Source organism: Periplaneta americana, chromosome 4, assembly GCF_040183065.1.
Source record: "Periplaneta americana isolate PAMFEO1 chromosome 4, P.americana_PAMFEO1_priV1, whole genome shotgun sequence".
Lineage (NCBI taxonomy): Eukaryota > Metazoa > Arthropoda > Insecta > Blattodea > Blattidae > Periplaneta > Periplaneta americana.
Window position 1 is genome coordinate 109641884 of NC_091120.1, and position 72089 is coordinate 109713972.

Here is a 72089-nt window from a genome sequence, read left to right on the forward strand (position 1 = left end):
CATTTTCTTAGTGATGAAAATGATCTATCAGAAGTACGGATAGTTATAGAGAGTGTTTCCATTATTTTGAAAAGATTATGTGTTACTGCAAGTAAGTCACTGTTGCAATGTTGCATAGCTTAAATAATTTTTCGTTTTTTTTTTTCTGGGAGATCTTGGTTGGGGTTTACCCATAAAACTCCTCCTGTTGCGCCAGTGAATAATAAATTACATACTAATTTCATTTAATGTTATATTTTATCTCAAATAAGCTACTAAAATGTCTCCCAAATTCTAAACACTAAACTCAATTCCTGAAAAATATATGGATGCCTTGAAACTGTTTAGGCAGATATAAAAACGTAATAAATATAGGCTATTTCTCGTAATTAAATCTTTGTTTATTAGTACTACCAAAAACTGTCAATTTGTAAGATGTAAACTAATCAATAAGATATCACTAGTAATCAAATGAATTCAATGTTAAAAACACACAAAGATAACTCTTCGTTACACAACCTCTGTTATCAGTACGTGATTATTCTGCAAATTTTGAGAAACAAGCTGTATAAAAGGCCACAGCAAAACAAGGAATTATACCAAGAAAATGTTTCGTGAAGTGATAGTATGTTCTTTTTTCATATGGTGTCTCGGTAAGTAGTTCTCTCTATATTTACACCATAACGCTATATTTTGTGGAGATATTTAATTTGAATATAAAAATAATGCTATTTAGTTAATACAAAGTATATTATATAACGTCGTTCAGATAGTTATTATGTCAGTATATAATCGAGTGAATTGATAAACTGTTGACATTTACCTTCTTATTCCGTGAATTACAGAGACATCCAGCCACCATGATAAAGATAATTACATTGTTGGAGGTGATGACGGTGGAGACGGTGCAGACATAAATGATTATCCATACGTGGTAAGGAGACTGTAAAGTAAATAAAGACACAATTATTTACATTTCATGTGAACGATTGTGACAGGAACATTTTCTTAATTTTTCTGTCAAAATTATCTAAGAATTTATTTTAATGAAACACATACGAAATAATTAGGACTAGTGAAAATTTTAATAGAATTCGAAGACAGAAAGTAGATTCATAAAATTGTTAGAGTGTTTGATAATTTTCTTACTTAACTTCAACATATCAGAATAAGTAATAACTAAAGTTTATAGATTCCAACATAAAGCCAACATTATATTACATAATTTTTATTTATTAAGAGTTTACTCGCAACTAATGTCTTCCTCGATAAATAATTGAATATGTTACACAATCGTCAAACAATTAAGTTTAAAGAAACTTCTGCTAAGATCGTTTTATCTTACTCCTCCTAATATCACAGTCTGCTAAATTTTCATCTCTAAGTTCATGTTTCCGCATAATTTCTTGTACACCATCCGTCTCTTTCATGGTCTGCCCCTCCCTCTTTTCTCTTATATGTACCTCCCATTTTACAACTGATACTGACAAACTGCTGTCGGACATAATTCTTATACCAAATCATTTTGTTTTTACTAACATTTCTAATATTAACCTGGCTTTACCTTTGGATTAACGGGTGAGAATCGCAAACACAATGTTACCCCCTATCATGACCGGAGTTTGATGATACTAGTCTAAAATATAAACAAATCACCTTACTAGGTATAGGAGGGAAGAAAAGTAGTGCATCCATTTACGTGAACTAGGAACTACTACGATTTTCAGTTTGATAATAAAATTTTAGTTAGGTCTTTATTTACTCAAAATACAGTAAAGTAGTATTAACAAAAATTGTTTTTACTTAATAACTGAACTATCTAGAACAGTGATATCAAAGCAAGCGCATTTTTCTTACCTTGACGTCGTGCGCGGGCATCAAGCGCTAGGTACTGAAGAAGCAAGGATCATGTATATGAATAAGATCCTGTTGGATTAAGAAAACAGTGGTGTACAAAATTCAAACAGAACGTGAAATTTTATGTCGTTATTTTATATGCTATTTGCTGTTTGATGTTATCTATAATGTCTGTAAAACAAAGTACTAACACAAGTAGTTATTGCAGTTAATTACATAATAAAGAGTTAAGAAGGAATATTCACATAACTTTCATAGTAATAAAACTATATTACTTTAAGTGAATGAAACATCATTCATTATGAAAGTGATATTCCAAAGAAATAGATTAAGTATGCCATGGCAAGTTGGAATTGATACTGATGGTATTTTTAGCCTTATAAAAGTAATCAATAAACTAATCAAAACAATATTACAGTACAAAGCAAAATTACCTGGTATATGTTTCAACTGTAACTATTATTACATAACAAAACTCTTACCGATTTATGCTTTTAAGGTGATATTGGTGTGAAACTTCCGATCATCAGAGAATTAAATTATTTTCTCGAAATCTGCTGAAGCTATAGAGCTGACGTTTTTACAACACATGGGCTTGTTTATGATGTAACAGTAGTTCCTTTGTTAATTCATTTTCTTATTAACATTTTCCATGCGAATATTTTCAAAAATTTCAGCAATACATATTTACGAAGGCTACTAAATAAACACATCTGCTTTTTTATTTTAGTACGTTATTATACGACGCTTTATCAAAAGATGATAATACCGGTGAAATGAGTCCGGGGTCCAGCACCGAAAGTTACCCAGCGTTTGCTCATATTGGGTTGAAGGAAAACTGCGGAAAAAACCTCAACCAGGTAACTCGCCCCGACCGAAAATCGAACCCGGACTACCTGGTTTCGCGACCAGACGCGCTAACCGTTACTCCATAGGTGTGGACTAAACATATCCGAAAATTTCACCTTTCTGTAAAAAGTTGAGAAAATACTGCTTTTAAATAAAAAAGAAACTCGAGAAAAATGAGCATTAAAATTGAAACTTAAATTCTTATAATGCACTTAACTTATACTTCTCAGACAAATCTAAAAATTAAAATGGATGTAGTTCAGTAAGTTCTCTTCCATTTATCCATTGAATCAGTGCTGACCATCCGTGTATATAGCTCGACCAAGCGGTATATACTACCGCTTTCTTCTGTCTCTTTCCTTTCCGCTGTAAAGCGCCCAGGCTCTCCTGAGCTCTACTGTAAAGTGCACGCTTGCCCATATGGGCAACAGTTGACATCACTGATCTAGACGGACGTATTCATTATGAAATGTATAATATACTGTCTACACCACATTAGCATACAAAATGGAGAGTGAATTTAAACTGAAAAATAATCAAAATCTGGATATTTAAACAAATTGTTGAAAATGGTGGCGTTCATTTCTATACGGGCTTCAGTTCTTTTGTGTGCATATTATCGAAAAAAAAATTAAGCATATCTTCTGAAATTGAATGTATTGTTTCTGGAATGTAATTCTTTAATTTTTCTATTCTTGTAGAATGTTTAACAATCACAACTGTTTTACAGTAACCGCAAAAGAAATAATGCAAAGCATCAGTTGATATGGGGGATCATAATTCTGTGCCTGGAAATCATTCGCTGAACTCGATTATAAACAATTTAAAATGAGACTTCGGTTACTAGAATTATTACTAGAAGAACTTGAACGAAGGTTACGTCGTGAGTTCCAGATTCAAACAAAACGAAATCATGTTTTGAATCCTTTTTACATGTATTATTAAGACGCATATTCAGGAGGCGTTGATGATTATGTTTTTTCTCATTGGCAAAACAGTGAAAATCAACTGTCTTTCACAAGAAATTCATTCACGTTTCCCTATGTTGCCACATGTTTTACTGCAAAATAACAGTTAGTACTAAACCTTCTTACATGTTCATAAGTTAATTTTATACAACATTTAGAAAGTAGCGTCGAGTTATTTATCGAGTTTTAATTTAAAATATCTTATGGTTAATGGCATTTATACAACTGGTCCTTACAGTAACGTTTTTGGTGGCCCTCTACTAGATCACGGGGATAAGTGCCTCCACAGAGTGAAAGGGGACCGATGACCCAAAATTTAAGAGGGGATCTACATGTTAAATATAACAAACCTTTATTACACTTTTTCTCCGACGAAATGCCGTTAAGCAGTGAAAAAATAGTCTTTGCTCAATGTTTGCTGCGTTTTATTACAGTGATGACCCAAGACAGGCCTGCAGAACTCGGAAGTAGGGGAAATATGACGTCAGCCTCACTCCAATTCCATTGGGGATGATCGACTTCCGCGTAGAGTTATTTATCTTCTCTTGTCAAATGTCCATCAGTGGCTGCATGTAATTTTCAAAAAGGATTGTAATGAATTCATTGTTTTTATAATGCATTATCTCATTTCAAGTTTTACAATTATGCTAGATTTCCTGTCTGTAGTTTCTTTGAGATTTATTTGCACCTAACCTAGTTTAGATTTTCGAAAACTTTCCTCCTATCATCACCTACAGAAACATAAATTTATAGCGTTTAAGTAATGAACCTTGAAAGTAACTATTAATTTCAATTCAAAATGAACACAACGAGTGACGTCCTTAGTTCTACAGTATATAAATGAATACTCAATATACAGTTCGTAATGATGAACTTACCCGAAAGTCTGTGCAGTCCATAATTCTTAATATGAACTTTGTTGAAATGTGGTTTAATATTGAAATGACGAGTGGAAATAAATTGGATGGGACACAGTAAACAAGCAATTCTTTTGTCTTCAACAACAAAATAATCATATTCCCATTTCCTTTGGAAGTAGTATTCCTTCATGGGTTTAGATTTTGCCATGTTCCAGTTCTATTTAAACTGCGGTACGCGTATTATTTGTTTGTTTGTTTATTTATTTACTTATTTTCTTATTTACTTACATATTTAGGCCTACTTATTTAATTATTTAGGCCTATTCATTTACTTATTTAGGCCTACTTCTTTCCTTATTTATTTATTTTTATTTATTTATTTATTTATTTATTTATTTGGCTGGAGTGCGTTACAATGTTGAATGACAGCATTGACATCCGGTCATATAGCTATCACTCACTTATCAACGTACTATTTATTTATCATCCTATTACTAGTAAAACCAATTAAGACCAGTAATACAAGTTTTGTAAAAACAGGAATTAAAACTTTATTAATGCACGAAAAATCATAATAAATTCTTCAAATAAAGTAATTGGTTTGTTGCCTGCAAGCAACATTTCGGACTTATTTCATTTTAGTAGAATACAGAGCACGAAAAGTCAAGTCGGGGACTGTACTTAACTTATTTGACACAAAAAGTGGATTTAATCGGCTTTACTAGTAATAGGACGATATATACATATGTAGAACTTCTTACATTATTTGCACACATACATTTTAAAATTTATTTTACATGTCTTTTAATGCATTTATTTCATTCATTCATTTTTCTCTTACTTTCTAAAGGTATGTTCCTAAGGATATTATTATCTGTTCATTTGTAATTCTTGATAGCGTATTGTATACCTGTCGCCGCGAATGAATGTTAATGCAGCCAAGCGTAACTAAAACGTCATGACCGCACTGGTAGAAAATGTGGGTGGGTTAAGACAGGGGAGTATAGCAGTTTCTCTTAGGAGCTACATTTCTGCAGGCCTGACCCAAGAGAAATGGCTGATTGCTATACAAGAAGATAGATAAAATAATCTAAACAGTTAATATCTTGAATATTTTTTTCAAACTAAAACGTATAGTCATTCATTTCAATTGAATAATTTTGCAACTCGTTAAAATAAGTCTTGTAACGCAGCGCACTGTCGCGTGTCACCGATGGAACACAGCAGAGGGGGAGGGGAAGGTAAAGAGTGTGGGCCGCGTTTGCTAGAGTTACTGCAGTAGCCGTGATGTTGCCAAATGCTTCATAGAATCGTAACGATTTCCTCTAACACGATGAATGTTAGAGAAAAAAACTTATTTAGAGTTTTTAAACATTCCTCTCTTACCAGTTTCATTTTGGTCCGAGGTTACCATCCACTCTGTATAGATAGGACAGAAGATGATCAGTGACAGTAACTTCAAAGAGAACATCCTTGAAGTAAAACAAACAGAAATTCCCTTTTCTATTTTGAAGTGTTTATTTCCAATAACCGCATAATCGACATTGAGCCTACAAAAAGAATTATAACGTCTCAATAAATTTAACAGCACTTGCCAACAAATGTAAACATCCCTTCTCTGTACCAGCGTAGGCAGTTATGTAGTAAATATCAACATAAGATCTTTTTCACGAAGTGACTGCCCTTGGTAAATAGCCGTTAGAACTCACGAAACACATTTAATTTTTACGAGCTTTAGTAATTAATTTTACATTTGCACATCAAATATTCCAGTAACTTTATTGTGAAACATTCATGTATCTTTAGTATATGTTGTTAAATTACAGCAGCAAGGAAAAATGTGAATGACGTCATTGTGTAGCCAATAAGACTAAAAAAATAAACTTAATTTTAAAACGATGTTTAATGTCATCATCCCAATGCTGGATTGCTTCCAAACGAAGGAACAAGTTAATTTTTTTTATTTTTTAAAGGAACAATAATAAAATTGAAACCAAATTCTGAGCTGCAAGAAGACTTGTAAATAATTAAATTGACTGATTCTGTAAAAAATAATACACACTTTAATAATGCCAGTTTATTGAAAAGGCGCATCACGTTACAAAAATTTCCAATCACATTAATAAATACACTAAGTTTCAAATAACCGATCACAATAAAGAATACAGTTCGTAATTTAATTTGCGCAAGCAGCAGAGAGATTACATTTTAGCTTCAATTGTTCGATGTATAGTATAAAGTTATAATGAGCTTGCTAATTTACAAATAGTATCGGATTATTGAAATTTTGTAGCACTTTTCCATTGCTATTATGTTTACAATTAGCATTTGTTAAATTCTTCATAGTTTAAATTGCTTTACCAAATAATTATGTCAGCTACTGAATACTGCATTTAAATAAAATAAAAATAAATAAATGATAAAAGGATGGATGGACGGACGGACAGACGGACTGATGGATGGATGGATGGATGGATGGATGGATGGATGGATGGATGGATGAGATAAAATTATTATGTAATATAATTATTTCTGGGAAATCTAACAGCAAATGAACAAAAAAAATATTCGATGGCTTTTCCACTTATACTACCGGTATGGTAAGAATTCGCCCCTCAAAAAAATTGTAAGTGGTCAGCTTCTACCCTTTATATAATTCCATACATATAAACTATACAAAGAGATGTTAGAAGAAATGATGATGTTCAGAATAAAGTCTTACACTCCGTCCGTTCCAAAATATGGTATAGTAACTAACAAACCAAGTTTGATTATTGCGCAAGCGCGCATGAAATATTTCGTGGTGTGGTATTCTGTTCAGTAGTGAAGGGACTATCAGACAGAACAGTTGTAAATGTTTCTAATCATCTGTATTGCATCAAACTATAATATTGAAATAGTTAATTATGAACAGAAATCAAATGGGCACCTGCTGTGGAGTTCCTGTTGCAGAAAACGTAACACCAACCCAATCAATTTTGAATAGAACATCTAAGGCTCAACAGTCGTACAAAAACGGTTTATAATTTATTGCAGTATTTATGTTCATTTGCCTCTCTCAAAGCAATGTTTGTTTTTGTTTAATTAATTTGACATCACACAGTATGAATTGTACCTAATTTTTATGTTTTTCTTGTGTTAATTTATCAAACAAATAAGTATCTAGAAGATGTATAAAAGTTACATTATATTACTGAGAACTTAACAAATGTATACCATATTTTCGAACAGAATTAATGACATCTTTCTACACCGTATTTTGTAACAGAGGGAGTATCTTATAATGTAAACAACTATAAGTATCGGTAAGTTTATTTCAAACTTTTAATTAAGTTTGTGTGCAAAAATTCTAATCCAGAAGTATGAATATTGCAATTACCTTTTATCCTGTAGTGAATTATAAACAGTAATCTCACTAGAAGTTTTGATTTGTCTAGGTAAAATTAAAACTCGAGTGGGATTTAAGTATCTATTCCATGATTAGATGAAATAAATTACTCTAATATAATAAAATATTAATTGACTTAACTGAAATTCTATTTCACTAATGTTAGCTTCGCCAAAACTTTTGAACGGTGTCGCCATTTTCAGTTGACTATTTGTGCGGTAAACAAATGAGGATCACAAAGCATATTTTGTAACACTGTAAAGAATTTGCAATTTGAAATGTTGGCAAACAAAGAAACAAATGGTAGAGAGATGATAAACGCTGAAGAAAGTGTATAAAGATTAGAAGAAATAAAGTACTCCAATACAATAAAATGGATATTAGTTGACTTACTAAAATTCTTTTTTTCAATAATGTTAGCTTCACCAAAACGTTTGAAGGGAACCGTCATTTTCAATCGACTCTCTATGCGGGAAACAAATGACGATCGCAAAGTATGTCTTATAGTACCGTACAGAATTTTCAGTTTGAAATGCTGGCAAACAAAGAAACAAATACTAGGGAAGTTATAAAAACAAACAAATGCTAGGGAAGTGATAAAAATAAGGCAATACTGGAGAAGTAATGAAATTGTAGTGATAAGCAGCAATGATTGGTTGAAAGACGTCCTTTCTCACCATTATTGGTCAAAAGTAGTATGACGTAGTAAGGGTGTAATAGAATGAAATGGAAGCACCTTTTTACGAGATTAGTCTATTGGTCCTATCTATTAGAAAGGTTGTGAACTTGTACAGATTTCATTAACTGTATTTATTTCACTAGAACTTTTGTTCGATTTGTGGAAGAAGTCGGAAGATTTTACATAAGACAAACTCGGCTAAATTCCCAGTACGTCTAATTTCGAAGTATCTCATATATTCATTAATTTTGGAGTTGTCCGTGTTCGTTTGAACTTACAAAAAATACGGATAAATGCCAGAACCTGTCGGGGATGTTTCATGCAGGAAGGTTCTAATGCAACGCATTCTGGCGAAAGTTACACAACTATCGGCTTTAGTAGGTGTGTGTTTGCTGAGATAGGGTGAGTAAATTTGCAGTGACGTGTTTCTGGACAGTATATCGCCGAGATATTCGGAACTGTAATTATCACACTATGATTAATGAATTCTCCACATTCTTAAGATTAATTTGAACCCTTGATTGTTGTTTTAGCCAATATAGTTTGTTCGTAATACGATTTAGCCGGTACTCAGTTTCTTAACTAGTTTCCGCTAGTTGCAGGCAGAGCAGTTCGAGTGGCACGCAGATTCGAACTCCCTATAAGAAGCGCTATGGGCTAATGTCATAATGTTTTTCTCTATCTTTAGCATAATGTTTAATGCAGTTATGTGTTAGGTAAATTTATTTATTTACAATTAATGTTCAAGCTTTTTCCTCTTATTAATATTAATAATTGAAACCCAGTTCTTCTAAATATATTGCCTAGTTTGTTAATGTGTGTTCAGTTCATGTGTGTAAACATGTACTGATGTTTAGATTACATTAAAACATATTTTGAGCTAAAAAGAGTATTCTTGAAAGTTACACATATTACTGCCAAATTGCCCGAGCAGTACTGCGAAGTTACCCGAGTTCCTGAAACGCACACATATGATTTCATGTGTTAGATGGAGCTATTTTCCGTCTTGAGATATACTTAAAAAATACAAAATTTATACCAACCAATACAATTATGTCTAGTGATTAACTGCTGCATGAAGGAAATTTTTTCAAGCATTTTTGGGTATAACTATAGATAAAAAACTTAATACTGCGAAATTAGAGTGAGGGTGTATATCTTATTTTGTGAAACATTTTGTACGATCGTATAATATACAGCATATATTTATATTACAAACGCTGGAATTGGGTTTAATAAAAATTTACTATTTTCAGCTATCCTTTGAGTACTATGGAAGCCACATGTGTGGTGCTTCTATCATAAGTTTGGACTGGGCAGTGACTTCTGCACATTGTGTAGACGGGTAAGTTGATACAGAACACCTTTCATTGAAATTAGTTCAATCTTTAAATATTACTGTCAAATAAGTTTATTTTAAAATAATTAATGCATTTTTTCGAAATTTGGATGACATTATACAGTAGTATGTTGAATGTAAAGTGAGCCTATATATTTTGGTTCGAAAGACATAATGCCAAACCTTGACATTAGAAAGAGCATAATATAATTAGTGCGACGATAACTCTGTTGGTTGTAATGGATTGGGAACGAGTTAACTTGACATACCTCATAAAAACTCCCAATATGATAACCTTACATAATTATTTTTGTCTTTACTTTAAGTCCACTAAAATTTATCATATCGCCATCATTATCACTTCATAGTATAGGCATTTCCATTGCCCGTTCTGCCTTCAAAGTTCACTCCATCTCTTGCGAGGTCAAAATCGGTCTCTTCTTCCGCGTAATTTGTAGTCAAGTCCAATTTCCGGGATCCATTCGTAATACGTGTGGTTCCCATTTATGTCTCTAGTCCAAAACTTTATCATTCATGGAATAGATATCCAATTATTTCTTGACATCTTCATTATATAGTTTGTCCATTCTTGTGCAACTTTTGGCTTTAAGTAAAAATTTCATTTCAGCAGCTTGAATTTTGCTAATATCTTTCTGAGTAGAAACTCAAGTTTCAGACCTATATACAAGGACAGGAGCCGTCATAACTTCATTAAATGTTACTTTTTTATTCCGTGTTTTTTTAGTGTTCAATTAATTGTGCCACATATTCTCTGAAAGAATGTATTTTCACTTAGATATCATTGTCATATTTGTAACTGATATTACATCCGGGAAAAACGTAATACGGCGAACGCAAAGCTCCGCCCACGTCCCCTTTCCACTTTTCCCCTACAAGCTCACCACACACTCTAGCGGGAAAGAGTGGAAATAGGGGTTTAGGGTGGGGTGACATCTAGTGTAGGGAAGTGGAACAAAAAGAGTAACGACATCTACTAAGCAAAAGAGGAACTTCGTCCTGTTAGTCTCTCTCTCTCTCTCTCTCTCTCCTTTCTCTCTCCAGTCCCTCTCTCTTTTTTTTTTCTTACGACTTCGCAGGAGGGGAGATGCGATCCGAGAAAGTTCGTAACTAAACCTAAACGCACGCTTTTTGATCACGCTTTAGACCTCTCGGCTACCAAGGCGAGTTGGGGTAGAAGGGAAAATGCATCTATTTATGTTTAAGGGAACTGCCATAACGTATTGTAGAAGGGGACAATGACCGAATAGCGTGGGTAGAAACTGGTGGGCTTGTGAATGTCGCTTGGTAGGGGTTGACTACGGGGGGTGGCATAAGTGTTAACGCGCGGAGCTTCATTGTGTCCGTGTCCAACTTCGTGTACAGACGTAACCACGTGTAGTGATGATCCGTACCGAAGACGTGTACTTCTTCCTGAAAATGTCCAGAGAGAATTTGAAGGCGGATACGGTAAGGTACTGTGAGGAGCATCGACTACTTGCTAGCCATTACGAGTGTCCAACCTGTGGGAAAAAAAGACTATTGTGTTACTTCGAGGATGTGCAAAGTTAACAGGTGAGTGTTGTTTAATGAAAACCACATTACATTGTGTTGTGTTGTGTCAGTACATGTTGTGGACAGTTGTCTAATGCGTATTGCATTGTGGTTGTGGACAGTTGTCTAATGCGTATTGTCTAATGCATATTACAATGTGGTAGGCAAACCACATTACATTGTGTTGTGTCAGTACATGTTGTGGACAGTTGTCTAATGCGTATTGTCTAATGCGTATTGCATTGTGGTTGTGGACAGTTGTCTAATGCGTATTACAATGTGGTAGGCAGTGATCCATCGAAGCGGGACAGATATTAGAGAGAGACAGTAGAAAGAGAGAGCATGCGAGCGAGGTGCCGAGCGACGCGGGTGGGGAGAACTTCCCCTACTGGCGTTCGCCGTAATACGTTTTTGCCGTGTATTTACCAGTAAATGCCATTATTTTTGTCTTATATATGAAATTAACAAGTGTTTTCTTTACAAATATTATTTAAGACGTATATTAATTTTTGTAATTTTTTTTTCTGAATGATATATTATTATCATATCATCTGCAAATAGAATACTATTTATGGTTCTATCTTTTGTTAAAAATATACCAGGATTTCTTAAAATTATACATCTTCTAGTGACTAAATCGAGATATATATTAAATAGAGTAGATGATAGACTACACCCTTTTTTCAATCCTTTGTTTATTTCAATGTCATTTGTTACTTTCTTTACAGTACATATAATAATATTTGTTTTATTGTAATATGTTGAGGGTATCATTTACTTTGTAGTATATGTATTAATTTAACTCTATTAACTCTGTCAAAAGGTTCTGATAGATCGATAAAGACCATATGAGTTTCCAAGTTTTGTTCTCTTTGTTTTTTCTATTATCTACTGCAACTAAATAAGAATACAAATGTTTCCTTGAGATATCGTTTAGTGGTGCACACAATATCTGGTATAACGCAGCAACAAAAGTACATGCAGTGTTTTAAATGAAGCCTGCAGTCATTTACCACAGGAAATATATTAAAGAAAGTAATTATTTATGTGTTTAGAATTCAATAAATAGTAGCGAAATTATTTGTAAATTAGGCTTAATACTTACGGAGAGGAGTAAAATATATTTCTTTCATCATAGATTAACCTATCAAAATGTTTTATACCGAGTTATATTCAATCCTAATTAAATGAACAGTTGCTCAGAAGCGAGTAAGTCTACTTCAAGCATTGTCTTCCTATCACTTGAAATACTGTGCATTAGAAACAGTAATTGATCATCAATATGTAAGATCTACGAAACTATGATCATGTAAGAGATTTAGGAAACATGAACTTTAAAATGACGAAACAATAATTAATTTCAATATGAAAAATGAGAAACGTGAATATTAGAAATCATAAAGACTCTTAGCTAAAGAAGATTTATAAAATTTATGAAAACCCTAGAATACACAAATAAGCAAATGGGATGTCTACTTTTGAACCAACAAAACGGAAATTGATCAGAAGACATCAACAAAAGAAGAAAATAAAACTAATCAGGAGAGAGAAGAGAGCAGCTAAAGAAGAAAATAAAAATATTCACTAAAGAGAAACCTCCCCCCCCAAAAAATGATTACATGAAGTACCGAAATCTAAATGCTTTTAGAACATCGGAACGTTGGTTATTAGATGAGAAAATTCAGTCCATCGCCGGTGATCGAACCTGGGTCCTTGTCTCTACGTACCAAGTGCTCTAACCACTGAGCTAGTCCGAAATTCATTCTACAGCACCGGATCGAATTCCTCTCATCTAGTGTTTTTCCCTTTGTGGCCTGTCTCCAAGTTCGACATATGTTGTCATATATTAAGTCAACTGCCATTATAATAACCATTGTTACCATAACAGATATATTCTGTGGGACCAAAAATTAATCTTTACGTAGTTTCTTCGCCCAACAGCGTATATTACTGTGGAATTCCGGCCACCAAGTAACTCCTTGTATAATGGCAGTTGACTTAATATAATTGCCTGCTGAATCGCATTTTATGGCTGCTTACACTGACTGCTAAATCAGGGTTTATGTGCGAGTAATAAAAAAGTTATTTTGCCGCTAGGTGGCAGGTAGTGCCCATCCCTATTAACATTATCAGTATATGCAAAATAGCCTAAAATAACTATTATTACGATGTCCTTAAGTACCAGAAGAGACAAGGGCTTAAGAAAACGATGGCCCAGGGTATCTGGATCCTTCCGCAGTGCTTAATATGTAATAATATTAATACTGAACTTAAAACTTTATTTTTTGTAAGCTATACTACATTAGCTGTAATTAACTGGTTTGCATCATATAAAAACTATAGTTATACAAGTAGGCTTTAGGCGTATACACAAATTATTATTAAAATCAATTAAGATAATAATAATGTCTGAAACTTATATGAAATATTTCAACAAATTTAAACATATTTACGAATAAATATATTCTCCCTGTAACCGAGCTAGGAGTTTATTGGAAATCACGGCTGGAATTAGCAACAGATTATGGTAACTTCCTGCTTGTAAAATAGCAGTTTCTTCAGTTCACGGAAATGTTATACAGACATTAGGCCCACTGTTCTATTAAGTTCAGTATTGCCAGAAAGTAACTTTCCATATATAAAAAGGCCCCATTCGAAGTGTGATAAATTGCCTCAGGTACGCCGAGAAGAGTCTTGCGAACTCGGATACCACTCCACTGAAGATGTCTGCCGCAGTTGCAGACGAAACGTCTGGTATAAAACCAACCAATAGACCACGGCCTCTCAGCCCGGAAAATGAATCTAGATCTAATTACTTACATACACTGTAATTTTAATTCTAAGACTTCAAATTAAAAAAAAAAAAACAAATTATAATTAATTCTGCACACTTAACACAGCCTAACCAAAGGCAGTTACTTGCTGCGCTCTGGTGTCGAAACTGGACGATAATGCTCCACGCGAAACTCAATGCTAAGAAAAAGGAATGAGCAGGCAGTTACGCATCCATAAGATGCGATCCAGCAGGCAGTGCTTAATATATACGTCGAACTTGGAGTCAGGCCACAAAGGGAGAAACACTAGAGAAGAGGGATTCGATCCGGTGCTGTGTATTGAAGTTCAAAGTAGCTCAGTGGTTAGAGCATTGGTGCATAGAACCAAGGAAACGGGTTCGATCCCCGGCGCAGGAGAGAATTTTTCTCATGTAGTAACCATTGTTACTATAACAGATATATTCTGTAGGATCAAAAATTAATCTTTACGTAGATCGGAAACATGTTACAATCTGTAATATACGACTACATTGATAAGTGGCGAGACTTTCAATAACACAACAGAACAATTCAGTACATCATTCAGCAAGCGAATGCGTTTATAATAATAATAATAATAATAATAATAATAATAATAATAATAATAATAATATTAATCGTAATCAGCATCACCAAAATCGATGATTCGTTGCTTCTGGGCCCGTTCAGATCCTACATAAAAAAGCGCCAAGCAACAATAGTAATAATAATAATAATAATAATAATAATAATAATAATAATAATAATAATAATAATAATAATCGTCATCACCATTATCAAAATCGAGGATTGGTTACTTTTGGGTCCGTTCAGATCGAAACTTAAACCGGTACTAGTTATTTATTGGACTGCCCATCTTTTGAATGGTCATTCCTAACATTTCCTGCCAATTTTGTGTATACAATGTAGTGTAGACTTTTATTATTCTTTGTAACATGTTGTTGTCGTTCATCCGCAATTCATAATGCAGTACCAAACAACAACAGACAAAACAACAACAACAACAACAATAATAATAATAATAATAATAATAATAATAATAATAATAATAATAATACTATGTACGGTACCTGCATATGCTACTTATTACTTATTCCATTTTAATGTGTTAATAATATTATTGTAGTATATTTTAGTGATTTTAATATTGTTTCACTTTGTTTTAATGACATTTTCATGAACTTTCAACATTTTGCAATATTATGATGTGTTACTTCTTTACCAGTTTATTTAGTACTGATAAAGTATACTTACAGTTTATTATTATTATTATTATTATTATTATTATTATTATTATTATTATCATCATCATCATCATTATTTACAATGAAAGAATATATTAATATTAAATACTATTAGAAGCCATCATTGAAAATTATTTCTACATTTAGTTACAATAAGCGAAGAAAATATCATTTTAAATTTTATATGAATTATTATAATATTAATTCCATGTCGAACCACGGGTTTTGTCGCAGATTTCATGTTTAGTGGAAGTTATGACCATGAGTCCGAATTTCATCTATACTAAAAGCCAAGTTATTAACCGACTAATTAGAAAGTAGTTGTCAGGGCGAGAGGAAAATGCGGGTTAGAGGGGTAGTCTGTGCAGTGATGACACGTTGATGTGTGGGGGGGGTGGTTGGAGGGGAGAAGGAGAATGGAGCTTTTCATTGGACCTCACGTGAAAATGTCGTCTACTAACGAAAATCTGGCAACGGGATCACGGAGACAGTGCAACCAAACTTCCCAGTTCATTTGCAATACCACGTGCATTACGAGTCGCATTTCGTACCAGTGTCATTAGCTCGTTCTTTCTTACAACAGTAATTTTAATTACTAATATTGTTGATAGTGTTATCGAGAACTATATACAGTAGGCCCAGTACTTGAATAGAATAATGAATTCTCCCGAGTGCTACGATACATAAAGAAAGCGGGTTTTGAGAGAGAGAGAGGGGGGATGAGGGAGGGGGAGGGGAGAGGGAGAGAGAGAGAGAGAGAGAGAGAGCGAGAGAGAGAGAGAGAGGATTTTGTCTGTATATAAACATTACCGACAAAAACGTGTAAATGGAGGCATCACGTCTGTAGAAGAAGCAGCGCGGGAAACGGTTGAGGCACTGCTTGTGACTTACTTAACTGTTCTTTATTTACATATTGTGTGTATCATTATTTAATAGTAAACCTAATAGAGTCTGAATACTCTTATTTATTTTAAACAACGGCTTAGCCGGCTCGAGTTTTCCTTTTAAATTTGTATATTTGCTTATTGATATATTATGTGAATTAATAATAATAATAATAATAATAATAATAATAATAATAATAATAATAATAATAATTGAATAACTCGTACATCACAAAAATCAATATAAATATGAAATTAAGATCATATCCATTAAATTATTATTATTGATGTACAAAAATAACTAAATAATAAATTCGATTTATAACGACAACTCAAAATAAAATAAAAATTACTATAATATATCTTGACACCTTGATCCAGTTGTTGTTCAACTATGTAAGCAAATTTTAATCCTGGTTGAGTGTAAGAGAAGGCCTTACGGCCTTAACTCTACCAGCTTAAATAAAGCCATTATTATTATTATTATTATTATTATTATTATTATTATTATTAGTTAACACTATTATTATTATTGTTATTATTATTATTATTATTATTATTATTATTATTATTATTATTATTATTATTATTATTATTATTATTATTATTATTATTATTATTATTATTATTATTGAATCCTTCGTTCGTTTAACTGAAATGTTTGAATTCGTTATACACTTCTTTATCATATTAATAACAGCTACGACAGTTATTTTAAACTTTTCGGTGACAAGCGCTGAACACGCTTTGAATCTCGCGCCACTAAGTGGCAACAGAACTCAGAAAGAGAGAAACATAACGTTGCTTCCGGGTTAGTCGGTTCATAACCTGGCTTTTAATATAGTAGTAGTAGTAGTAGTAGTAGTAGTAGTAGTAGTAGTAGTAGTAGTAGTAGTAGTAGTAGTAGTAGTAGCAGCAGCAGTAGTAGTAGCAGTAGTAGTAGTAATGATAGTGATAGTAGTAATTATAATAATGCTGGTACCAGCGACAACGGAGGTGTTAAATGTTATGTTTCATTTATTTTTTGCGAGGTTATATCATCGTCGCCGATGTGCCGCAATTTCTTTTTGTCCTTCAGGAGTTCTTTCACATGTCAATAAACCTCCTGACATAAGTCTGTCGCATTTTAAGCACAATTAAATGCCATCGACCTGGCCAGGGATCGAACCCGTAACCTCGCGCATAGACGGCCAGCGCTATACTAAGGTTGTTTCAGTATTAGTACCGTAATACTAATAGCAGTATTAACAGGTGTGTTTTATTTTTAATGACGTTTTCTATTGTAGTTACTCAAGTCGAAATTCAACCTGGGCGGAAAATTGACAAGTTTTGCCCACAGCGTTCTGAAAGAGACAGGGTTCTTTTACCTACCGTAAATCTACCACAGAGTTTGTACAGTTTTATTGCCCTTATGGATGAATTTGTGCTAGAGAATTTATTTTCCTTTCAAATATTATCCTTCTTGACCGATTTTTGTAAACCTCAGACATACTATGCATACGGGCCTAAATGACTGGTATAGCAACACCTTACATTATCAAGGATGTCAATCCATATTAGGCTATAGATATTTATTGTCCAACGTCGTGATGACACTCCGGTATAAGATTTCCACTTATGTACGAACTTATTCTCATGAAGATCATCAATTGAAATGAGGGTCATTGCTATGTAAACCCGATGAAGAGAACCATTTTTAAATTATATGAAAATAAATGCAAACGAGACGAAGACAATGGTAATCGGAAGAAAACTAAAGAAAGAAAACTTGCGAATTCTAAATGAGACAGTGGAAGGCTTCAAATACTTGGGGTGTAACATAAGCAGTAACATGAGCTGCTGCAAACAAGTAAAAAGCAATGGCAAAGGAAGCTTTTAATAGAAAAAAGAGCATCTTATGCGGACCTCTGGAAAAAAAACTAAAGCAGAGACTAATGAACTGCTTTGTGTGGAGTGTGATATTGTACGAAGCAGAAACACTGTAATTACGACAAAGTGAAGACAAACGTTTAGAATCATTGAAACATGTATATGGAGAAGAATAAAGTGTGTGAAATGGAGAGATAGAATAAGAAACAAAGCTGTGTTCGAAAGACTGGGTGAAGAAAGAATGATGCTGAAACTGATCTGGAATAGAAAAAGGAATTGGTTGGGTCACTGGCTGAGAGCAGAACTGCCTGCCTAAGGATACACTGAAATGAATGGTGAATGGGAGAAAAGTTCGAGGCAGAAGAAAATATCAGTTTATACACAACATTAAGATATATAGATCGTATGCGGAGAGTAATAGGAAGGCGGACAAGAGGAAAGTTTGGAGAATTTTGAGTTTTCAGTGAAAGCCTTACTCTTGGCCAGAACACTATGAATGAATGAATGAATAAGACTTTAAAAAGAAAAGCAGTATATTACTATTACACTACAAAAAGTGCGTTTTCTTACTTTTCTTTTGAATATGAGACAACTAGGGTATATTGCGTTCATGAATTCTTTACAATCAATATAAAACTCACTTCCTTCAGCAGCATAGTACAGATTTATATGTGATTTGAATACATAAAATAATGTGCGTGATAATAGTGTGTTGGTAGATCTATTACTGGGAAGGTATTACTTGAACCAAACATTGGCCGTAGGCCATGATGACATCATCTCCTGTGTAAAAGTCTTTCCCTTTGCGCCTATTTGGTAAGACCTCAGCCAAAGATGCTATGCTCATAAGGGAATAGTCCCAGATCGTATAGCTTGAATGTAATGAAATTGTTTATTTAAGCCACTTTTCGTTCTTAAGAAACGTTGTAATAGTCATTCATTTCGCTTTTTCCTCGTTTACAAAATATACCGGTTCTGGCTTGAAAATCGACGTTACTTACGCTGCTTCTTGTCCGAACTTGGATCCTCATTCTTCCGCGACACCATATCTCAGCTACTGCCTTAATTTCTACTCAATTTCTCTTAACCCGCATTAAGAGAGTACTCTTGCTGAAATATAAATTCAATTTGAATTTAAAATGTGTATTAACTTTGTGACTCACCTTAAATAATTATGATACTGTGGATTCGAAATGTTGTGGCCGGAACAAAGAGCCATTGAACAGTACAAACATTTTATATGGGCTGGTTTTTCAGACTTTCCCGTAACATACACACTGTATCCAGCAAGCAATATTGTTGCAAGAACCTTATCAAACTTTCTCACATGTTTCTCAGTCACACATCCACACCTCAGCCATGTGTATATTAGCATGTCTTTTAGGACAGGTGAATGAAACTGTTGATACACAACAGAATGCAATCATTATGAAGTAACTATCGTGCAATATGTCTGGAATGTTTTAACACATAATTTTAGGTATAAAATACTCTTCAAATCTTCGAATTACAATTTTATAATATCTAAAAAATACACATTCAAGAGTTACAAAAATCTTGTAGCTTTGGAGGGATAATTTGTGTTTTAGTTCTTTTACCTTATTCAAAAGCAAATATATACTGTCATCTATCTGACAATTCCAGGAATCTAGAAGTAGTAACCTAGTGTGCCTTAATTGACATCCAAGGGAAATAAATTTTTAAACAATTTTCTCATGTGATTTTTTGTCAGTTTACCGGAACTACTTGCATCGTCCACGACACTGTATGACTTACACATTGTTTGACATTCGGTCTAAATTCCCCTTTAGGTTCTTGAAAGCATATTATGTACAGTCGTGTTCCAAAACTTCCAACAGCATACCTATGGATTTGGATGGTGTACAAATGAGTGAAAGATGTCATGCATTGCACTGTTACTTTATTAATGTGAGTTAAGAGAAAACAAATTGACTAGAGCAATAATGTTAGAGCTGTGATATAGTGTGGCGGAGCTATGAGAATCCGAGTGCGCACAAGAGGTGTTATAAGTAGCAACAATTTTTAAGTCAGTATAATTTTCGTAAACGAGGAATAAACGAAACAAATAACTATCACCACGTTTCTTAACGAATGAAGATTAGCTTAAATATGCATTTTCATTAAATTCAAGTTACACCACCTAGGACGGTTCCCTTATCAATACACCATTATCTCTATAGCGGGTGACGAAGGGGAGAATTACTTGCCCCTCTGAGAGTTTTTGGCTTATGTACTGTAATACTTTCCCAGTAATAAGACATTTCATTACAAAATTAACCTTTTTGAAATTCAAGAAGACCAGTTAGCAATTACTTTGTGTAAAGCATAATTTGCGTTCGAGTCTTCAGACTCTCAGGGAGGTATTATTGCATTTAAGGGATAATTTTGATTTTACACACAGGATCAGGATTTAATAATAACTACGAATGTAAGACAAAGCATTACGTATAAAGCAGCAATAACAGTCACACAGTAATACTGAAAAAATTACTTTTAAATTACTAATCCTGGAATCGACAGTCCATAGACGACCAAGACCAACCAGCCGGCTCCGGGCCTCACGTCCAGATATCTCAGCAGATTTGAATGGTCATCCAAATTGTGGGCCTGCTGGGTCAATGATTCCCCCTCTCTCCAGCCGTTATTACTGGTTCATGAAATCGGGTTTTCTCTACCTTTTGAGGCTCCCCAAATTCTTGATGATGCTGAATGGGCACGGATCCCATACACTCGTCTAAGTTTTAGCAGAAAATTTTCACCCAACGAAGAGCAGAACAAGCGTCCATTTCCTAAAGCAAATTCAGCCATGACACCATATTTAGACCCACATTTATAATAGTAATCACAAGAAATCAAACGGGATTATTCCCGAAACATAGGAAAAAGAAAATAAATTATAAAAAGTGTTGCTAAATTAATATAAGGAGTACGGCGTTAGTAGACTAATGTACGTAATGAAGTAAATATAATGTTTGAGTGTAAAGAATCCTATCAGTAAATATCGGTACGTAAAATGAAGTAACAAAAACTTAATTATTCTCGAGTTATAAGTCAAGTGCTATAGAACTAATGAAATTTGAGTGTGAAGTTTATTAAAATGAACCGCAAGTGATAGAATATGCACCAAATGCAAAGTGTCTCCCGTACTTACTTCAAAGCTTTTACATCGAAATGATCCAAATAATAAATTTAATACAGACTAGGTACCTGAAATGTCCTGAAATTGTATAGAATCTGGAGAAAACCATCACTTTCTTTAGATATATGCTCAGTAAACTTCTTGAAACAGCGTTTACACAGTTAGAATTATTATCTATAATTTCATGTATCAATGGTGAGGCTCAAAGCCAACATGAAAATGGCAAGTTTCCGGAATTTGTTTCGGTTCAATCTAACATTACAGTGAATAAACTATTACTCTCTGAGGAAAACAGGAATCGAAATAACATATTTTATATTTTACAGAGTTTCAGCTCATTCTGTGCAATTACGGGCAGGAAGCAGTATCCGAGAAAGCGGAGGTTTCGTTCACATGGCCTCACAACTGCTTGCTAGTCCACAATACGATTATTACACGCTGGATTATGATGTCGCCGTTGTCAAGGTAAATAACTTTTGATTTTATTATTTGAAGATAATATCTCTTACGAAATTATAATAATGAGTATGATGATGAAAGTAATGAAGATATCATTATCACCATATAAAAAAACTTTTATTGTGTATTATTGTAATAGTGGATAAAATTATGTATTGTTGCATAGTGGATAATAATTGCAATATAATTATATTATTTGGTACTTTCAATATTAGTAGAAATAGACCATACTCCGAGGACTAAAAACAGCATAATCAATATCAGGACTGTCTATTTTGAGAATATATTATATGATGTCCTTCGGTTCCTTGAGAAGCATGCACTTTTTAAACGCCAGTATACACTGGTTTTTTGGTATTTCAATCCGAATGATCTCTTCCAACTCTTAGAGTTTGTGCAAATTCTTTGAATGTGCCTTGTCCTACAACTTACCCTATAGGTAAAAATTCTATGGGTTTCAATAAGGGGAGCAATAAGGCACTCAATCAGTGATTCACATGCTCATCGAAAGCTCATCACTTCCGGTACAGAAAATTGGGTGCTATGTGCCTTGCATAAAATACCATTTATTATGTACTACAGCCTAATATCAATTCTTTAAAGAACAAAAATAGCGTAGAGTTAAATATGTATGGCGTTTTCTTGCTGATCTGAAATAGTGCTCGGGAGTGGTTTCGATTCCCACTTAATCTGATTACCTGGTTGGTTTTTTTCCGAGATTTTCCCCAACCGTAAGGCCTAAGTCAGGGAAACTATGACAAATCATCTCGCCAAATACCATCTCTCTATCACCAATTCCATCGACACTAAATGAATCAATAGTTCATACAGCGTCGCTAAATAACCATGTAAAAATATAATGTAAGTCACAGTGTACAGAATATCAAAAACATTAAATATTTTGAGAGTTAGTTTTCATCAAAACAGGAAAAAAGTCTATTAAACATAGTCCTAGAATTAATCTTCTGATATATGCCCTTCAAAATTACATGTTCCAAAGCATGTAAGAATACATAGCACCAGTAATCAACTTTATTCTTGTCGCTGTTCTTTCAAAATGTTGTTTTTAATTTGTTATTTTACGACACTATATCAACTGATAAGGTTATCTAACGTCTGCATGAGATGAAGGTGATAATGTCAGCGAAATGAGACCAGGGTCCAGCAAAGAAAGTTACTCAGTCTTTGTTCTCACTAGGTTGAGGAAAACACCGGAAGAAAACATCAACCAGGTAACTTGCCCCAGTCAGAATTTGAACTCGGGCTCACTCGTTGCATGGTCAGGCATACTAAACGTTACTCCACAGTTCAAATCTATGTTATGCAATCTTCAATGTTCCCTTGCTCAGAAACTAAAAGTCCAATTGAGTTCAAATTTTGCACAGATGCTTATTATAGTGAATTACATCAGTGACGAACAATAATATTGATACGTCTTAAGGCTTGTTTATACTGAATGTTAAACATTCTGAAAAGGTACTTTTTTCGACTGAAAATAAAGAATTTTTATATGTTGCTAACGAAATGGGATCCTCTGTAACATATTGCTCCAAACTTGAGTGAAAATATTTTTTTCTTATGATAGATTTTGAGAAATGTTATACTAAACAAATGTTTTGAGTTCATTTGACATATGCAAGATACACATCTACAGACTTTTTAAAATTTGATCATTATTGATTAATTTGTCTCTAAGGCCAATAATTTAAATTCTATTTTGCCAGTTTTAGTCACTTCAGTCCTCAACCTTCCCTTAAATTTATTTCATGTTCATTGTTAAATCCATATTCCATTTTAAATCTTTTTTTGTTATTATCTCTAGTTCCTATCAGTTATTTCTTCCTTCCATTAACAACCTGTTACAATAACACCAAACTACATTTTCCTAACATACAGCAATCAGATTTTGATCATTATGTGACATAATATTCTTTCTTAAAGAATACCTTTTTCTTTACAGGTATCGAGTCCATTCGTATATGGTGCAGGTGTTCAACCTATTTCCTTGGCTTCCACTGAACCAACTGTTGGGTCTGAAGGTGTTGTAGTCGGTTGGAATGCACAGTCACCTGGAGGATCTATTCCAACAGGTCTCCAGGCAATCACCGTCGTCATTGTAGACCGAGATACATGTAATACGGCTGTTCCTGGAGGCATCACTAAGAGCATGTTCTGTGCTGAAGAAAATGATGTCTGCGTCACTGACTCAGGTGCGGGTCTCGCTGTAAATGGACAACTGGTGGGCATCGTCTCTTGGAATACAGGTTGCGGCACACTCGATTCTCCTGGCGTGTATGCTAATGTTGCTTTTCTCAGGAGTTTCATAACTGATTCTACGGGTGTTAGTCGCTAGTTACTTGAAATTCTGTTGCTTCTACAGTAAGTGTAAAGAGTCAGACAATAACTATTTGTCAACTAATTAAGTGTATCTAAAAGTTATAAATAAACAGGAGATACTGATTTGAAACTTTAGTAATCCAATTTTGAACTTTGATAGACTGAAGTAATCCTCTACATTGTCCTTAAATAGAACCTTGAAACTAAATTGGCGTTGCATTGTTAATTAATATTGTACAATTCTTTTAGTTTGCTGAAATTATTGTTGTATAGTGGAGTATTTTTAATTCAAAGTGTAAAGAAAATTTAAAAAATGCGAAATATACAAATTCAAGTTAAGAACCAAATACATATACGGTACATACTTAAACTTGTGTGTGCTGTACCTTTCGACTTTATGAGTGCAGAAGAGCCAGTAACACACTAATTTCTATACGTAGATCAATGAAGGTTTTGAGGAATTTGTTCTTTTCCAAGTTCTTTACAGGTAAATAAAGGGGAGACAGACACAGACACACACATGTAAAGAATAATGTTGAACATCCCACCCACAGGGGTGAACAAAATAATTACTGCTCTGTATTTTAAATACAAATGCAAGCTACTATAAAGAGTAGCATTTTAAACACAAAAATATAATTATTAAAAAAAATAGCAAAATGTATTATTTTGTCTTTAAAATACTCAAAAAACCTTTGTATTTCAAACATCCGATAATATATATGAAGAATTAAAAACATTTCGTTCCAGAGCTCAAATATTTCTATGTATTTAACCACGAATCATAATCCATAAAATATATAGCTGCGTACTGGGGATAAATGAGTGTGCAGTATGGGACGAGGATAAATGCATACGAGATGAAGACAATTCTTATCGGAATAAAAATAAGAAGGTAAACATGCGAATTCTAAATGAGGCAATAGACAGGTGGACAACTTCAAATACTGGGGTGTACTATAAGCGGTATCATTAGTTGCTTTCAGGAAGTCAAAAGGGGACTAGCAAAGACAAAGGAAGCTTTTAATAGAAAAAGGAGTATCTTATGCTTATTACTGGGAAGATAAGTAAGGAAGAGACTAGTGAAATTCTTCGTGTGAATTGTGGAATTTTATGGGACAGAGAGACATTACGACGAAGTGAAGAGAAACGACTAGAAGCATTTGAAATATGAATATGGAGAAGAATTGAGAGTGTGAAATGAACAGAGAAAGAAATGGTTCTGTCTTGGAAAGAGTGGGAGATGAAATAATGAAGGTTAATCTGATGAGGAAGAGAAAAAATAAATTGGTTAGGTCAATGGCTGAGAAGGAACTGCTTACTGAAATATGCACTGGAAGGAATGGTGAACAGGAGAACCTTTCGGAGTAGGAGAAGATATCAGATTATAGACGACATCAAGGTATATGGCAGACGAACGCAGAAAATAGAAAAGAATGGAGAATGATGGGTTTTCAGAGAAAGAACTGCCCTTATTCAGAAGATTATGAATGAATATTGCTGCTGGTATTACGAGATAACTATTCATCTTGGATCAGTAGGTATAAATAATACACTTGGAACAAAATACTTGAGGAGCATGGGATATCAACAATAAGTGAGCACAGATTTAAATTTTCATTACAGTGTTATCGTGCGACGAATTGAAAAATATTTGTGCTGAAATAAAATAAAATAATTGCGATGAAATTAGCAATGACCATATTTCTTGTATTTCACTTTTAAGTAGGACACAGTATTTCAACCTTCTGCATTTCTTAGCTAGTTGTTGAGCACATCATTTTCATTCACAAAAATGTTCTAATAAATGTCTGTACATGAGAACCAGTCCATTAAGGCGTTCCTCTCCCGTGCTGTTCCTAAGGTAAGCCTGCGTTTTACAATGTTGCACAGCTTCAACGGCGTTTTTTTTTTTCTTTTTAGAGGCTCTGGATAGGAGGGTTTCCACTAAAATTTCCTTCTCGCTGCGCCAGTAAATGATAAATTACATAGGCCTATTAATTTCATTTAAGATTATATTTTCAATCTAAGAGGCTAATAAAATATCTCCAAACTTTTAAACAATAAATCCAGTTCCTGAAAAATAACGTTTCTTAAATATTGCCATATGCTGATTCTAAAAATGAAGTCAGAAAATTTCCATCACTTATCTTTTTTTTTTTAATTTGAAAATAAATTTGTTTCCTTTTATTATCATTTGTGGTAGGGTAAACTAGGGTCTGTTGGACAGTCGGGCATGTTGGACACTCTGTACTTTAACGTGTTACCTCGCCACTTGTGGGCACCACATTCTGCTAGAAATCAATGACGGAAGTAGTCCCACTCGTGGCTACTTTCGTCATTAACTTCTAGCAGAATGTGGTGCCCACAAGTGGCGAGGTAACACGTTAAATTATAGAGTGTGCAACATGCCCGACTGTCCAACAGACCCTAGTTTACCCTATATAACATGCTGATTAAAAGGCGTATTTTACATTTATATTTCATACATTGTATCAACAATTAACTTGTAACGTTCGGTATTGTTGCCTGTGAATTCACGAATAAAAACAATGATATTTCCCTCACAAAATTGTGATTGTAAGATAAATTTCCCAGATGAATAGAAGCTTTCTTCAAAGGAAGAAGCTAATCCTGTGCTCTCTTCCGTTGTCAATTGAATTGTGATAGAAGTATATAATACCACACCTAATAGTGCATTATAAGAATTAGTGTATAAGTGTATGATATAAAAAAACATGTCTTGAAAGTGTCTTATTGATAGAAACAACTTCTGTTAAGTGTGTGGTGAGCTCACTTTAAAATCACAGAAGCCAAATTTTATTCCTCTAGTTAGAAGAGCGTATGACTATTATTTTAACAACAAAATAGACCAGAACAAAACATGGGCCCCGGAAATCTGTTGTACTAAATGTGCAACACTACTGGGTGTTCATTTCAAAGTGTGTCATGACGTCACTGTTGATGAGTCAGCGATTTGAAGCGAGTTTCAGATTTAGTGTCAGAGAAGTTGCCTATTAATCAAGGCGTTCAATCTGAACTTGAGAATGTGTACGGTATAACTTGAACGTCGTAGCAATAGATGGCGGCCTGTACGGTCTGTGTGCTACCATAACCTCTTTCGAATTGTGTTTTGCGCGGCCAAGTCGTATGCAGGGTATTTGTTATCATCGGTTGCGTACGGCAACATTCCACAACACAAATCAAATGCTACGTGTCCATGTTGATCGTCGAAATCAATGTCGACAAATACGTAAGTAATCGTCTTAACCCTCTCCACATATCCCGACAGTAAGAAAAAAACTCACCTCAGTACATGTATCGAAACAGTTCACATTCCTGCCACTACCGGCGTTACCGTACGTATCGGTAAGTACTCTTCTGAATGAACGCCGTACTTGCTAGGCAACTTCTCTGGCGCATAAGTAATACACCTCTGCGGAAGTGTAGGGAGATTGAATTCTCAAGACTCATCGACTAGCCACATGACGGCATACAGCGAGCCATGACACACTTTGAACTGAACACCCAGTGTTAACTGGCTGGTTAAAAGGATCCCGTCATATGCCTTTTGCAGTCTCTATGATATGGCGCGAACCTAAGGATAATATGATAGGCTGTTACTTCTGCTTGACAAATCTATCTGAAATAAATTCGAAGCCCAGACACTGTTAAATATCAATCTTTAGTTTCTGCAATTCGGCCGGTGATTCGTGGGCTAGGACTTCCCTTACCAGCTCCACCAGATGACATAATATTGACTGAAGAAATTTAAAGTATCCTGATGTTCAGATTGAATTACAGAATGATCCAGATTTTGTGGAAGATGATACTATAAATGATCTCACTTTGTAACACAGTAGGATTTAAATGATTTGGTTCGGGATCTTGGTTTAAGTAAAAGCAAGGCAGAATTACTCGCCTCAAGATTGAAAACCTGGAAGCTGCTGCAAGGTGGCACCAAAGTAAGTTTCTTTCGCTAACGTCAAAAGGATTTTGAGCATTTGTTTTCTAAAGAAGACGACCTAGTTTTCTGCAATGACGTTGAGAATTTGTTCGAGTCACTGGGTGTTGAGCATAAACCTGAGGATTGGCTTTTTTTCACAGACTCCTCGAAAACAAGTTTCAATGGAGCGTTACTACATAATGGAAAGAAATATCCATTCATTTCTTTAGCCCATGCAGTTGATATGAAGGAAAATTACGAGAATATGAAGCTCTTACTATCCACTATCAAGTGTGACAATTTTTCTAGGCAGATATATGTGGATTTGAAAGTAATAGTTACCTCACTTGGGTTATAGCTATATTAAATTTTCTTCTTCTTGTGCAAGTTGGATAACAGAGATAAAAGTAATCATTATATAAAAAAGAATTGGCCAAAGAGGGAGTCAATTTAATCCAGGACAAGATAACTACTTGTAAGTCCTGAAATAATCTTATTCATCAAACTAGGCTTGATTAAGAATTTTGTGAAAGCAATGGATCGTGATGGCAGTGCATTTCTCTTCCTAAAAAATAAATTACCAAGAATCAGTGAAGCTAAACTAAAAGAAGGAATATTTGTTGACCTCAAATAAGAGAGCTGATGAAAGATAAGCAATTTGAAAACCAGTTAAATATGCAAGAAGTAGCTGCATGGTTGTACTTCAAAATTGTTGTCACGAACTTTTTAGGAAACTTCAGGTCTGAGAACTATAGAGAACTTGTCAGTGAGATGATGGGAACTACAAGATCAGGGATGTAATATGTCTTAAAATACACTTTCTGCATCCCATCTCGATTTCTTTCCTGAAAACCTAGGGCTGTGAATGACGAACACGGGCAGCGTTTCTACCAGGACACCGTGGAAATGGAAAGGTGCTACTAGGGTAAATGATGTTCAAATATGTTGGCAGACTATTGTTGGTTATTGAAGAGAGATGTTCCTCAAGAAAAGTATAGCCGAAAATATGCTTGACGTATATTTTAGGTCAATAAATGTAATTTAAGCTAAGATATCTTAATACTATAGGCCTAATGTATAGATACGAAAAATGTTTTTCATGTGATTACTCGAAAACCCTGGGTGATGGAAAAGTTCTGTAAAAAGATTTGAAATCAGCACAGAAAAGTCAGTTATAATCACCCATTGTTTCCCTTTTAACAGACAAAAGTTTAAATTTTGTTGACCAGTGTAATGAATGCCTTGAAACTATTTAGGCTCTATTAAGTTCAGCAGATAGAAAAACGTAATATATATAGGCTATTTCTTGTAAGTAAATTTTTAATGTCAAATTTTGTTTATTAGTTTTGCCAACAAATGTAAATTTGTAACATGTAAACTAATAAATAAGATATGACTAGTACTCAATTGAATTCAATGTTAAAATACATAAAGATAACTCTTCGTTACACAATATCTATTATCAGTAAGTGATTAGTCTGCAAGTATTGAGAAACAAGCTGAATAAAAGGCCACAGCAAAACAAGGAATTATATCAAGAAAATGTTTCGTGAAGTGATAGTATGTTTTCTTTCCATATGGTGTCTCGGTAAGTAGTTCTCTGTGTATATATACACCACAACGCTACATTTTGTGGACATTTTTCAATCTGAATATAAAAATAATGCTATTTAGTTAATATGAAGTGTATTAAATAACGTCGTTCAGAAAGTTATTACGTCGGTTGTAATGTACCTTCTTATTCCAGGAATTAGAGACACATCCAGCCACCATGATAGAGATAATTACATTGTTGGAGGCGATGACGGTGGAGACGGTGGAGACATATCTGATTACCCATACGTGGTAAGGAGACTAAAGTAGAAAACATATACAATTACTTACATTTAATGTGAAACATTGTGACCGGAATATTTTCTGAATTTTTCTCTGTCAACACTATCTAAGAATGTATCTTAATAATATACATAGGAAATAATTTGGACTAGTGAAAACTTAAATTGAATTCGAAGACAGAAACTAGTAACACAAAATTGTTTTTCTGTTTGATAGTTTCCTTACTTAACTTCTACATATCAGATCGGTAATAACTAAACCTGATATATCTGTGCATATAGTACTTACCAAAAAAGATAACAGCATAAAGCCAACATTATATTACACAATTCTTTATTTATTAGACGTTTCCTCACAACTAAGGTTTTCCTCAATCAATAATGGATATGGTACACCATTATCAAACAATTAATTTTAAAGGAAATTCTATTAATATTATTTTATCCTTCTCTCCCTAATATCACTGTCTACTACATTTTGTTCCTTAATTTCATATTTGTGTATAATTAATTGTACTTTATCAACATCTTTGATGGTCTGCCCTTCCCTCTTTTACTGCCTCTCATTTTACAACTGATACTGACAGTCTGCTATCGTACACACTTATTATATGTTCATATCATTGCAGTGCTTTTGTTAAATTATTTACAAAATATTCGCTCTACATCCATAAATTCCTTAGGACCAGTTGTACAAAAATTAAGATCAGATTAAGACATAAAATTAATCTTCATTTATACTTAACTGCGAATTTTTGGTAGTATAAATATTAACTTTGATTTGTTTCGTCTTTAAGTTAAATATAACTGACGAATCTTCTCAAGTTAATCATAGGTCCATTAACTAAAGTTTACAGAAAATATTTCCGAAAGCTAAGAAGAGAAAAATTATTCTTATAAGTATCATGGTGTTTGGTGTACTTATACAAGAGCGCGGCCGTTCGGCTACCCAATCATTCATAGAATAGGAGTGGTAAGCGCAATTAGCCTTCGGGTCCCACCTCAGTACAAGGCAAAAAAAAAAAAGAAACATGGTGTGTGGAGTTTATTTTGATTGCATTTAGACGATCTTTTTTTTTTTAATTTTTAAGTTCTAATTGTGATGAAATAATGTCATACATACTTTTAATTTTTTTGGGAATTAAGTTTATACATCTTGACTATACAACTTTTAACATTATCGTCAATTTGGAATTTAAAGTAGAGGCTATATTATACGTTTTCACGCGTTAATTAACTTTAGTTATAAATTCATATATTTCTTTCTTGGTTTCTAATATCTCACCTGATGATGATATTGAATCTCACCGTACTCATCCCGTTTTTCACTAGCAAAGAAATCCTGGAAATTATTCACTGAACTCGATGATAAGCAATTTAAATTGAGACTTCGGTTACCAGAATTTGTAGTAGAATAACTTGAGCCACGGTTACGTCCTGAGTTGCAGCTTCAAACAAAACGAAATAATGTCCTAAATCCTTCTTACATGTATTATTAAGACGCATATTCAGGAGGCGGCGAAACAGTAGAAAATCAACTGTCTTTACACACGAAATTCACTCATGTTTCCCAATGTTGCCACATATTTTACTGCAAAATATCAGCACTAAACCTAGTTACATGTTCATAAGTTAATGTTATACAACATACGTAGAAAGTAACGTCGAGTTATTTATTGAATTTTCATAAAAATATTTTATGATTAATGGCATTTATACAACTGTGCCTTAAAATAACTTTTTGGTTCTCCTCAAACATACATTAGACAGGATGGAAGGGGACCGAGGCACCAAAATTTAAGAGATGAATCTAGATGTTAAATACAACAAAACTTTTATTACACATTTTCTCCGATGAAGTACTGTTAATCAGTGAAAAAAATAGTCTTTGTCCAATGTTTGTAGCGCTTTGTTGCGGCAATGGCCCAAGAGAAATGGCTGATTGCTATACAAGAAAATAGGTAAAATGGTCTAAAAAGTTAATGTCTTGAATATTTTTTTAAATTAGACAGTTTAGCCATGGATTTAAATTGAATAATTGTGGAAATCGTTAAAATAAATCTTGCAACGTAGCGCGACGCGTGCCACCGACTGAGCTCAGCAGAGGGGAAGGAGAATATAAGGAGTGCTGGCTGCTCTTGCTAGAGTTACTGCTCTCTCCTCGCTACCAGTTTCATTTTCGTCCAGAGGTTATAATCCACCCTATACATATAGGGCAGAAGGTGTTCAGTGACAGTAACTTCAAAGAGAACATCCTTGAAGTAAAACAAACAGAAATTCTCCTTTCCATTTTGAGGTATTTATTTTCAATAACCGGATAATCGACTTTGAGTCTACAAAAAGAATTGTAACGTCTCAATAAATGTAACAGCACTTGACAACACATAGAAACATCCCTTCTCTGCAGCAGCGAGGACGGTTATATAGTTAATATCAACATCAGGTCTTTTTCACGAAGTGACTGCCCTTAGTAAACAGGCGTTAGAGCTCACGAAATACGTTCAAATTTTATGAGATTTAGTAATTAATTTTACATTTGCACATCAAATATTCTAGTAACTATAATGTGAAACATCCATGTGTCTTAAGTATATGTTGTTAAATTATAGCAGTAAGGAAAATATGTGAATGACGTCATTGTGTATTAAATAAATAAGTCCAAAAAAATTGAACTTAATTTCAAAACGATGTTTAACGCCATCATCCTAATGCTGGATGGCTTTCAAACAAAGGAACAGATTAATTTTTATTTTTTAAAGGAACAATAATAAAATTGAAACCAAATTTGAAGCTACAACAAGAATTGTAAATAATTAAATCGACTGAATTTGTAAAAAAAAAATAATACACTCTTTAACAATCTCAGTTTATTGAAAAGGTGCATCACGTTACAAAAATTTCCAATCACATTAATAAATACACTAAGTTTCAAACAACCATTCACAATAAAAGATACGGTCCGCAGTTTAATTTACGCAAGCAGCAGAAAGATTACATTTTAAATTCAATTGTTCAATGTATGATCTTTACAGTTACAATGAGCTTCTTAATTTGCAAAGTAGTACCGGATTATTGAAATTTTGTAGCACTTTTCCATTGGTATTATTGTTTACAATTAGCATATATTAAATTATTCATATTTAAAATTACTTTACCATACGTTAGCTACTGAATACTACATTTAAATAAAATAAAAATAAATAAATTATAGAAAGATGAACGGACGGACGGATGGATGGATGGATGGATGGATGGATTGATGGATGGATGGATGGATGGATGGATGGATGGATGGATGTATGTATGGATAGATGGATGGATGGATGGATGAGATAAAAATTAATATTTAATGCAATTATTTCTGGGTATCTAACTGCAAATGAACAAAAAGATATGCGATGGCTTTTACACTTATACTATGACAAGAATTCGCCCCTCATAAAGATTGTCAATGGTCACCTTCTACCCTGTATACAATTCCATACATATAAATTATACAAACACTTGTTAGAAGAAATGATGATGTTCAGAATAAAGTATTATACTCCGTCCATTCCAAAATATGCTATAGTAACAAATAAAACAAGTTTCATTATTGCGCAGAAGTGAAGGGACTATCAGACAGAGCATTTGTGAATGTTTCTAATCTTGTGCAGTGCATCAAACTATACTATGTAAGTAGTTAATTATGAATAGAAATCAAATAGGCACCTGCTGTGGCGTTCCTGTTGCAGAAAACGTAACACCAACACAGTCAATTTTGAATAGAACATTTAAGGCTGAACAGTCGTAAAAACGGTTTATAATTTATTTTAGTTTCAATGTTAATGTGCGACTCTCAAAACAATGTTTGTTTTTTTATTTCATTAATTTGATATTACACAGAACGAAATGTATCTAACTTTTATGTTTTTCTTATATTAATTTATCAAACAAATAAGTATCTAGAAGATGTATTGAAGTTACATTATATTACTGAGAACTTTAACAAATATCATATTTTGGAACAGAATTAATGATATCTTTCTATACTGTATTTTAGAACAGAGGGAGTATCTTATATTATAAACAACTATAACTTAGTTTATTTCAGACTTTTAATTGAATTTGTGTGCCAAAGTTCTACACCAGAAATATGAATATTGCAATTACCTTTTATCCTGTAATTAATTATCAACAGTAATCTCACTAGAGGTTTTGACTTGTCTAGGGAAAACAAAACACGAATGGGATTTAATTATCTATTATACGATTAGAAAAAATAAATTATTCTAATACAATAAAATATTAATGGACTTACCGAAATTTTATTTCACTAATGTTAGCTTCACCAAAACGTTGGAACGGAGCCGCCATTTTTAGTTGACTGTCTGTATGGTAAATAAATGAGGATCGCAAAGCATATTTTGTAACACCATAAAGAATTTGCAGTTTGAAATATTGGCAAAAAAAAAAGAAACAAATGGTAGAGAGATGATAAGCCCCGAAGAAATTATATAAAGATTAGAAGAAATAAAGTACTCCAATACAATAAAATAGATATTAATTAACTTAAAAAATTCTTTCTTCACTAATGTTAGCTTCACCAAAACTTTTGAACGGAGCTGTCAATTTCAGTCGACTCTCTATGCGAAGAACAAATGACGATCGCAAAGTATGTTTTATAGTACTGTAAAGAATTTTCAGTTTGAGATGTTAGCAAACAAAGATACAAATACTAGGGAAGTTATAAAAACAAACAAATGCTAGGGAAGTGATAAAAATAAACAAATGCTGGGGAAGTAATGAAATTGTAGCGATAAGCAGCATGGAAGCATATTTCTACGAGATTAGTCTATTGGTCCTATCTAGTAGAAAGGTTGTGAACTTATACAGATTTCATTAACTGCATTTATTTCACTAGAACTTGAGTTCGATTTGTGGAAGAAATCTGAAAATTTTACATGTAATTTACAGGAAGTGAGGGTGTACCTCTTATTTTGTGAACCATTTTATACGGTCATATAATGTATAGCCTATATTTATATTGCAAACCCTTGAATTGTGTTTAATAAGAATTTTCTATTTTCAGCTATCCCTTGAGTACTATGGAAGCCACATGTGTGGTGCTTCTATCATAAGCGAGGACTGGGCAGTGACCTCTGTACATTGTGTGGATGGGTAAGTTGATACAGAACACCATTCTTTCAAATTACTTCAATTTTTAAATGTTAATGTCAGGAAAGTCTATTTCAAAATAATTCATGCATTTTTCTAACACTGGCTGACATTGTACAGTAGCATGTTGAATATCAAGTGGGCCTATATGTTTTGGTTCAGAAGACATAATGCCAAACCTTGACATTAGGAAGAACATAATATCCATACTGCGAAGATAACTCTGTTGCTTGTAATGGATTGGGAACGTGTTAACTTGACGTACCTCATCAAACTCCCTATATGATAAGCTTACATAATTATTTTTGTGTCTTTACCTTAAGTCCACTAATGTTTATTACTATCACCATCATCATCATCATCATCATCATCACTTCACGGTATAGGCATTTCCATTGTCCGTTCTGCCTTCAAAGATCACTCCATCTCTTGCAAGATCAAACCTGGTCTCTTTTACCGCGTAGTTTGTAGTCCACTCCCAGTTCTGGGATCCTATTTTCGTCCATCCGTAATACATGTTCTTCGAATTTATGTCTCTAGTCCAAAACTTTAACATTCATGGAAAAGATATCCAATTATTTCTTGATATCTTTATTATATAATGTAGTTTGTCCATTCTTGTGCAACCTTTGGCTTTACGTAAAAATTTCATTTCAGCCGCTCGAATTTTGCTAATATCTTTCTGAGTAGGAATCCAAGTTTCAGACCCATACAAAAGAACAGGAGCGGTCATAACCAGGGAAAGGATTTATATGTAAATACATATTTACTTCTAAAGCTAATATAATTTATATTTTGCATTATCTTTATGTTTCACAATGTGTAGGGTTGAAAAATCCTACTTTTATTTTCCATATTTTTCCATATTTTAGAGTTTAGTACATATTTTCGTTAATTTCCATATATTTTCCATATTTCATATAAAACAGTCCATATTATATTAGGTTTAACAATAAAACAAAACAAAATTCCATTAACTTTTAAAAATACATTTCAACAATAGAGATTTAAACACATGTTCAGTAATCCCTTTAACATCAGAGTTATTTGAAAATTAGCAGTCCTATCAACAATGGGAAAGTAAGTTACAAAACTGTATTAATTTAATTTAAAATTTTTAACAGACTTCAGTTGTGCAGCTCAACAGTTAAATGCCAGTCAGAGTACACATAGGTTCAGTTTTGTAAATCATACTATAAAGACGGTAAATATGCCAAAAGTACGTCATTCAGTCAATTTAAAATCAAAACTAACAAGTTACATTTCAGAATTTAAAGAAGATGGTTTATCAACTGACAATAAAATATTATTTTGTAATTTGTGTCAGTGTGCAGTATCATCTACACAAAAGTTCCTGGTGCAACAACACATTACAACTAGTAAACATCAGGCCAACAAACAACTAAATTCCAAGCAGAGACAATTGTTTTTAACACAACCAACAACATCGAATGTAAGATCTGAGTTTAACATCGACCTGTGCCGTTCTCTCATCTCTGCTGATATTCCTCTCTACAAACTAAAGAATAAGGTCTTCAGGGAATTCCTTGAAAAATATACTCAACATACAATCCCGGATGAGTCAACACTTAGGAAGACGTATGCTCCATCCATCTACGATGAGACAATACAGAAGATAAGAGATGAAATTAAAGATAGTTCAATTTGGGTTTCCATTGATGAGACTCCCGACAAAGAAGGTAGACTTGTTGGTAATGTAGTTATCGGTTTGTTAAGTGAACAATATTCTGAACGAATTCTTTTACATTGTGATGTTCTAGAAAAGTGCAATAACAAAACTATAGTTAAACTGTTCAACGAAGCTATGGGTATCCTGTGGCCAAAGGGTATTATGTACGATAATGTGTTATTCTTTATTAGCGATGCTGCCCCTTATATGGTCAAAGCTGGACAAGCATTATCTGTTGTATATCCTAAATTGACTCATTTTACTTGTGTGGCGCATGCATTTCATCGTGTGGCAGAAGTGGTCAGAGACAATTTCCCTAAAGTAGATTTGTTGATTTCATCAGTGAAAAAAGTATTTCTCAAAGCTCCCAGTAGAGTTAACGTGTTGAAAGAAATGTACCCTGAAATTCCATTGCCACCAAAGCCAATTTTAACTAGATGGGGTACATGGCTAGAAGCAGTTGAATATTATGCCGAACATATAGACTCTATTAACAATGTTCTCCTTGCATTGGACTCTGAAGATGTAGTCTCAATTGATACTGCGAAAACAGTTACCTGTGACATAAGTGTGAAGAATGACTTAGCTCACATTCAGCATACATTTTCATGCATCATAAAAACGCTCAAAAGTCTCCAAAATAGGCACCTTTCACTATCTGAAAGTTTTGAAATTATAAATAGTACTGTGGAACAACTGAATCGTGGTAGAGGTAAAGTTGCAGATGCAGTAAGAGCTAAGGTGGACACTGTACTTTCAAAAAACCCTGGATATGAAGAACTACAAAAGGTTGTTGCTGTGATGAGTGGTGAATCAACAGTGAAGATTAACTTGGACTTATCCCCAGCAGACATTGTGAAATTGAATTATGTACCAGTTACTTCTTGTGACGTCGAACGCTCTTTTAGTCAGTATAAATCTATCCTCAGAGACAATAGAAGAAGATTCACTTTTCAGCACTTGAAAGAAATGTTTGTAACCTATTGTTATGGTAACAGACAATAAAAATTGTGTTTTGTTGAAACTACATTGGAAGATAAGGTACGTCCATTATATTTTTTGTTTAGTTTGATTAAAATGTACCAATATTTAACGTACATAGTCATTTTTTTATAATTTTAAGTCCATATTTAATTCCATATTTTGGTAAAAATCCATATTTAATTCCATATTTTGGTAAAAATAACTACATATATATTTACATATTTCATATATTTTTAGTCCATATAAATCCGTTCCCTGGTCATTACTAATATTTCCTGCAAGCCATTACGATGAACTGTAATACAATACCTGTACATACTCTCCCTGGTAGAACTCTTGACTCAACCCGTTGCAAAAGATGCGACGAGCAAGAAAAGCTTCCTGACGTCTTGGTTTTCTGCCATCATGGAGAATTGCTCCGAACCAACAGATATAATACGGTTCGTTCTCTCATCGCATCTTCAATCCGTCAGAATGCTTCCTATGAGGTTTATGAGGAGGTTGGTTGCATCTCTTCTGATGGCTCTACTAGACGTGCTAATATCATCATAATTGAACGTCAGAAGGATAAGGGTGTCATTCTTGATCCCACAATCCGTTTCGAGATGCATGAGCAACAGCCACAAGAGGTGTGTCGTGAAAAACAAGTCACATATGAGCCTTGTTGTCAGCATCTTGGAGCACAATACCACATCACAAATTGGACAGTTTTTGGGCTCATGTTCGGTACCCGTGGCACGATCCCACAAGAAACTTTAAATCAACTTAAACAATTTAAAATTTCTGATGCAACGATTGATGCTGTAGAATCTCATGTGTTAAAATCATCCTCAGCTATAATTAGTAATCATTTGTACCCAACAAACTTTTATTGTACATGAATTCCTATATTTTCGTATCCTCAATGTTTATTTTTTCCTTTCAAATTGTCACACAATAATTTTTAATGATTATTCTGTATGAATTAATTAGTAGGCCGATGTATCGACCCTTATTTTAAGGTGGCTTTTGTTAATGCAAATTATCTATATAGTATAGAATTTTATTATTCTTTGTAACTTGTTGTCCTTCATCCGCAGTACATAATGCAGTGTCAAACAACAACGGCCACAACAACAACAACAACAACAACAATAACGGCAATAATAATACTTACTTAATTACAAATGGCTTTTAAGGAACCCGAAGGTTTATTACCGCCCTCATATAAGCCCGCCATCGGTCCCTATCCTGTGCACGATTAATCCAGTCTCTATCATCATATCCCACCTCCCTCAAATCCAGTTTAATATTATCCTCCCATCTACGTCTCGGCCTCTCCAAAGGTCTTTTTCCCTCTGGTCTACCAACTAACACTCTATATGCATTTCTGGATTCCCCCATACGTGCTACATGCCCTCTTCATAATAATAATAAAAATAATAATAATCATCATCATCACTCCAAGGATTAGCAATTGCCCGTTCCGACTTCATAATTCATCAGCCCAACGTTTTCTAGGTCTCCCGACGTCACGTCTTCCTCTTGCTTGATAATTTCTTGCTAACAATGGATATCTCTCCTTACTCATTCCATTCATGTGTTCAATCCACTTTTGTCTATAATTCGTGACTTTATCCAATAAAGGCTGTACTTTTAATTCTTCTCTTATATCCTCATTTCTAATTCTATCAAGTTTTGTACACCCTTTAACTTGTCTGAGGAACCTCATCTCCGCCGTTTGTATTCTTTCTGTTTTTTCGTTGGAGCCCAAGTTTCACATCCATACAATATTGTGGGAATTGCCATAACTTTATACATTTTTACTTTAGTTTCTTTTCTAACTTTATTTTTGAACGTTCTCTGTATTGTTCCACATACCGTCTGAAATTTATTTATTTTAGACTCAATATCTCTTTCCATATTGTAACTAATACCACAGCCCAAATATTTGAAACTAGACACCTGTTCTATACTTTGATTTTCTAAAATAATTTTGGATCTCACTGGATATTTTCCTCTAAATGCCATTGTCTTTGTTTTTTTACTGATATCTTTAGATCATATAATTTACATCCTTTATTTAATTCATGTAAAGATTTCTGTAAGTCATCTTCATTTTTCTGTATTATGATTAAATCATCTGCAAACAAAAGATTATTTATATATACTTTATTATCTAGTCTTATTCCTGATTCACTAAAACTTTCCCTTTGTTTAAAATGTCGTCTATACATATATTAAATAAAGTGGGCGATAAACTGCACCCTTGTCGTAACCCAGTGATTGTTTTAATTGTATCTGTTCTTCTGAATCCGGTGTCTATAATTATATTTGTATCTTCATATAATTTCTTTATTGTTTCAACAAGGCACAGTGGGTATCCTTTCATTAGTAATATTTCCCATAATTTTTTTCTGTCAACTCGATCGAAGGCCTTATCCAAATCTATAAATCCTATATGAGTTTCTAAGTTCTTTTCTCTTTTCTATGAGTTGTTTCAGCGTAAATACATTGTCTATACACGACCTACCCTTTCTAAATCCACTTTGATTTTCATTTATTATTATTTCTGTTATATTTCTCATTCTATTATTTATTATTTTCGTATATATCTTATAACCAGCATTCATTAAGCTAATCCCTCTATAGTTCTCACAATTCCCCCGGTCTCCTCTTTTAAATATATTCTTTACAATTGCTGTTTTCCAGGTATTTGGAATCTCATAGTTGTGCCAACATCTATTAATTAAGTGCAGTATTCGTAATTTACACAATATTCCACTATATTTCATTACCTCATATTCATATTATCTAATCCCGTCGATTTCCTGTTCTTAAAAGTTTTCAGAGCCATTTCTAATTCATTTATGTCTATTACATCAATATTTTCCACTTTTATTTCTCCCTCGTTATCTTTTTCTTTAATTTCCTCCTTTTTCCAAAGTCTTTCATAATGTTGTATCCATTCTTGCTCTGGGATTATATTCAATCTAGCAGTATCTTTCTCTGTTTGATTTAGATATTTCACTAATTTATAACCTATTTCTTGTCTTCCATACATATCATGTTCTACTGTACTTATATATTTATCCCATGACTCCTCATGGGCTTTTCTTATAATGCTTTTAGCAATTCTTCTTTTCATTTTATATTCTTCGTAAGATTCTTCTGTTTTCTGTCGTAAATATGTATTATATACTTTTCGTTTTTCATCCACTGTATTTTGTATATTCGCATTCCAAATCCTCAAGCCCTTTCTATTCCTTATTTTATTTTTCTTTCCTAATATTTCGTTTGCTGTTTTATGTATTATCTTGCATATGTTTTCCCATTCGACATTTATATCTTTCGACGTCACTATCTCTGATATATATTTATTCATTCTGCTTTCATAATCTTGTCTGATACTTTGTTCTTGTAACAGATATACTTTATATACTTTTCTTGGTTTCTTTTATTCTTAATGTTCCTTTTCCGCCATTTTGCTATTATGTTTATTTTACTTATCAGGAGGTAGTGATCAGAGTATATATCACTTTCTCTATGTACTTTCACATCTGTCACCAAAGCTCCAAGCTTATTGTTTACAATTAAATAATCAATTATTGATCTTGAATTATTTCCAGTTCTTGTATATTTATGTATGTCTTTTTTTTTCGGAAATAGGTATTCATCACTTTTAATTAATTAAAGGTTGAAAAATGTCTCAATTCCTGTCCATTATCATTTATTGTATTTTCTCCATTATTTCCTATTACATTAGGTATAGGGACATTGCCTACTCTGGCATTTAAGTCTCCACTTATTATTAGATGATGACCTTTTGTGTATTTATCTACTAATGATTGTAATGTTTTATAGAATTTTTTTGTTTCTTCTTTCTTGCCTTCCTCCGGGGCATACACAGCAATTATCATCATATATCCTCTTTCAATTTTGAATCGGGCTATCAGGATTCTTTCATTTATAAACATATAGCTATTCAGTTTATTCTTTCATTTTTCATCTATTAAAATTGCTACTCCACTCTGTGCTCTTGTTTTCTGTTCTACTCCACTATACAACATAGCATAGTGTTTTCGGTCCTTTGTTCCTTTTAATTTCTTTTTTGTTTCTGTTATTGTTGCTATATTTATTTCTTTTCTTTTTATTTCTCTCTCTAATTCTTCTTCTTTTGTATTTAGTCCCCTTACGTTCCGTTTTCCTAATTTGAGTGTACTCTTTATTCCAAATCGTATCCTTTTATCTTGCTTGGGTCGGTTCCTTCTATGACAGTCTGGCTGATTTCTATGAAGCTTTTCAGTAAGATAATGTCTCCTGGAAGCATTACGAGCGCTTCGCAGTAGAAGGATGGTGGAAGGGCTGCTTCCTCTGAGTCTCCAAACATGCTCCTCTGGGTATCAACCGCCCCCCCCCCCCGAGAGGGTTGCTTCTTCCGCTCCTCAAGCCTTGCAAGTTTAGCTCTGCTTATTACTTGCCGCCTTGTTGACCGTTGAAGACTTGAAGAAGATGTGGCCTTCCCAAAATGGGTACAGACGCCATTCCCTCGTTGTGAGCTATTCTTAGTTCGCCTCACCTCTTACTCACCAGCAAGATCAACCTAAGTCAATCTTCCCTAGTAAGGTCGTCTGGCTCATCGGATACTAAGCCTCCCACCACGTCAAGGTGATTGCTCTTCGGGGGGTAAAATAATAATAATAATAATAATAATAATAATAATAATAATAATAATAATAATAATAATAATAATAATAATGACAACAATAACATTAAATACGGTACCTGCACATGCTACTTATTCCTTATTCCATTTTCATGTGTTAATAATATTATTGTAGTATATTTTAGTGAGTTTAATATTGTTTCAATTTGTTTTAATGTCATTTTCATTAACTTTCAATATTTTGCAATATGATCAAGTGTTACTCCTTTACCAGTTTATTTAATACTGATAATGTATACTCATAGCTTATAATAATAATAATAATAATAATAATAATAATAATAATAATAATAGAAATAATAATAATAATAATATTAATATTATTATTACCATCATTATGATTATGATTATTATTATTATTATTACTACTACTATAGTTATTAATATTATTAATTAAACTGAACGAATATATTAATATTGGAATATTTTCCTAGCTCTTTGGGCCTAATGTAATTTATCTGTTATATCACGATAATTCGGTAGACTTTCTACTGTCCTCGTACCGCTTGGAACTATTACAATTAGTCTACCATTTCTTCTTAATATTATCACGTTGCATTGCTTATTTATAAATTACAGTTTCGCTTTAAATATTAAGTCAAAGTAATATTTAAATCATATCAATATTAAATTGTTAATTACATAACTAAAGACATAATTGAAAATGATTTATACATTTAGTTACAAAGAGTGAAGGAAATATCATTTCAAATCCCATATGCATTAAAATATTAATGCATGTCAAGCCACGGATTTTATCACAAATTTCATATTGTGTGGCAGTCATGACCATGAGTCCCAATTTCATCTAGCAGCAGCAGCAGCAGTAGCAGTAGCAGTAGCAGTAGCAGTAGCAGTAGCAGTAGTAGTGGTAGTAGTAGTAGTAGTAGTAGTAGTAGTAGTAGTAGTAGTAGTAGTAATGATGGTGATAGTAGTAATTGTAATAATAATGGTAGCAGCGACAACGGAGGTTGTTTCAGTATTAGGCCTTGTACCGTAGTATTAATAGCTGTATTAATGGGTGTATTTTATTTTTAATGACGCTTTCTATTGCAGATACTCAAGTCGAAATTCAACCTGTACGAAGAATTGACAAATTTTGGCTACAGCCTTCTAAAAGAGACAGGGTTCTTTCATCTACCATAAATCTACCACATAGTTTGCACAGATTTATTGCCCTTCTGAAGGAATTTGTGCTAGGGGATTTATTGTCCTTTCAAATACGTCCTTCCTTTGTAAACCTGAGACTAAATGGCTAGTATAGTAACGCCTTACATCACCACGGATGTCAATCTATATTAGGCTATAGATATTTATTTTCCAACGTCGTGATGATATCCTGGTATAAGATTTCCACTTATGTAAGTACGAACTTCTGTTATGAGGAAAATCAACTGAATGAGGGTCTTGTTATGTAAACCCGATCAAGACAACCATTTTTATATTAACTTAAATGAAAATATATGCAAATGAGACCAAGACAATGATTGTCGGAAGAAACCTAAAGAAAGAAAACTTGCGAATTCTAACTGAGGCAGTGAAAGAAGTGGACAGCTTCAAACACTTCGGGTGTAATATAAGCAGTAACATAAGCTGCTGCGAACAAGTCAAAAGGTGGATAGCAATGGCACAGGAAGCTTTTAATAGAAAAGGACCATATTATGCGGAACTCAGGAAAAAAACTAAGGAAGAGACTAATGGAGTGCTTTGTGAGGAGTGTGACATTATATGGAGCAGAAATATGAAATATTGTAATTACGACGAGGTGAAGAGAAACGATTAGAATCATTGAAACATGTATATATGGAGAAGAATAAAGCGTGTAAAATGGAGAGACAGAATAAGAAACGAAGCAGTGTTGGAAAGAGTGGGTGAAGAAATAGTAATGCTGAAACTGATCAGGAATAGAAAAAGTAATTGGTTGGGTCAATGGCTGAGAGCAGAACTGCCTACTTAAGGATACACTGAAATGAATGGTGAACGAGAGAAAAGTTCGAGGCAGAAGAAAATATCAGTTTATAGACAACATTAAGATACTGTACATGGATAGTATGAGGAGACTAATAGGAAGGCGGACAAGAGGAAAGATTGGAGAATATAGAGTTTTCATTGAAAGTCCTGCTCTTGGCCAGAACACTATGAATGATTGAATGAATACCTTTGTAAAAACAAAAGTAGTACATTACTAGGCCTATTACTCTACAAGAAGTGTGTTTTCTTATTTTTCCTTTGAATATTAGGCAATTAGGGTATATTGCGTTCATGAATTCTTTACAATCAATATAAAACTCACTTCCTTCAGCGGCATAGTACGGATTTATATATGATTTGAATACATAAAATAATGTGCGTGATAATAGTGTGTTGGTAGACCTATTATTGGGAAGGTATTATTTGAGCCAAAGATTGGCCGTAGGTCATGATGACATCATTCCCTGGGTAAAAGTCTTTCCCTCTGCACCTGTTTGGTAAGACCTCAGCCAAAAACGCTATGCTCACAAGGGAATCGTTCGAGGTCGTGTAGGTTGAATTTAATGAAAATGTTTATTTAAGCTACTTTTCGATCTTAAGGAACATTGTGATATTCGTTCGTTTCGCTTTTTCCTCGTTTACAAAATATACCGGTTCTGACTTGAAAATCGATGCTACTTATGCCGCTTCTTGCGAGCACTCTGACTCTCATTGTTGCTCGACACTAACTCTCAGCTCCCGCATTAATCTCTACTTAAGATTCTTTTTCTCTTAACTCGCATTAACACAGTACTCCTGCCGAAACATAAATTCAATTTGAATTTAAAATAGGCTATGTATCTTTGTGACTCACCTTAAATAAATAATTATGATACTGTGGATTCGAAATGATGTGGTCGGAACAAAGAGCCATTGAACAGTACAAACATTTTATATAGGCTCCTATTCAAACTTTTGTGTTACACACACACTGTGTCCAACTTGCAACAGATGAATAAAACTGTTGATACACAACAGAATGCAATATCATTATGAAGTAACTATCGTGCAATGTGTCTGGAATGTTTTCACAGATAATTTTAGGTATGAAATACTCTTCAAGTCTTCGAATTACAATTGTATATTATCTAAAAAATACACGTTCAAGGGATACAAAAATGTTGTAGCTTTGGAGGGATAATTAATTTGTGTTTTTAACTGTTTTATCTTATTCAAAAACAAGTATACTGTCATCTATCTGACCACTCCAGCAATCTAGAAGTAGTAGTGTGCCTTACTTGACATCCGAGAGAAGTACTACATTTCTTAACCATTTTCTCATATGATCTTTTTTTGTCATTTTATCGGAACTACTTGCATCGTCTATGACATAAAGACTTACACGTTGTTTTACATTCGATCATGTTCCAAGACTTCCAGCTGCATACCTATGGATTTGGATGGTCTATGAATGAGTGAAAGATGCCGTGGATTGAACTACTACTTCATTAATGTGAATTAAGAGAAAACAAATTGACTAGAGCAATAATGTGAGAGCTGTGATACAGTGTCGCGGAGCTACTATGAGAATCCGAGTGCGCACAAGAAGCGTTATAAGTAGCAACGATTTGGAAGTCATAATTTTCGCAAACGAAGAATAAGCGAAAAAACGACTATCACCATGTTTCTTAACGATTGAAAATCAGCTTAAATATGCATTTTCATTAAATTCAAACTACACGACCTAGGACGATTCCCTTATCAGTAGACCATTATCTCTGTAGTGGGTGGCGAAAGGGAGAATTACTTGCCCCTCTGAGCGTGTTTCGCTCATGTACTATAATACTTTCCCAGTAATAAGACGTTTCATACAAAATTAACTATCTTGAAATTCAAGAAGACCAGTTAGTAATTACTTTGTGTAAAGCTTAATTTGCATTCGAGTTTTCAAACTCTCAGGGAGGTATTATTATATTTGAGGGCGCGGATAATTTTGATCTATCACACAGTTTGTTCAAGGATTTAATAATAACTGCGAGTGTAAGACAAATCATTATATATAAAGCAGCAATAACAGTCACACAGGGAAAACTGACAAAATTACGTTTAAATTACTAATCCTGGACTCGACAGTCTATAGAGGACCAAGACCAACCAGCCGACTCCAGGCCTCTCTTCCACATGTCTCAGCAGATTTGAATCCTCATCCAACTTGTGGGCCCACTGGGTGAATGATTCCCCCTCACTCCAAAGCATTATATATAAAGCAGCAATAACAGTCACACAGGGAAAACTGAAAAAATTACGTTTAAATTACTAATCCTGGACTCGACAGTCTATAGAGGACCAAGACCAACCAGCCGACTCCAGGCCTCACTTCCACATGTCTCAGCAGATTTGAATGATCATCCAACTTGTGGGCCGACTGGGTGAATGATTCCCCCTTTCTCCGGCAGTTATTACAGGTTCGCGAAATCGGGTTATCCTACCCTTTGTAGCTCCCCAAATTCATGATGATGATGAGTGGGCACCAATCCCATACACTGGTCGAAGTTTCAGCAGAAAAATTTCACTCCACAAAGAGCAGAATCAGCGTCCATTCCCTAAAGCAAATTCAGCTATGACACTTATTTAGACCCATATTTATAATACTAATCACAAGAACTCAAACGGGATTATTCCCGAAACATAGAAAAAAAGCAATTAAATTATATAAAAATTGTTGCTAAATGTAAGGAGTACGGCGTTAATAGACTACTGTACTCAATAAAGTATATATAATTTTTGAGTCTAAAGAATTTTATCAGTAAATATCGGTACGTAAAATCAGGCCTACTTCATTAATTTCGAGTTTTAAGTCAAGTGCTACAGAACTAATAAAATTTGAGTCTGAAGTTTATTAAAATGAACCGCAAGTGATAGAATATCCACTAAATGCAAAGTGTCTGACGTACTTACTTCAAAGCTTATAAATCGAAATGATCCAAATAATAAATTTAATACAGACTAGGTACCTAAAAATAATATCCTCAAATCGTATAGAATCTGGAGAAAACTATCACTTTCTTTAGATATATGCTCATCTTAAAACAGCGTTTAATAATTAGCTATAATTTCATGTGTCAATGGTGGGGCTCAAAAGCAACAGGAAAATGGCAAGTTTCTGGAATTTGTTTCGGTTCAACCTAACATTACACTAAATAAACTATTACTCTGAGGAAAACAGGAATCGAAATAACATTTATATTTTTCTGAGTTTCAGCGCATTCAGTGCAATTACGGGCAGGAAGCAGTATCGTCGGTAGCGGAGGTTCCGTTCACATGGCCTCACAACTGCTTGCTCATCCACAATACGATTATTATACGCAGGATTATGACGTCGCCGTTGTCAAGGTAAACAACCTTTGATTTTATTATTTAAGAATAGTATTTCTTACGAAATTATAATAATGAGTATGATGAAAGTAATTAAGATACCATTACCACCATAGAAAAAAATTTTTATTGTGCATTATTATAACTTCTAGCATAGTGCATAATTGCAATATAATTATATTATTTGGTGTTTTCAATATTAGTTGAAATATAACACAATCCGAGGACTAAAAGCAGCATAATCAATATCAAGACTGTGCCTATTTTGAGAATATATTATACGATGTCCGATGTCCTTCGGTTCCTAGAGAAGCATGCACTTTTTAACAAATTAATAAACACTGGTGTTTTAGGTATTTCAATCCGAATGATTTATTGCAACCTTTAGGGTTTGTAAGAATTATCTGAATATGCCTTGTTTACAACTTACCCTAAAGATAAAAATTCCATGGATTTCAATATGGGGAGCAAGAAGGTACTGAGTCAGTGACTTACATCAGTGATGTCAAAGCAAGCGCATTTTTCTGACCTTGACGTCGTGCGCGGGCAACAAGCGCTAAATATGTATATGAATAAGCAGCTGTTGGATTAAGAAAACAGTGGTGCATAAACTTCAGACGGAACGTGAAATTTTATGTCATTATTTTTATATGTCTTCTTTCTGTTTGATATTATCTATATTGTCTGTAAAACAAAAATACTAATACCAATTTCTTAATATTGCAGTTGTGTTTTAAATGTTAATAACATAATAAAGAGTTAAGAAGGAATATTCACATAAATTCCACAGTAGTACAACTTTACTGTAATAAATGGATGAAATACATGTTCATAAAGAAAGTGATATCCCAAAAATAGGTATTGAGTATGACATGATAAGTTGGAATTGATATGGATGGTACCTTTAGCCTTATAAAAGTAATCAATAAACAATTATTACAGTACAAAGCAAAGTTACCTAAGTGCTGTATATGTTTTAAGTATAACTAATATTCCATAAAAAAAATCTAATCGCATTATGCTTTTAAGCTGATATTGGTGAGCAACTTACTGTCATCAGAATATTAAATTATTTTCTCGAAATATGCTAAAGCTATAGAGCTAACATTTTTACAACACATGGGCACGTATCTTTTGCTTATGATGTAACAGTAGTTGCTTTGTTAATTCATTTCCTTACAAACAATTTCCATGGGAATATTTTCAAAATTTTCAATACACTATCTTCAGTAATATGTATTTACGGTATGTTAGATTTACTAAAAGATTCTGTAAGGCTACTAAATAAATAGGTCTATATCTGAAAATTTCACTTTTCTATACGAAAAGTTGAGAAAATATTTCTTTTGAATAAAAAAATCAAACTTGTGAAAAACAAGCATTAAAATTAAAACTTAAATTCTTATAATGCACATATAAGTTACTTCTCAGACAAATCTAAAAATTAACATGGATTCAGTTTTAATAAGTTCTCTTCTCTTTATCCATTAAATCAGTGCTGGCCATTCCTGAATATAGCTCGACCAAGCGGCATATAGCATACTACCTCTTTCGACTGCCTCTTTCCTTTCCGCTGTAAAGCGATCAGGCTCTCCTAAGCTCTAAAGCGCGCGCTTGCTTCTATGGGCATCGATTGACATGACTGCTGTAGATCGATGTGGGATATTTCGTAGAGTATGAATCCGTTTCAAACTCATTTTCGATCGGAGGTGAACTTCACGGGTTTTGTTTAGGAGTCCCTCAAATGAACTAGCAGTTTATACAGCGTTGTTAAATAACCATGTAAAAGATTATGGAAGTCACAATACACAGAGTGTCAAAAATATTAAATATTTTGAGAGTTAGCATTTTCCATCAAAACAAGAAAACATTATACTAAATATTGTCCTAGAATCCTTTAAATTACATGTTCTGAAACATGTTCTGAAACATTACATAGCACCTATAATGTAATTAATTTGTCTTGTTTTTTCAAAATAATGTTTTTAATTGGTTATTTTACGACAGTTTATCGACTGATAAGTTTATCTAGCGTTTGCATGAGATGAAGGTGATAATGCCAGGGTCCAGCGCCGAAAGTTACTCAGTCTTTGCTTTTAATGGATTGAGGGAAAACATCGGAATAAAACATCATCCAGGTAACTTGCTACAATCAAAATTTGAACCTGAGCCAACTCGTTGCACGGTCATGCCTGCTAATCGTTACGCCACAGTTCAAAACTAGATTTATGAAATCTTCAATATTCCCTTTCTCAGAAACTACAAGTCCAATTTGTTTCAAATTTTTCACATACGCTTATTATAATGTATTATATGAAGTAACGAATAATCATATTGATAGTCTTAAGGCTCGTTCGTACTGAATGTTAAACATTCTGAAAAGGTTTTTTTTTTTCGACGGGAATTGTTACATAAAATAAATAATTTTCTTATGGTGGTGATAAAATGAGATTCTCTATAACATATAGCTCCTAACGTGTGCGAAAATATATTTTCCTTATGACAGTTTTTGAGAAGAGGTATACTAAATCTATGTTTTGAGTTCATGTGGCATATACCAGACACATATCTACAGATTTAAAAAAAGTAATTGATCATTATTGATTTGTGTCCAAGATCAAAAATGTAAATTCTATCCTGCCAGATTTGGTCATTTCAGTCTACAACCTCCCCTTAACCCAGATATGCTTGAAATACTTTTTGGCATTATTTGTGTATTTTATAAATTTACATTTAATGCAGTATATCACTGAAGTACATCCGAGGTGTTAAAACATTATTGTTATAAATGGATAATAGGCAAATGAGCATACATTTTGAGGAAGAATTGTATACTATGCTTATATGATAGAAAACAATATAATTTTTGTAATTTATATTTATTATTATTATTATTATTATTATTATTTTTATATTATTATTATTGCGTTATTTTATTATTGTTTATTTATTATTGTTATTAATATTATTCTGAAGATTGATTCATTTTGGCTACAATCATTTTATACATTTTCGTACTTGACATTACATACACAGCATCCTAGAAAATTTCGGTTTTCTCTTATTGTTCCAGTTCCCTTTAAATTTCTTCTATGCAGTTTCTCAAGCAGGAATAAGGTAGTGAAAAGATTGTCAAAAAAAATAAATGAACTGGAAACTGTCCAACTTTCTGCTGCAAAATATTACAAAATTTCAGTACCACAGATAGACCATGTCCAAACGAATTATATTCATAAAGAATGCATGTATTTCAATTCAATTCAATTCAATTTATTTGGCCATTAGACATACAGTTTTAGGCTTCGTCAGAATACATTGAAAAATATATAAATACATTTAAAAAACACTAACAAATAAACAGTAAAATTTAAATAATACAATGAAAACATGAAATAATTTGAAACTTTTAAATTAAAGAAAAGTAACTAAATTGCAATTAAACTTATTTTTTAAAATACAATTTCATACAAATTTGTGTTGAAAAACTCAGCAACAGAATAAAAAGGATTATTTAATAACCAATTGTAAAATCTAGTTTTGAAGATATTGATTGGTAATTTATAATATTGACTTGGGAGCTTATTATATAATTTCATCCCCACAATTAAAGAAATTGTGTTGCTCTTGCGTAATCTACAATATGGAATATTAATTTGTTCACTATTTCTAATTTCATGATCATGTATATGGCCACTAATGAGTAATTGTCGATATTTTGTCGTGTGTAAAGTACTAGATCATATATATATATATATATATATATATATATATATATATATATATATATATATATATATATATATATATACATATACAAATTTATGATTTTTAAAATCCGTGATTGTCTGAAAAGTGGCCGACAATGTTCCAGATAGTTTGCTTTACATAAAATTCTAATAGCTTTCTTTTGTAAAATCAAGACGCTTCCAATTTTGGTTCCATTTCCCCAGAAAATTAGGGCATATCGGATTATCGACTGAAGGGTCCTTGGTAAGGGTCCAACCACACTATGTAGCCATTTGAAGTAGCACTCACCCGAAACTCATACCCATACCTTATAGGTTTACCGCAGATGAACTGTTTACATTCATGTCTGCCAAAGTATGGTACCATTGCCTCATCAACACTTTAGTTCTCATGATGCAGCGCGAACCCCTACCCCCGTTCTTCAAGAAAGCTATCTTGAAATAGTTCTGCTCCTACTGCAAGCTGTGAACCAGGTAGATTATTGAGTGTTACATCACGTTCGATACCTGAATTATAGTCTGTTACGTCTTCAGTGGCATTTATAGGTAGTATTATAACTATATGTCATTATTTGAGATGAATTTTCGCCTGTATCATCATTTTTAAAAATAGACATATTTTCATTGAGGGAAAATTCACTAAACTTTGAAAAAGACACAATTTTAAAATGTATGAGGATAGTCCTGCTGCACTTTTAAAAGGACACACAAGTTCTTGTCATTGTAATGTCGCAATGAACAGATATTTCGATCTTATTATGGTGTGACGTAATTTTTATGTTTATTAGAAGTCATTTGATCTGTAACAGCTTATAAATAATTTCGAACTGTAACAATATTTACCTTTCATGTCTGATTTGCGTTTCGGGTGCCATAGCTAAAATAAACAAATCACTCTCACATCTACACTTCAAACTCGACAATGACCACAACTCACATTAGCACACCTAGCAAGTGTCTAATTAAGACCAGTAATAGTGACACCTGTGAAAAAGAAAATGTAGAGAGAGGAATTTAAAACATTGACCACTGTCTTTCTAAAAGAACAAAGGCAGATCTCGGTATCTTATTTCATGTTCACTGTCAAATCCATATTCCATTTTAAAACTTTTATTGTTAATATCTATAGTTCCTATCAGTTCTATCTTCCTCTTATTAATCACCTGTTACATTAACACCAAACTACATTTCTCTAACACATGACAATATCATTTCGATCAGTACGTGAGATAATATTGTTTCTTAAATAAAACTTTGTTCTTTACAGGTATTGAGTCCATTCGTATTTGGTGCAGGTGTTCAACCTATTTCCTTGGCTTCCACGGAACCAACTGTTGGGTCTGAAGGTGTTGTAGTAGGTTGGAATTCACAGTCATCTGGAGGATCTATTCCATCAGGTCTCCAGGCAATCACCGTCGTCATTGTAGACCGCGATACGTGCAATACGGTTGTTCCTGGAGGCATCACTAAGAGCATGTTCTGTGCTGAAGAAAGTGATGCCTGCATCACTGACTCAGGTGCGGGTCTCGCTGTGAATGGACAACTGGTGGGCATCGTCTCTTGGGGTACAGGTTGCGGCACACATGATTTTCCTGACGTGTACGCTAATGTTGCTTTTCTCAGGAGTTTCATAACTGATTCTACGGGTGTTAGTCGCTAGTTACTTGAAATTCTGTTGCTTATACAGTAAGTGTAGAAGAGTCAGCATAATAAATACTTGTCAACGAATTACAGTATCTGTACCTGGAAGTTATGTAAATAAACAGGAGATCCTGATTTGAAACTTAAGGAGAGTAAGCCAATTATTATGAACCTTAATAGACTGAAGTAACCCTCTATATAGTCTTAAAATAGAATCTTTAAACTAAATTTATTGGCGTTGCATTGTTAATTAGCATTGTACAGTAGTGGAAAAAAAACGGACGCGGCGCGACCCAACATTTTGTCAGTAGTGGCAAAGAAACAGGACGAAAACAGTAACCAGCTGCGTGGCTGTTGTTCAACTGCACAGGTGGTTTCAGATCCAAGGAATGTGCACCGACGCTCTGGAGTGAACAAGGCTCTGAAATCAGTTACAAGGGTCGGTCCTTTTTTTTTTTTTGCAACTACTGTGCATTTCTTTTAGTTTGCTGAAATTATTGTTGTATAGTGGTGTATGTTTAATTCAAAGTCTAAAGGGGATTCGAAAAAATGCGAAATATCCAGAATTGAAGTTAACCAGCACACTCGCACGCACGCATACATAATAATTTGAGCCGGTAATGGAAATTACAGGAAAACGGCTGAACGGATTTTAATAAAAGACCCGTCATTTTGAAGCTTGGAACCCGACGATATGCAGAAAAATAGTAGTTTTCTGTGAAATGTCAATATTTCTACATTATTTTTCTATTTTACAAAATCCTTCTGTTGTCAGTTTTGAGAAATAATGGCTTTTTAGAATAAAACAAAACATAAACTCACACTACAATAAACAATATCACACGAAGGTCATGACCTGCAGGACTGCTGGCACATTTAGAGTTCAGATGGCGTAGATTTTCTGACATGATAATGTCAATATGTCAATCTTAATTTGTGTAATTTTTTATAATGTTCCTCGGTTATTGAAAACTTAATACTTACAGGTCTGATTCTCTGGTGTGTAATTTTCTAAGTGCAGCTGTATACTTGGTATTAAAGCTACAAAACTTAATGTCCGATGCCATTATTGCCGTTGAGAATGAAATATTATTATATTTAATGAAATGATGAGAGTATTTGTCACTAATTATACACATTAAGCTACATTGATAAAATGAAAGTGAAACCGTTTGGGGTTGTATAAATAGATGTAGAGGAAGGTTTTCTTAAATTAGAACTTTATTTCTGAGTAACGGCTATATATGAATATATATAATATACAAATAAATGCAGTATATATATATATATATATATATATATATATATATATATATATTACTGAAAACCATAAAACTTACTAAGTTAACAATATTGTTATTAAAACTGAAATATTTTTATAGTTATTAATCAAGTGGTGTGAGTCTTTTTCATATATTTCATGCTTCCTACTTTATCTGAGTCTTTAAACTACATCACTGAATGGATTATATTAAATTTGTGTTCGCTGTCAAGCATGTCATTGTGTTGTAGGGAGAATAGCAGACCGTTTCACTTCTTGCTGCCGTGATGAGTTAGTTTATTTCACGCAACCAGCAACGAATGAAACACTTAAATAAATTGCTAATTATTTACAATGAACAATTTTATTTAGGGTGCATTCTACAACTCTGATATAGCATTCGCCTCATTTTCCGCATTTCAGCAATAGATTCCTCACAACAGCCTATACTGCTGAAAATATACGTGATAATACATAAATAACTTACGTCTCTGTTCTTCCGCCATTTACAATTCATTACGAGCTTATGGAAAATTATACGCCATTGATTTAACATATGCTATCGTTTCATATGGCCAAAATGATGTCCAGCATTTACAGTATACTCCAAACGTTGTCAGATATTGTTGTTAACAATCTTTATGCTATTTCCTACAAAAGTGCAGGACAAATATTGGCAAATGAAGAAATCGTGCCATCTGCAGATTTAAGTTTTGTTTATCATATTGGGTTACATCAATGGCGATACAACAAACTTACTGCAGAGGACATTGCGAGCGAACGGTAAACCACCAAAATACCGTTATGTGGTGCATGGCAGACAAGGGGGGACCAAATTAAGCCCTCACCGTGATCTGATTAAATATATCACCTCCTCTTCCCTGATGAATCACAATTTCAATACAGTGCCCCACGCCAGCAAAACAAGCCCACTAGAAAGGCTTTATTTCAGTTTGTACCATTTTGGATTGCTTTTCATAACCATTTCTCACAAATTCATTAGTCACACAAAATAATCCAGCAATATTTGGTAGATCAGTATTCTCTGGAGGAAGCGCAAAAATTACAATTCCTAAGAAGAGACCAAAAGGTATTACTTACTGATAAAATAAGATACCTACAAGGTTTTGTAGTCTCTTGATCATCTCAGCAAGATCTCTTAGTGGGAAAAAGTGATTCCGTTCTCTGCATTTCAGGGTAGCTAACGAAACATGCAGCAGTTATAACAAGATGCTATGTCTTATGTTTAAATCATGACAAACGTGAAATTTTCTTAACTCTTACCTACAATCAGCAACGACCTGAAATAGCTACTTCATTACTCCCACATGAAAAACTCTCTAATCGTTCTGACATTGCTACTGAATTTTCGCATTGACACGCAAGAACTGAAGATGGATAGGTTCATGGAAAAGTATTTGGCATAAAAAACATTCAGAGGGAGTGAGTATGTTTCACTATTATGAAAGCAAATAACTTTCAAAATGTCTAATATTCTTCATTGAAAATAAATCTGAACAATTTTTATTTGCACTTTGTATGGACTTAGTTTGCAGAGCATTTGCTGCACAAGCCAATATACAGGATGTTTGAAAAATACGGGGCATAATTTCAGGTATGTATTTCCCACATGTAGACAATCAAAATAGTTCATTACAACATGTTTCCGGAAATGCTTCATTTCTGAGTTATGGCCTTCACAACATTGAAATTCACCGGAACGTTTTTCTTTCCGCAGGTCGTTGTCATTACAGAAGATGTTCAAAATGTCCACCTCCTGCTTGAATACTGACCTCACATCGATGTCTCATTGACCTGCGAACACGATCCCAAACTCCACGAGTATTGCGTATGTCCTCAGAACATGCCACAATTCGATTCCGAAGGGATTCCAAATCAGGCACCGAAGACGAATAAATCAATGATTTTAAATGGCCCCACAAGTAGACATCGAGAGGGTTCAGATCAGGTGAGCGTGGAGGCCAAGCAATTGGGCCACCTCTACCTATCCATCGATGAGGAAACCTTCGATCCAAGTACCGGCGAGCCGTGCGACTGAAGTGAGCAGGAGCGCCATCATGCAAGAAGTGAATGTATTGACGATTGATCAGTGGAGTGTCTTCTAAAACATGAGGTATGGTGTTTTCCAGGAAGTTTGTCTACGCCTGCCCCGTAAGTCTGTTTACAAGTACATGGGGTCCAATTAAACGATCACCAATGATACCGGCCCACATGTTGAGGGAGAACCGCACCTGGTGATGAGATGGAACAGTTGCACGTGGGTTTTCATACACCCATACATGCTGATTGTGGAAATTTGTTATGCCATCTCGTGTGAACTGTGCTTCATCTGTTAATAATACTAAGGCAGGAAAGTTCGGATTTACACCACACTGCTGCAAGAACCACTGACAGAACCTACCTCGTGCAGGGTAATTTGCTGGTGACAGGGCCTGTACACGTTGCAAATGATAAGGATACAATTGATACTCTTTCAACAGTCTCCAGACAGTCGTATGAGGAACATTGACTTGCAACGCTACCCTTCGTGTGCTGATAGAAGGAGTCATGTTCACAGCCTCCAGAATCTCCTCCTGTACTTCTGGAGTTGTAGATCTTGGTCGTCCCCTTCCCAAACCAGGAGAGTTAAATTTTCCATACTCGCACAGACGGTAATGGAGACGTACAAATGTCTTCCGATCTGGACATTGTCGCTGTGGGTACCTCTCCTGGTACAAACGACGAGCCAGCGCAGCATTGCCGTCCGCCTTACCGTACATGAAGTGTATCTCTGCCAGCTCTTGATTTGAATACATGTCGCACAGTCTAACGCCTACAAAACACTGAATGTAACCTTCGCCTCGGAATGAACTGTCAGAGTGCCCTCTTAATGTCTCCTTTGACGGCAACGACCTGCGGAAAGAAAAACGATCCGGGGAATTTCAATGTTGTGAAGGCCATAACTCGGAAATGAAGCATTTCCGGACACATGTTGTAATGAACTATTTTGATTGTCTACATGTGGGAAATACATACCTGAAATTATGCCCAGTATTTTTTAAACTTATATATATATATATATATATGTGTGTGTGTGTGTGTGTGTGTGTGTTTGTGTGTGTGTGTGTGCTGTATGTATATGTACAACATTCTTTTCGATACAAGATTTAAATTTTCATATAGAGTAATGAGTAAGGGTGTGCAGTTATGCAGTATATTTTACTTTAACTGTTTCCCTGTTTTACAACAAATGGGCTACCAAAAGAAAAAAAAATTCTTGAAGTTTTTGTATGTATGTATTTATTTACACTGCAAGTGGGCAAGCACCCGGTGGCAGTGATATACACATTATAAACAATACACAATAAAATGATAAGCAATACACAATAAAATTTACAGTACACAATGCAATTTTACAATATATATACAATTTTATACACAATACAATAAGAATACACAATACAATTTAACACATATATAATAAAACATAAATAAAATACCTAATTTTACAATACAACCTACATAATTATGTATAGGCCCTACATTAGTTTCAATAGTCTTTCACTTTACTCTCATCTCACTCCCTGTAGTGGCACTATGACGCATTTCACTGACACATTAGCACACATTTCACTGACACTCTATAACAAATTTCATTGACACTATAGGACACATTTCATTGACGCTATAAATTATCACTGATCGAAACTGTTCACTGCACTGTAAAACCATTACTTCACTGACTCACCTCGCTTCACTGATACAACAGTTCAAATAAGTCAAATAATTACACCCTTATGCATACTTATAAACAGAACTACATTTAAACTAAACATTTCTAGTCTAAGGCCCTCTTACACGCTATTTTTAAATTTACAATTCAAACCAAGGAAGTAACTCGTCAGTCTAGATAAATATATGTCACCTTAAAAAAATAAATGTTAACTGTCACCTTAATTTTAATTTGCACTTTATACACAACTCTTTAAATTATTCTTGAATCTCCTTAAGGAAGGACAGCCCTCAAAGACCGCTACAGGTAGGTCATTCCAATCATTTATAGTTCTATTTAAAAATGAGAATTTACCGGCATCCGTTTTCTGTTTCCTACATTTGATTTTAAAATCATGATCGTTCCTACCATAGTATGTTGGCTTTTCTAACCAAGCCGCTATGTCTACCCATGCTTTCTGACCTAGGTGTGCTCTATACAGTGATGTTATTCTAGTTTTCCTACGTCTGTTTTTCAAAGTTTCCCATCTAAGTTCTTTTATCGTATCGTTTCCATCTTCTCTTTTACCTTTAACAAATTTAGCTGCCCTATACTGGATTCTTTCTAAGGAATTTATCTGATATATTCTATAGGGATCCCAACACGTAGTTCCGTATTCCATTAACGGTCGCACTAACGTTAGATATGCTATTTCCCTCGATTTGGGGCTAGCCTTTCTCAAGATTCTCATAATAAAGTGAAGTGCCCTCCATGCTTTACCCGTAACATTATCAACATGCTCTCCCCAAGAAAGTTTGGAGTTTAAATACACTCCTAGGTATTTACAACATTGTTCTTGCGGAATTACAACACCACTGAATTCGTAATTAAGACTAGTTTCCTCTCGGGTTTTAAAAAATGTTATAGATTTACTTTTAGAACCATTTATTTTCATCCTATGCATTAACGCCCAGTTATAAATTTTATTCAAGTCTGTTTGAATAGGATCTACATCTGAATTATTTCTAATCTTTCTATAGATAATGCAGTTGTCTGCAAATAGCCTCACATTTGATGTAATATTTTGGCATAGGTCATTTACGTATATTATAAAGAGTAATGGACCCAGAACGCTGCCCTGTGGCACCCCTGAACTTATATTTCCAATTTCCGATATTTCATGACCTACTTAACTCTCTGGGTTCTACCTTTTAAGAATTCTTGGATCCATAGCACCACTCTTTTATCTATTCCTAGCCTACTTAACTTATCTATTAATATGTCATGTGGCACCAAATCAAATGCTTTCGAAAAATCAATCACAACTGCATCGATTCTTCCGCCTCTATCTACCTCTTCAGCTAAATCCTGAACCAGCGACGTAATTTGATTATCACATCAGAAGCCTTCCCTAAAACCATGCTGGCGGTTGTAAAACCAGTCTTTCGCATTTAGAACATGACGAATATAATCCGATATCAAATGCTCCATGACTTTACATACGACAGATGTAAGGCTAATCGGTCTATAGTTTCCGACATCTAATTTATTTCCACCTTTATGTATGGGTACCACTATAGCTGATTTCCAGTCATATGGAATAGCTGCATTGTTTATGGAAACATGAAATATACGCATTAAGTATGGAATTATGACCTCGGAACCTAATTTAAGAATCTCTATAGCAATACTATCTGGTCCTCGAGACTTCCGATTTTTTAATTTCGTTATTCTCTTTCTAACCCCTTTGGAAGTTATTTTGAAAGTCGAATTTGGTTCACATTCACGGTCTGTGACACAACCACTCCTATCAGCGGGATTATTATTATTATTATTATTATTATTATTATTATTATTATTATTATTATTGAAAACCGAAATGAAATAGGAATTTAATAAGTCGGCCTTTTCTTTGTCATCATTTATACTTTCTCCGTTTTGATTTCGTAAAAGCACTACTCCTTCATTTTTGCTTTTCTCCTGCGTACATAATTATAAAACTGTCTCCAATTGTTACTTTCATCTTCCTTTAAAATGGTTTTTAGAAAATTTTATTGAGCTAACCTTTTTTCACACTCAAGTTTCTTAATTAATTCGACATATTTTTCCCAATGCTCATGGCTTCGTTTACGTTTGCTAGCGTTAAACTTGTGTGTGCTTACCTTTCGACTTTATGAATGCAGAGGAGCCAGTAACACATAAATTCCCTACTTAGATCAATGAAGAGAGAGAGAGAGAGGGAGGAGAGAGTGAGAGTGAGACAATGAGAGTGAGAGAGTGAAAGTGAGACAATGAGAGTGAGAGTTTAAGAGCGAGAGAGTGAGAGAGAGTGAGAGTGTGTGAGAGTGAGTGAGATAGAATGAGAGAGTGAGTGTGAGAGAGTGTATGAGAGAGAGAGCGTGAGTGAGTGAGAGAGAGTGTGTGTGTGTGAATGTGAAAATGAGAGAGTGTGAGACACACACAAACACGTGAAGAATAGTGTTGAACATTTCACCCATAGAGATGAACAAAATAATTACTCCTCTGTATTTTGAATACAAATACAAGCTAATGTAAAGAGTAGTACTTTAAATACAAAAACACAATTAATCTAAAAATTTAGCAAAATATATTTGTCTTTCAAATACTCTAAATACATTTGTATTTCAAACATCCGATAAAATAAACTCGTATTATGAAGAAATGGTAATATATAGTTCCAGAGCTCAAATACTTCTACAGTATTTATTTAACTACGAATCATAATTCATGAAGATATATTTCGCGTAGTGGAGCTAAATGACAGCTATGAGCAGGATGGGATGAGGATAAATGCAAACGAGACGAAGACGATTATTCTTCTCGAAATACAATTGAAGATGGTAAACGTGCGAATAAGGCAATAGAGCAAGTGGACAACTTCAAATACTGGGGATGTACTATAAGCAGTGTCATGACTTGCTTTCGGGAAGTCAGAAGGAGAACAACTACCAAGGGAGATTTTAGAAGCAAAATGAGAATCTTATGCGCAATACTGGAAAGAGAAATAAGGAAGAGACTAGTGAAGTTCTTTGTGTGGATTGTGGAATCTTATGGGACAGAGAGATATTACGACGAAGTGAAGAAAACGACTAGCAGCATTCGAAATGTGGATATGGAGAAAAATGGAACGTGTGAAGTGGACATACAGAATAAGAAATGAAAATGTGTTGAAAAGAGTGGGTGAAGAAAGAATGATGATGAAAGTGATCAGAAAGAGACAGGCAGGCAGGAAGGCAGGCAGGCAGGCAGGCAGGCAGGCAGGCAGGCAGGCAGGCAGGCGGGCGGGCGGGTGGACGGACGGACGGACGGACGGACGGACGGACGGACGGACGGACGGACAGACAGACAGACAGACAGACAGACAGACAGACAGACAGACAGACAGACAGACAGACAGATAGATAGATAGATAGATAGATAGATAGATAGATAGATAGATAGATAGATAGATAGATAGATAGATAGATAGATAGATAGATAGATAGATAGATAGATAGATAGATAGATAGATAGATAGATAGATAGATAGAATGATAGATAGATAGATAGATTTATTCGTTCCATTTGCTTTATAGCATAGAATAAAGAACAAGTCCAATTCTTAGGTTTAAATATAAATGCAATATATATAAAATGCAAATATGAAATATGTACAGAATTAATACCTTAATAACAATAATATTTTATACAATGTAATATGTTTACCATTTAATAGTATTGAAATATTTACACAGTACTGTGAAATGTCAATAATTCATCACAGAATAGAATGTGTGAGATATTAAGTAATTTTTTAGTTTTACCTTAAATAATGCAGGGTTTTGGCTATGATTCTTAATGTGTTCAGGAAGACTATTGAACATTTTTATCGCCATGTAACGTGCTCGCCTTTGATAGCATGATAAATTTGATGATGGCGTATGAAAATCATTCTTTCTGCGGGTATTTATGCTATGTATGGTTGAGTTAGTTGGAAAATTTTCTTTATTACATAAGAGGAAATTTATTATAGAGTATATGTATTGATTTGTTAAGGTTAGAATCTCTAATTAAAAAAAAATAGTCTACATGAATCTCTAGCCTTTGCTCCAACAATTATTCTAATGGCTCTTTTTTGTAATAAGAATATATTTTTACTATCTGCAGAATTTCCCCAAAATATTATTCCGAAGGACATAATGGAATGAAAAAAGGCAAAATATATTGTCTTTAAGATACTGCTGTTTAAGAATTTTTGTAACGACCTAATTGCGAAGCATGCTAAGCTAAGTTTTGGGGTTATTTCTTTGATATGATTTTTCCAATTTATTGTATTATTAATATGCAAACCAAGAAATTTGGTTGTTGATGTTTCTAGTAGAGGTATATTGTTGATAGTTGTGTCCAATGTTTCAGAGATTAAATTTTGATGGTTTTAAATTGAATTATGTTGGTTTTATTAATGTTTAAAGCTAGTTTATTGGTTGTAAACCAGTCATAAATTTTAAGGATAATTATTTCTGTTTTATATAACTGGGGAACTTTGTCAGTAGTCACACGACAACTGGAGTGCTTTCTGTAGAGAAGGGGTTCTACACTGTGACGATGGTAACCAAACTCTCGCACAGCAATAAACAGAGATCTAGAACAACACAACTAAACTAATTATAAACGTATTGGTTGGGTCAATGACTGAGAAAAAACCGCTTACTGAAATATGCATTGAAAGGAATTGTGAACAGGAGAAACATTCGGGGCAGAAGAAGATATCAGATGATAGACGACATTAAGGTATATGGATAATATGCGAACACTAAGAGGAAGGCAGAAAATAGAAATAATGGAGAATGATGGGTTTGCAGAGAAAGGCCTCCCCTTGCACAGAAAATTATGAATGAATATTGATGTTGGTGTTAGGATTTTACATTATTGAATGACTAGGAAGCATTGCCGTATATTCTGATTTGGATGTTTTCATTTTTATATAAGAATAACTACCATCATGATGCATTTTTACAGGCTATACGAAGACAATAAAAACTATGAACTAGATACATATTACTCTTGTACAATTATTTGTGCAGTATTATACATTAGGTAAACTAGCATGTTTGAAGTTTATGTGAGGAAATATTGCTTTTTTATACAATTATTGAATATTTAATACTTTAACATAAAGATATGCCTGCTGGATTTAAAAAAAAATTGAGCAAAATATTTTTCGCTACCACGTTTCTTAAGTCATCGTAAACTTAATAATTACTTTTCCATTAAAAACAAAAAGAGAATTACTGAAGAAGTTCATCAACAACAAGACTTCCTTGTTGGTGAATGTATAAACCCTGCAAAAGACAACAGTCTTTCCATTATGTTTGATAGAGCTTGCTTCACTAATGGATAATTTTCTGTAGTGCTGAGGGTTTTCCCTTTCTCATTGATAACTTAAATAAGCTGATACTCAACTATAGTTAATTGCTTTTCTTCTTGCTATTTAATGTCTGCTGCACTAACGGTTGAGTGGAAAACATAAAAATTTCTTCCATCGTCTTTGTCATCTGAACCGACCAGAGCGCAACAGAGAACTGCTCAGCTGATACACATAGGCTATTTTTGTATCCAAATCCTTTTAGCCAGAGCGAGAAACTTTAAGTCGTGCAGTCAGAACATGAAAAGAAGTGAAAAAAATGTGTTTATATATGTATGTATGTATATATATATATATATATATATATATATATATATATATATATATATATAATCTGACAGTATTAAGGCCATAAGGCCTTCCCTTCCAACTAACCAGATAGCACACATAAATACAAAAAATACAAACACTGATGAAAATAATACACATTAAATTAAGGCCCCATAGAGGGCCAACAGGGTCAAAAGAACACTCTCGATCTCTCATCGAGCTAATACAAGACAAAAAATAAAGAAACAAAGATAGTAATGATGATAGTTATAACTAACAATAATAAAAGTAATAATAATAATATTTATTTATTTTATTTTATTTATTTATTTATTTAATGTGCTGCACAACAGCCAGTGGCCAATTACAGTTCAGCACAAATAATAATACTAATAATAATAATAATAATAATAATAATAATAATAATAACAATAATAGATACATTACATATTAATTGTCAATTTTACAACAGAATAGTTACAATATTTATTATATGACATGGGTTAAGACGAAGTTTCGCAACCTGACAGGTGTTCCACAAACAATTCCATGAACTAGAATATGATTCTTTAATTTAAATTTGAATTTTGATAGTCTCTGTCATGGTGAATAAGAGAATTCCAGAGGCGTGGAATCGATATGCTGAAAGATGATGAGTAGAAGGATGTTCTGTGCAGAGGAATAGAGAGAAGGTACATGTTCTGGGTTCGAGGTAGTGAAAGGTAAACAAAACGAGGTGCTAGGTAAGAGGGTGTGAAGGTGTGGATGATTTTAAACAGTAATAAGAGATAGTTGAAGATTCTTCCTTCTTTAAGTGGATACCAAGAGAACAATTCTAGTGACGGTGTTACATGATCGAATTTTCTACAAACGAAACGAACGCAGATATTGTGAACACGCTGTAGTTTGTGGGCAAGATCACTATTTAGATTCGTGAATAGAGAATCGCAATAATCGAAGTGGAACATCACTAAGTTTGAATCAGATTCTTTTTAAGGCTGAGAGGTAGAACGTTGGCTAAGTGTTTGAGGGAATGAGTTATAGAAAATGTTTTCTTATTTATCTAGGTCACTTGACTTTGAAAATTGAAATTCGAATCTAAATATACTCCTAATTTTTTTTTCTGTTTTACTATATGTAATGGTGTTGCTATTTATTTCTGTATTTGATACAGTGGGTTGATCTATTTTGTTTAATGCTTGCTGGTAGCCCATTATGATGGCTTGTGATTTTTCTGGATTTAGTCTGAGTCCAAATTTTTACGCACATTGAGCTACAGATGCTAGATCTTCATTAATTCTGATCACAGAGTAATTGATTGTACAAGTTCGGGAATGAATGTAAAGTTGTAAGTCAGGAGCGTATAGGTGGTGTTTAGAATATTTTAAGATCTTTTTTACGTCATTTATGTAAAGTGTAAAAAGCAATTGCCTAAGAATTGAGTCCTGAGGGATTCCGGCCTTTATGCCAATTGGAATAATGACCACCGGCTGATACACATTGTTGGCGTTCACGAAGGTAGGAATCGAACCAAGCTACGGCACTATTAGAAAGATTGTAGTTCTTTTGTTTACTGTACATCAGAGGAGATCCATGTCAACTGTGTCAAAAGCTTTGCTGAAGTCTAGTAATGTCAGCAGCGTTAGTTCTCCTCTGTCACTGGCTTCTCTAGTGTCTTGAACCATTTTAAAAGGCCAGTAGCAGTATTTTGTCCTGATCGGAAGCCAGACTGGTAGTCATCAAGTAAGCAATGCTCATTGAGGTAGTCAGTCAGTTGCGTATGTACTATGCGCTCCAGTGCTTTTGACAGAGCTGGCAAGATATTAATTGTTCTATAGCCGTTTGGCTGTTCGGAAATTTTATTTTTCGGGATAGGTATAAGTAGGGCTTGTTTCCAAAGTCTAGGATATGTAGAGGTTATGAGTAAGACGTTAAAAATGTGAGTCAAGGTTGGTAGTATTACGTCAATAATTTTCTGGAGCAGTTTTATTCCAACCCGATCTGATCCTTCAGCTTTAGTCGAAATACGCTTAATTGCCTTCCTTACAACATCATGTGAAGGATACATAAAGTGAAACTTTTCCCTCTCTGGTAGGGGAATACTGTTTAGTTCGTCAATTGTATGTTGTTCTGTTGTTTCGTTCACACCCTTTGATTGTGTCAATACAAAGTGGTCATTCAGTGCGTCTACTGTGATTGGTGTCCCGTCTACCTGAGTCTTGCTGCGCCTTAAGCCTATTGTTTGTAAGTGCCTCCACAGGTCGTCTGAATCTGAGTCCGGTGATAAGTTCATGGAAAAACCTCAGTCTTGCATTTCTTAGCGCCTGAGTCGTCTTGTTTCGTAACTGTCTATAATGTTGAAGATTTGAGTCAGCTTTATCAAGTCTGAAGTCTCTACTTACGATGTGCCGCGTCTCTGGAAGTCATTAGGGTCTTGATTTCAGTAGTCATCCAGGGGGCAGGAGTTTTCTTAACACGTCTCGTCTGGATGGGCGCATGATTGTCAAATAACGATAATAGGGTAAATTAGGGTCTGTTGGACAGTTGGGCAAGTTGCACACTTTGTACTTTAACGTGTTACCTCTCCACTTGTGGGCACCACATTCTGCTAGAAGTCAATGACGGAAGTAGACCCACTCGTGGCTACTTCCGTCATTGACTTCTAGCAGAATGTGGTGCCCACAAGTGGCGAGGTAACACGTTAAAGTACAAAGTGTCCAACATGCCCGACCGTCCAACAGACCCTAATTTACCCTATATATTAAGTCTGTGAATTTTTTCGTCTACTGTTCGTAATGCCAGATGGTATGCCACGGTACTTTCAGCGCGTCTGCAGTTAATGCTGTCTCGTCAACACGTTTTAAGTCACGGAATGTTACAGTTTTGTGCGGTGGCTTGGGACACTTGAGAGAATATTTGAGGCAGATTATATAGTGACCTGATATTCCTGAAGATGCACACTGACCGTGATTTAATACACAGTCAGGATTATTTGTAGTTATAAGGTCAAGTAGTGATTCACTATGCTGTGTGTGATGTGTCGATTTGAGGGGAAAGTGGAAAACTGTTAGTAGTTTCTAGTAGAAGAGTCTTCAGTTGCAATGAGATTTCTATTGAGATTGCCCATCATTACAATGTGTTCATAATTAGAAAGAACACTGACTATGGCTTGTCCAATAGAAGCGGTGTCATTTATTCTAAGCGATTGATAGATAACACAGATAAGACATTTAGAGAAAGATAAATTGATTTCTACGAGTAACATTTCAGCGTGAGCAGTAGGTTCACTAGGAGAAGCTTAAATAGTTTCGGGGTTTAGGTCTGACCTAACATATGCTGTAACGTCGCCTCCTCGCCTGTGTAAATCGTCATTACGATTTAACGTATACCCATTCAGATGAACAATACCATTAGTTAATGACGGTTTTAGCCAAGATTCAGATATTAATATAACATGGGTATTCAAAGCTGTATTGCGTCAATTTCATCCACGTGTGAAACTAGACTTTCAGTAGGCTATTAACGTGAGCAATTTTAAGAGAATGAGAATATTCAGAGAAAGCTGTTTTATGACATAAAAACGGGGTGCACTTTGGGTCTATGGTAGAGAGGTGGACAGGGATATTGCTTTCTTCCTTGTCAGAGTCTGATTTCTATTGTAATGTATTAATGTTGCCAACTTAACAACTATTCACCTGTCTCAATGCTGAAGTCAGAGACGTAAATTCTAAAAGTACGAAATTATAATTATGATTATATGACTAAACTAGATACCAGTAAAGTAGGTATAAAAGGACATATATAAACAGTTAAGAGATAAAAGAAAATAATTACAAAGGAGAATAAGAATGTCTCTGTTTCAAAGTTTATGTGGCACAGACTCACGCTTTAAACCTATGCTTTAAACTATATTAACGACATGGGACATGCGTCGCTTAGAATCTCCATTTTTAACGTGTATAATACCGTCCAAAGTCCTCACATTGGTAAGGCCATACCTGATGATACACTGTTGCAGCAGGTTGTATCTCATCCGCGTCAGAACTACACGGATCGTCGTAGAACTGCCCTTTAAACCCTTTTGTTTCTGCAGACCTCACTTCGCTTCCTGTAACTAACGAACTTGACTATGACAGGACGCGTAGCTCCCTCAATTCTCCTGCCTACCTTGTGGCTCCTGTCAATAACCTCTAGCTTCAGTTCGACACCAATTGTTTTTGCCGTATCTATAACTATCTTGTCTGTGTCCTCGTCGTTTTCGTCGGGCACACCAAAAATTTGCAGACGCAGACGCCTTTGGTACTGCTCGAGGTCGTCTGTTTTTTCCAGAACATTTGCTCCAATTTTACTATTTTATCGTCCTTTTCTTTTAGCGACTGTTCTAACTGCTTCATCACCTCCGCGTTCTTTTCTAACTCCGTGCCGCTCTAAGTTCACTCACTAAAATATCACTTATTATATTGGCAATACCTTGCAGCATGACTTGATCTTGCAGAGAATCTTTCAACACACGCTTCACACAATCTTCCATATTCTCTGCAATCACTTTATCTTCCCTGGAATCTATGATTAATTCTGACATATTATTTACTACTGTAATATGATTAACTAAAATTAAGACACTTCGCGCTATAGAACACCTACTTTAAACGTTTTTATCGAGATCCTAAATTTAAATGACAAACATGGAATACTTCCGAAGATCCTTTCAAATGACAAAATGCAAAACATAAATGTTTTTAAATACATGTATTTCAAATACTAATATGCCATAACAACTCATTGCTCTTACCAGCCGTCATATTCTCGCTCAGCGGCGGATTTTCAGGGGAGGCAAGGGAGGCCGTGCCTCCCCTAATATTCTACCAGAGCACAATATGACAGTATTAATTCCAGCTGAATTAAGATCACAGACAAGGTATAGCAAATGAACTTTTTCTCTTTTATATTAATTTTACTATTCACTACGACTAAGATGTAAGTTATGTCAAGTCGACCACATCCAGTTGCTGATGTCCGCTCCCTAAACTGTAGATAGTAGGCCTACGATTACTTCGTACCGAAAATAACAGATAGCACTGTAACCTGTATAATCGACATTTAGCAGCCTGCAGTATCTATGCGAGAGAGGGAGAGGAGACAGCTATATCACTCTGCTCCCCGGTAACTATGACAACATGAGTTCAACCAATAAGATAGCTGGTCAGCGGAGTGTTTAAACTTGACTAGAACACGTGAGGGGAGCCGAATTTGGAAACGTCCGACCCACTGCTGACAACTGTAATTCTGTATCGCTAAAGATACCCAATTCATATCAGGAGGGCTACTTAAATGAAATGTTTGCGGGTGTAATAATTTAATAAAGATACATTGTTGTAAACATAATAGACTATTAATATGTATTAATATTGGTAAATAGTTCCATAAAACATTTAATCACCATGTGAATCAGCAGATTGCTTTTTATATTTATAATTTTAGATCTATAATAACTGATATACTCTAAGAGTATTGCAATATACAGTATTAACAGTAAGCTATGTTGTTTATTTTTATTTATTTTCCCCTTGAAATCATATAAATTCCTAAACATAAGATTTAAAATCCTAAAAAGATCCTAAAATTGGTAAACCTAATTTCAGTTTCTTAAAACCTATAAATTCTGCTCTTGATAGGCCTAATGGGGTACATCACAGGCCTTATGTATTTAATGCAGGTAATGCACTCTCATCAGTCACGTCTTGGCAGCCTCAACTTTGAAATCTACTATCCGCCACTGCTCTGGTTAAAGTACGAAATATGTTAAAAGTAAAAACAATCTTTTTCTGTTCCACAGTCTTTCGATCGCAATGAGTTTAGGAATAGAATTTCAATTCGTAGAATCAATAATTACAGGAATTTACAGAAACAGTTTTCAGAATTTCTCTAGCTTTCTAGATTGGATGATATTTTCGTTGCAATCAACGAAACTTTGACTTCAAATTAACCAAATGTAAGGTTAGAAATTTTAATATTGACTTAAATAGAATTCCAAGAAGAACCAATATTTAATCGATTTTTTCTATATCCAATTATCCAATATCTACTGTATTCCAAGACGATAGGGGTAAGTATCGAGACAAGACGTTTTGAAGTGATTGTAAGATAATCACAACATGCTCCACTATCTTGTTCATGGCGAAAAATAGTATTTATAACGCATTGTATTACAAAAGTGGACGGAACTTCGTAAGATATAAACTGCTTTTCAAAGATATAATTAAGAAATATAAGACAAACACGTCGAAAGCACACTATTCAAAGTACTGGGTGAACTTCAATCTTTGGAACTGGACCCGTGCGCTCGCCTTGTTCGTCCGCGGCAAGTAAAGCCGGTATAATTGCATTAGAATGCTTGTGAAGCCCGCTGCTTGAAGATCACGCCGCGTTAGTCTGCGTTATAATTTCGCAATAGAAGATGTTCTTTAGGTGATGTTTTTCAGGTATGCGTGTATGAATTAAGTTAATATGGCTGAATTCTGATATTCTATTCCACAAGGAGTATTTATGTATGAATGGTATGTGCATACGGAATCTGCTTGTCCTGTAAGGACATGATTTTAACGGAAATTCGCAGGGATCTTCCAGGTCAAAATAAGATTCATAGTTTGGTAAATAAATCTCGTAAAACGGAAAGTGTTCAACATAAATAGCCTAGAAAGTAACGTACTGTGTTCACAGAAGAAATAGATATACATTCTTTGGAATATTCCCCCGAAAAAACACTTAGATACCTTTTGAATTTCTTCACGAATGTTGCGGGTAGCTATTTTTGTTGTGAGAATGCGGCCTTGGATCGAGATTTTTAAATATGCAAATAGAGGAGCACAGTATGGAAAGCAGAAGCCATGGCAACTATCGTTTGTTGCGAGAATGCTGGTGCTATTCGAAATGCAAATGAAAGCGCAAGGTATGGAATGTGTGAGCAATGCAGAGTACTGCTACTACCATACTATTACAAAGTTTTTATATACTAATCCTATTAGTCTGTAGATTAGAAATAAGACAGTAAAGTTATCGTTTTATCTTCTGTTACGTAAAAACAAGTTTTCATTTACGCACCTTCAATTTTCTATTTTGTAATTTACCTTCTTTTCTGCACAATTTTCAGCTATTCCTAACATTTAACTACCAGAAATTTTCCTTTCCAAAGACTTGTTATTTTTTGTCGTCTAACAAATTTGTAGCCTACTCTTGGATCCCACACAGTTAAACACTATACACAACTGTTTCGATTCAAGCCAAGCCAAGTTACATGTCACTTTTCTGACGAGTTCAGCAGCATTCTTAGTCTTTGTTTCATTTATGGCTTACGAATTGTTATGTCTTAAAACATATTATTCAATATTTTTCTTTCATTGTATTTTCAGATTTTATGAATAAATAAATAAATAAATAAATAAATAAATATATAATAAATAAATACGTAAGTAAATAAGTAACTAAGTAAGGAAATAAAAAAATAAGGTAAATAAATAAAATATATTTCGTTTCTCGTCTTTACAGAACTTGTGAAATATGGTTTCACAACATTCTCATGTACGGTAAGTTATATCATCATTATCATTTTTATAATAGTAACAGTGGCAATGGTAACAGCAGTAGCAACAGGAACAGTAGTAATATTTTTAAGTTAAACATGAAAACTTAACATTTTACTGTACGTCTTGATATGTATTTAAAAAATGTACTATACCTTTGCTAACCTAATAATAGCTGGATCAATACGTGCTCCAAGAAATAGTAACAGTAGTAGTGGTAGCAATAAGAGTAGTTGTAGTAATAACAGTAATAGTAGCAGTACTACTAATAGTTTTAGCAGCATTAAAACTAGTAATAAATATAGTAGGTGTAGCATTAGTTACAGTAGCAGTAACGTAAATTCAGTAATATTATCAGTAAGGATCGGATAATGTAGCAGTATAAGGATGGGCTTTATAGTTGTATAAGATATGGCCTTAACTTGCTTCAGACTAAGTAAACACTAACCCTTCCGCTAACTAAAACTCTTACCTCCTGTGAAGAGCACTCCCCGCCCTCTAGCTAAAGCATCAGTGAATGGATAGTACAGAATTTACGTCGTCACTACTGTTGGCTGGGGGACACGCAAAAAAACT

The 72089-nt window shown here is 34.1% G+C and overlaps 2 protein-coding genes across 2 annotated transcripts; both read left to right on the forward strand.

The window, feature by feature from the left end:
• The first annotated feature begins 476 nt into the window (after positions 1–476).
• Positions 477–24366, forward strand: LOC138698105 (trypsin alpha-like). Its single transcript, XM_069823834.1, has 5 exons — positions 477–632; positions 825–913; positions 9837–9925; positions 21767–21905; positions 23860–24366. Exons 1-5 carry the CDS (start codon positions 587–589, stop codon positions 24250–24252), a joined length of 756 nt encoding a protein of 251 aa, XP_069679935.1. The 5' UTR covers positions 477–586; the 3' UTR covers positions 24253–24366.
• A 5253-nt stretch (positions 24367–29619) lies between these two features.
• Positions 29620–53412, forward strand: LOC138698944 (trypsin alpha-like). The gene is made up of 6 exons (XM_069825141.1): positions 29620–29770; positions 29930–30027; positions 35089–35177; positions 43366–43424; positions 47760–47896; positions 52892–53412. Exons 1-6 carry the CDS (start codon positions 29725–29727, stop codon positions 53282–53284), a joined length of 822 nt encoding a protein of 273 aa, XP_069681242.1. The 5' UTR covers positions 29620–29724; the 3' UTR covers positions 53285–53412.
• Positions 53413–72089: the final 18677 nt, after the last annotated feature.

Bases quoted from the DNA above. Each gene is read 5' to 3' on its own strand.
- LOC138698944 (XM_069825141.1), top strand. From the start codon at position 29,725: ATGTTTCGTGAAGTGATAGTATGTTTTCTTTCCATATGGTGTCTCG. The intron at 30,028-35,088 runs GTAAGGAGACTA...TTCTATTTTCAG, and splicing joins TATCTGATTACCCATACGTG to CTATCCCTTGAGTACTATGG. The intron at 43,425-47,759 runs GTAGTAGTAGTA...TATTTTTCTGAG, and splicing joins TAGCAGTAGCAGTAGTAGTG to TTTCAGCGCATTCAGTGCAA.
- LOC138698105 (XM_069823834.1), top strand. From the start codon at position 587: ATGTTTCGTGAAGTGATAGTATGTTCTTTTTTCATATGGTGTCTCG. The intron at 633-824 runs GTAAGTAGTTCT...CGTGAATTACAG, and splicing joins TTTTTTCATATGGTGTCTCG to AGACATCCAGCCACCATGAT. The intron at 9,926-21,766 runs GTAAGTTGATAC...TATATTTTACAG, and splicing joins TCTGCACATTGTGTAGACGG to AGTTTCAGCTCATTCTGTGC.